General features: G+C 45.3%; 20 non-coding genes across 20 annotated transcripts; 15 read left to right on the forward strand and 5 right to left on the reverse strand.

The window, feature by feature from the left end:
* Positions 1-10,661: 10,661 nt before the first annotated feature.
* trnar-ucg (transfer RNA arginine (anticodon UCG)) lies at positions 10,662-10,752 on the forward strand. Its single transcript is given in 2 exon segments — positions 10,662-10,698; positions 10,717-10,752. It is a non-coding gene; the product is annotated as a tRNA-Arg (tRNA).
* A 1,568-nt stretch (positions 10,753-12,320) lies between these two features.
* trnar-ucg (transfer RNA arginine (anticodon UCG)) lies at positions 12,321-12,412 on the forward strand. The gene is given in 2 exon segments: positions 12,321-12,357; positions 12,377-12,412. It is a non-coding gene; the product is annotated as a tRNA-Arg (tRNA).
* Positions 12,413-13,940: 1,528 nt separating this feature from the next.
* trnar-ucg (transfer RNA arginine (anticodon UCG)) lies at positions 13,941-14,031 on the forward strand. The gene is given in 2 exon segments: positions 13,941-13,977; positions 13,996-14,031. It is a non-coding gene; the product is annotated as a tRNA-Arg (tRNA).
* A 3,141-nt stretch (positions 14,032-17,172) lies between these two features.
* On the forward strand, positions 17,173-17,263 carry trnar-ucg (transfer RNA arginine (anticodon UCG)). Its single transcript is given in 2 exon segments — positions 17,173-17,209; positions 17,228-17,263. It is a non-coding gene; the product is annotated as a tRNA-Arg (tRNA).
* Positions 17,264-20,405: 3,142 nt separating this feature from the next.
* Positions 20,406-20,496, forward strand: trnar-ucg (transfer RNA arginine (anticodon UCG)). The gene is given in 2 exon segments: positions 20,406-20,442; positions 20,461-20,496. It is a non-coding gene; the product is annotated as a tRNA-Arg (tRNA).
* Positions 20,497-23,640: 3,144 nt separating this feature from the next.
* Positions 23,641-23,731, forward strand: trnar-ucg (transfer RNA arginine (anticodon UCG)). Its single transcript is given in 2 exon segments — positions 23,641-23,677; positions 23,696-23,731. It is a non-coding gene; the product is annotated as a tRNA-Arg (tRNA).
* Positions 23,732-24,985: 1,254 nt separating this feature from the next.
* On the reverse strand, positions 24,986-25,076 carry trnap-agg (transfer RNA proline (anticodon AGG)). Its single transcript is given in 2 exon segments — positions 24,986-25,021; positions 25,041-25,076. It is a non-coding gene; the product is annotated as a tRNA-Pro (tRNA).
* Positions 25,077-25,255: 179 nt separating this feature from the next.
* Positions 25,256-25,346, forward strand: trnar-ucg (transfer RNA arginine (anticodon UCG)). The gene is given in 2 exon segments: positions 25,256-25,292; positions 25,311-25,346. It is a non-coding gene; the product is annotated as a tRNA-Arg (tRNA).
* A 1,527-nt stretch (positions 25,347-26,873) lies between these two features.
* Positions 26,874-26,964, forward strand: trnar-ucg (transfer RNA arginine (anticodon UCG)). Its single transcript is given in 2 exon segments — positions 26,874-26,910; positions 26,929-26,964. It is a non-coding gene; the product is annotated as a tRNA-Arg (tRNA).
* Positions 26,965-28,487: 1,523 nt separating this feature from the next.
* trnar-ucg (transfer RNA arginine (anticodon UCG)) lies at positions 28,488-28,578 on the forward strand. Its single transcript is given in 2 exon segments — positions 28,488-28,524; positions 28,543-28,578. It is a non-coding gene; the product is annotated as a tRNA-Arg (tRNA).
* Positions 28,579-31,436: 2,858 nt separating this feature from the next.
* Positions 31,437-31,526, reverse strand: trnap-agg (transfer RNA proline (anticodon AGG)). Its single transcript is given in 2 exon segments — positions 31,437-31,472; positions 31,491-31,526. It is a non-coding gene; the product is annotated as a tRNA-Pro (tRNA).
* Positions 31,527-31,705: 179 nt separating this feature from the next.
* trnar-ucg (transfer RNA arginine (anticodon UCG)) lies at positions 31,706-31,796 on the forward strand. The gene is given in 2 exon segments: positions 31,706-31,742; positions 31,761-31,796. It is a non-coding gene; the product is annotated as a tRNA-Arg (tRNA).
* A 3,127-nt stretch (positions 31,797-34,923) lies between these two features.
* trnar-ucg (transfer RNA arginine (anticodon UCG)) lies at positions 34,924-35,014 on the forward strand. Its single transcript is given in 2 exon segments — positions 34,924-34,960; positions 34,979-35,014. It is a non-coding gene; the product is annotated as a tRNA-Arg (tRNA).
* A 3,141-nt stretch (positions 35,015-38,155) lies between these two features.
* trnar-ucg (transfer RNA arginine (anticodon UCG)) lies at positions 38,156-38,246 on the forward strand. Its single transcript is given in 2 exon segments — positions 38,156-38,192; positions 38,211-38,246. It is a non-coding gene; the product is annotated as a tRNA-Arg (tRNA).
* Positions 38,247-39,488: 1,242 nt separating this feature from the next.
* On the reverse strand, positions 39,489-39,578 carry trnap-agg (transfer RNA proline (anticodon AGG)). Its single transcript is given in 2 exon segments — positions 39,489-39,524; positions 39,543-39,578. It is a non-coding gene; the product is annotated as a tRNA-Pro (tRNA).
* A 179-nt stretch (positions 39,579-39,757) lies between these two features.
* trnar-ucg (transfer RNA arginine (anticodon UCG)) lies at positions 39,758-39,848 on the forward strand. Its single transcript is given in 2 exon segments — positions 39,758-39,794; positions 39,813-39,848. It is a non-coding gene; the product is annotated as a tRNA-Arg (tRNA).
* Positions 39,849-46,192: 6,344 nt separating this feature from the next.
* On the forward strand, positions 46,193-46,283 carry trnar-ucg (transfer RNA arginine (anticodon UCG)). The gene is given in 2 exon segments: positions 46,193-46,229; positions 46,248-46,283. It is a non-coding gene; the product is annotated as a tRNA-Arg (tRNA).
* A 1,255-nt stretch (positions 46,284-47,538) lies between these two features.
* trnap-agg (transfer RNA proline (anticodon AGG)) lies at positions 47,539-47,628 on the reverse strand. Its single transcript is given in 2 exon segments — positions 47,539-47,574; positions 47,593-47,628. It is a non-coding gene; the product is annotated as a tRNA-Pro (tRNA).
* Positions 47,629-49,155: 1,527 nt separating this feature from the next.
* Positions 49,156-49,246, reverse strand: trnap-agg (transfer RNA proline (anticodon AGG)). Its single transcript is given in 2 exon segments — positions 49,156-49,192; positions 49,211-49,246. It is a non-coding gene; the product is annotated as a tRNA-Pro (tRNA).
* Positions 49,247-51,041: 1,795 nt separating this feature from the next.
* trnar-ucg (transfer RNA arginine (anticodon UCG)) lies at positions 51,042-51,132 on the forward strand. The gene is given in 2 exon segments: positions 51,042-51,078; positions 51,097-51,132. It is a non-coding gene; the product is annotated as a tRNA-Arg (tRNA).
* Positions 51,133-69,408: the final 18,276 nt, after the last annotated feature.

Below are 69,408 nucleotides of genomic sequence, written 5' to 3' on the forward strand. Positions count from 1 at the left end.
TGTTGGCGCGTGGACCAGGGTTTGGTTACTTTGGCCATGGCGAAAGTGAGCGGCCGTCCTTCCAGGAGGAAACGGAAGTGCCGGATTGCCAGGAACAGGGCCAGGAGCTCTCTGTCGAAAGTGCTGTAAGCCTGCTCATTCTTGCGCAGCTGTCGGCTGAAAAATGCCAGTGGCTGCCACGCGCCTTCGACCCACTGTTGCTGGACAGCGCCGATGGTGTAATCCGAGGCGTCTGTGGTGAGGGCGCTCTTGGCGCTCGGGATGGGGTGGGCCAGTAGTGTGGTGTTGGCCAAGGCGGCTTTGGTCTGGTGGAAGGCTGTAGCCATCTCGCTGGACCAGGTGAGTTGCTCTTTGCCCGTTTTGCCCCTGGTGGCTTCGTAGAGGGGGCGCATGAGTGAGGTGGCCTTGGCCATGAAACGGTGATAGAAACTGACAATCCCCAAAAATTCCTGCAGCGCCTTGACCGAGGTGGGCTGGGGAAAGTCCGCCACCGCCTGCACCTTGGAAGGTAGGGGAATGGCTCTGCTTGGCGAGATTCTGTGGCCGAGAAAGTCAATTTGGGCTGCTCCGAACTGTCATTTGGCCAGGTTGACGATTAGCCCATGTTGGCTGAGGCGCTGAAAAAGAGAGCGCAAGTGCACGATGTGCTCGGCCTTGTTGGTGCTGGCCACAAGGATATCATCCAGATAGACGAACAGGAAGCTCAGGTCCGGTAGGACGGAATCCATGAGCCGTTGGAAGGCCTGTGCGGCGTTCTTGAGCCCGAAGGGCATGCGCAGGCACTCGAACAGTCCGAAGGGGGTGATGACCGCCGTCTTCTGGACGTCTGTGTGGTGGACGGGGACCTGATGGTAGCCGCAAATCAGGTCGACCTTGGAAAAGATGGGCTTTCCTGCTAGGTGTGCCGAGAAGACTTGGATGTGCGGAATGGGGTATCTATCGGGCGTGGTGGCATCGTTGAGCCACCTGTAGTCGCTGCAGGGGCACCAGCCACCGCTCGGCTTGGGCACAATGTGGAGGGGGGACGACCAGGGGCTGTTCGAGTGGCAGATGATGCCCAGTTTCTCCATCATGGCGAATTCTTCCTTGGCCACCGCCATCTTGGCTGGGTCCAGGCGTCTGGCTTGGGCGAACACTGGTGGTCCCGTAGTGGCGATGTGGTGCTCGACACCAAGCTTGGCTGTCGCGGCTGAGAAGGTCGGTTATGTGAGCCTTGGGAAATCTGTGAGTAGGCGGGCATAGTCGTCATCCGCCGGGGCAGAGCAGGAGCCGACGAGGGCCGGGCTGTTGCTCTGCTGGCAGGCCAGTGAAGCGAAAGTTGCTGCATCGATCAGGAGCCTGTCGCAGACGTCGACCAGGAGTCCGTAGGCGCAAAGAAAATCAGCGCCCAGCAAGGGATGTGCCACCGAGGCCGTCAGGAAATCCCACGTAAATCGCTGGCCGTTGAAACAAATCTCGGCCCGTCGCTTTCCAAAAGTAGCGATGACTGTGCCATTTGCTGCCACGAGGGGTGGGCCGCTGCACCCTGCCTGGATGTCGAGCTGGGAGGCAGGAATTATGCTGCATTGGGCTCCGGTGTCTCAATGGAATCTGCGCCCTGAAAGGGAGTCGGTTATGTACAGCAGTTTACCTGCGGTGCCAATGGCCATCGTGGCGGCGGGGGTGTGGTTGAGCGGGCCTAGACAGCGGCGCGGGGCTGGTGCATTGGGCCGGGCAGCCATCTTGGTTTGATCAAACGAGCAGGGTGCTCTGCAGCGTTGGTCCTTGTGGCCGAAACGCGCGTGGTAGTAGCATAGTTCTGAAGCCTGGCGTGGCGGCGCGCGCTCGGTGGTGTCGGGGAGCCTCACGGCTGCACAGCGAAGTTGGACGACGGCATAGACTTTGTCTGCGGCGGCTGCCACTTGTACGCAGTCCATGATCGGGGACCCCGCGAGGGCAGTCTGTACCTGCTGAGGAAGCAGGCTGAGGAAAAGGGCCCGAAACAAGAAGCACTGCGGTTCAGAGCCCAGGAGCGCAAGCATCTGGCTCATCAATTAAGTCAGAGTAGAGACGCCGAGGCCTGGTTGTGAAAGAAGCCTACGGGCCCTCTCCTCCCCGGACAGGCTGTAAGCCTGCAGCAAGCGGCCCTTAATGGTTGAGTACTTGCCGGTCTGTGGTGGGTTCGCCAGCAGGTCAAGAACTTCGGCGGCGGTGGAGCTTGCTAGTGCTGAGACTACGTGGAGGTATCTTTCTTCATCATCTTGCACCCTGCGTAGGGTGAATTGGGCCTCCGTGTGCACGAACCAAGCTGGTGCTTGGTGTTCCCAGAAGGTGGGGAGCTTCAAGGACGCGGCGCCGGCCGACATCGGGCTGCTGCTGGTTGCCGTCGGGTCATTGCTGGCCTCTATAGGGCTGCGTGAGTCGGGGGCTTCGGCCGCCAACATTCGGGGTCACCAATGTGGGAGACTACAGTCTCCCGCATAAATAAATAGGCAACACAGCGAGCTACAAGAAATAGGTCTTTACTCCAACTCTCACAATACAGTACTGAATTCGTAAAGCCCGCGAACCTGTGATGACTCACGGATTGGTCACCTGCTGGAACCTGATTGGTTTTCCTTCACTCAGCTGCAGGCAAGCCTGAACATGCCTTATTCCTCTCAGCTTGCAACTGTCTTGCGGGGGGAGGGGAATAGAGCAGTTAAAAGGGGATTATACATGTTTATCTACATACACACAGTGTTTCCCCAATGTGGCAACGCCATGCTGGTACACTTTTCGAGCATTTAACTGAATCTTGCCTAAAATAAGCATTGAAATGCAATTTCGTCAGAACCGCCCTGGTGCTCCTGGTCTGTGCCCCATGCATTACTCATATCTTTTTAAAATTAAAAGAGACCACTACAATTCTTCAACTTCTTGAATGAAGGTGGAGCAGCTCGCAGAAGTCCTGTTCATTCAATTAAAATGTTTATCTTTTCCTCAATCCGCTTCTTTTTGCGAGCAGTTTCCTTGAATCTGCTCACAATTCTCCCCATAAAAAGAGCATCTGCCACATCATCGGCCGCGTGGTCTAATGCATAAAGTGTCTGACTTCGGTTGTGAGTTTTTCAGTTATTGGAAAATGCAGGTTCGAGTTCTACCGGGGAGGTTTAATTAACTGGGCGACACTTTTTCTGTTCTGAATCTGGCTTCAAACCGACCATTTTTGAAAGTCCCTCAACTGAAGCAGCGGAAGGCCTTTTGCTTTCATTAAGCTGATTGTACATTTTCAACATTGTAGATCTGTGTGCACGGGCAGGATAAGTGGTGAAGTGGACTTTCTTTCAGGGTATTTCTGCTTAGATGCAAAAAGCAGGAAATGGAATGGCTGAGAGCAGTGTATGGTGGAGGCGAGGTGGCCGAGAGATTAAGGTGATGGACTGTTTATCCATTGCCGAACTGGACGCGAGGTGTCGGATCCCATCCTCATCGTTATTACATTTGATACTGGTACACCTTCCGAGCATTTAACTGAATCTTGCCTAAAACCAGCTTTCAAATGCAATTTCGTCAGAATCGCCCTGGTGCTCCTGGTCTGTGCCCCATTCATTATACATGTCTTGTTAAAATTAAAAGAGACCACTGCAATTCTTCAACTTCTTGAATGAAGGTGGAGCAGTGATCGCGATTCGGAGATTGTCAAACTCCTCCTTTCTTCTGCGGAGATTGTCACTGAATGAAAGAGTAGCGGGACCAGAGGCAAATGATTAGGGAGCAGAAACATAAATTTCTCCTTTAGGACGCAATGTAATTTCAAAAATATTTATCAACCTTAATGACGAGATTTTCTGTTTTAGTGTCTTTGGTTGAGAGATAAATAATGGGTGAGACATCCTCGTTCTATTTGGCATATTCTCATGGGATCGGAGGGCCCGGTTTAACGTCTTACTAGAAAGACGGGGGCACCAACAGTGCAGCACTACCTCAGTACTGCACTGGAGTGTCAGCCTGGATTATGTGCTCAAGTCTCTGGAGTGCTGCTTGACTTTGCTGCCGCTGAGCCACGGCTGGCACCTACACTCAGTTCATTTGGCTGGAGAGAAATGACGGAGATAAAGGGAAAAATTATAATGGAGTAAACCTTCAATTTGTCGTCCAACAGAAAAGCGGGCATCGTAATCGACCGCCTGTTATAGAAACAGTCCGATTTATGTTGCCATCGATTTCATAAGCATTGAAAATGAGGCCTGTCTATAATGGAATGGGGCTTGGTCAGTTGTTAATCACTCTGGGTCTATTTAAACCGGGAGTGCTCACAGTCCCGGATCATTCTGTGTCTGTTTAAAATGGCAGAGCTCACAGTCGTGGATCATTCTGTTTTTTTTAAAGTAGAGCGATTTCAGCTTTCATGACCGAGGTGTTGAGTTTAACTAAATGCGGCGAGGCTCGTCCGGGATTTGAACCCGGGACCTCTTGCATTTTAAGCGTCAGAAATTCCCTCAGTGAGAATCATACCCCTCGACCCACGAGCTGCTGATTGTCTGCTTCAAGTTGCATTGGGATTCCCTGCGCTGCTGCAAACCCAGCTTGCAGATGTCCTGTTCATTCAGTTAAAATGTTTATCTTTTCCTCAATCCGCTTCTTTTTATGAGCAGTTTCCTTGAATCTGCTCACAATTCTCTGCATAAATAGAGACTCAGCAACATCAGCGGCCGCGTGGCGTAATGGATAAGGCATCTGACTTTGGTTGTGAGTTTTTTCAGGTATCAGAAGATTGTTGGTTCGAGTTCTCCCACCGTCATTTAATTAACTGGGTGACACATTTTCCTGTTCTGAATATGGCTTCAAACCGAACATTTTTGACAGTCCCTTAAATGAAGCAGCGGAAGATCTTTTGCTTACATTAAGCTGATTGTACATTTTCAACATTGTAGATCTGTGTGCACGGGCAGGATTAGCGGTGAAGTGGACTTTCTCTCAGGGTATATCTGCTTAGATGCATGATGGGCCTTCAATAACAACAAAACTAGAAGTTATAGACTTAAACAAGTTGGCTTTTAATCATTAAGATCAGAGATAACATCTCAACACGCCGACTGGTTCACAGGAATGAGTCATACAGATCCTGGGATCTTTATGTAAGAGAAGTCAGGGGCGGAGCCAAGAGCCAAGACCTGCAAACTTCCAGGTTAGTCGGGAAAGAGTAAGTGAAAATAAACACCGTGGGGGAGGGTAATATACATGAGTGCAAAACGAATACAGAATCAAGACAAACAGATTTCATTACATTGACCCCTTCTATAGATTTGGTCCATCGGGGTGATGTTTCTTAAATGTTGGTATAAGTGAGTCTGTCAGGAGGTTTTGCAGTTCTCAGGGATCGGCGCAAAGCCGGTTGGGGTGCCTCTAGGGGAGTGGATTCTGCTTCCTCCGCTGTCCGGTCCTCTGCAGTGTCTTCCAGGTTATCTGCAGTGTCCTCCAGGTTAAAGTTGGGTATTGATACCTCTGGGCGTCCTATCTCTTTGTAGTGTAGGTCTTCATCGGGTAGTCTCCCATCGATCTCTCCGCTCCCCGAGGGAGCGAGGTCTTTTACGGAAACAGTGTCCTCTCGCCCGTCAGAGTATTAGATATAGGCGTACTGAGGGTTTGCATGGAGGAGCTGTACCTTTTCCACAAGGGGGTCCGTTTTATGGCCTCTCATGTGCTTCCGCAATAGTACTGTCCCTGGAGACGTCAGCCACACGGGTAGAGATATGCCCGAGGTGGATTTCCGGGGGAAAACGAACAGCTTTTCATGAGGTGTAGCGTTAGTGGCAGTCCATAGCAGAGACCTCATGGAGTGGAGCACGTCTGGGAGGACTTCTGGCCAGCGGGAGGTCGGAAGGCCTTTGACTTTAAGGTTAACGTGACAGCCTTCCAAACAGTAGCATTCTCCCTTTCCACTTGCCCATTACCCCGGGGGTTGTAGCTAGTGGTTCTGCTAGTGGCTATCCCCTTTGAGAGCAAGAACTGGCGCAGCTCGTCACTCATGAATGACGTCCCCCTATCGCTGTGTATGTAGTTCGGCATGCCAAGCATGCAGAATAGATTACAGAGACACTTGATGACCATGGCACTGGTCATGTCTGGGCTGGGAATGGCGAAGGGGAAGCGGGAATATTCATCAATGATATTGAGGAAGTATACATTACGGTCGGCAGAGGGAAGGGGTCCCTTGAAGTCCAGACTTAGGTGCTCGAATGGCCGTGTGGCTTTGATCAGGTGTGCACGGTCAGGCCTGTAGAAACGAGGCTTGCATTCTGCACAGATGCGGTAGGCTCTGGTCATTGCCCTGACCTCCTCGATGGAGTGGGGCAGATTGTGGGACTTTATAAAATGGTATAGTCGGGTGACCCCTGGGTGACAGAAGTCGTTGTGGAGACCCTGTAATTTGTCCGTATGAATGCTGGCACACATTCCCCGCGATGCGGCGTCTGGGTGTTCATTAAGGGCTCCCAGCCTGTACATAATATCATAGTCGAACGTGGATAGTTCAATCCTCCACCTGAGTATTTTGTCATTCTTGATTTTCCCCCTTTGTTTGTTATTAAACATGAAAGCCACCGACCGCTGGTCGGTGAGCAGGGTGAAATGTTTGCCGGCTAGGTAGTGTCTCCAGTGCCACACTGCCTCCACTATAGCCTGTGCCTCCTTCTCGACAGAAGAGTTCCTGATTTCAGGTCCCTGAAGGTTTCGGGAGAAGAAGGCCACAGGTCTCCCAGCCTGATTGAGGGTCGCAGCTAAGGCAAAGTCTGACGCATCGCTTTCGACTTGAAAGGGAATGCATTCGTCCACTGCACACACTGCAGCCCTTGCAATGTCCTGTTTGATACTGGTGAAAGCCTCCCGAGCTTCAGCTGATAGTGGGAAGGATGTCGATTAAATGAGGGGTCGGGCCTTATCAGAGTAATTGGGCACCCATTGGGCCTAATACAAAAAAAATCATGGGCACCTTTTTAAAGCTTTGGGATTGTGTGGCAGGGACAGTTCCTTTAGGGGGCGTAATCGGTCAGGGTCCGGTCCAATTACCCCATCTTCCACCACACAGCCGAGGATACAGAGACGGGTGGTGTTGAAGACACATTTGTCTTTGTTGTAGGTTAGATTCAGCTTTAGGACATTTTTTGAAAATCTCACAAGATTTAGATCGTGGTCTTGCTGGTTGTGCCCGCAGATAATGACATTGTCCAGATAGGGAAAGGTAGCTTGTAGTTTATTCTCGTCAACCATGCTGTCCATCTCACGTTGGAAGACCGAGACCCCATTTGTTACCCCGAAGGGCACTCTGAGAAAATGGTAGATGCGCCCGTTCACCTCAAAGGCGGTGTATGGCCGGTCCTTTGTTCTAATGGGGAGCTGGTGATACGCGGATTTGAGGTCGATAGTCGAGAAGACTCGGTATTGCGCAATCTGGTTGACCATTTCTGATATGCGGGGTAAAGGGTAGGCATCCAGCTGGGTATAAATATTAACAGTCTGGCTGTAGTCAATTACCATCCGTTTCTTTTCGCTATTTTTAACTATGACTACTTGGGCACGCCACGGGCTGGTACTGCATTCAATAATGCCTACCCACAGAGGTCTGTCCACTTCCGCCTTGATAAAGTGTCTGTCTTCCAGACTGTACCGTCTACTTTTGGTCGCTATGGTCCTACAGTTCAGAGCGAGATTAGCGAATAAAGAGGGCGGGCTGATTTTTAAGGTTGATAGGCTACAGGCTGTGAGGGACGGCTGGGACCCGCCATATGCTAGCGTGACACTTTCGTGGTGGCACTGGGAGTCCAGGCCCAAGATTACATTAACACAGAGTTCTGGCATCACGAGGAGTTTTAAATCCTTGTAGTCCGTGCCTTTTACAGTCAGTGTTACCACACAGTAGCCCAAAATGTCCAAAGTGTGGGGCTTAGCAGCCATAGCAATTCTGCTCCGTGTAGGGGTTACCGTTAATGAGTGCCGCCATACCAAGCTAGGGTGGATAAAACTCTCGGTAATCCCACAGTCAATTAAACATTTAGTTAAATTCCCGTTTACCTGTATGTCCATCATGGATTTTGTCAATGGTTGTGGCCTGGATTGATCCACCGCGATCAAAGCCACTGTTGGGCCCTGGGCGGCCGTTGAGTCGGGAAAAGATGGCGGATCCCAAGATGGCGGCCCGCACAGCACGCACGAGCCGGTGACGGAGTTGGAAATCGGATTCCCCTGCAGACTTTGCTAAAATGCCCCTTTTTCTTACATTTGAAGCATGTAGCGTCCTTCACTGGGAATCGTTGTCTGGGGTGCTTGGCCTGGCCGTAGAAGTAGCATATCGGGCCTCGAGACATTGCCGCTGTAGTCGGACTCCTGGGTGAACTTCTGTGTGGGGACACCGGCGGCGTAGAGCTGGTCTGAGACCTGGATGGGGAAGATGGCTGATTCCAAGATGGCGGCCCCCTCGGTGCGCACGAGGCGGTGAGGGCCGCATGGCTGGAAGAATAAGAGTCAGAGTTTCTCTGGGCCACGTCCAGCAATCGCGCAGTGGCAACTGCCTTTTTTAAGTCCAGGACCTCCTTCTCCAGCAGTCTCTGCTGGATATAATTCGATTTGAGGCCCGTGATGAAGGAATCGCGGACCCATTCGTCAGAGTACGTGTTGGCCGTCATGACCTTGCAGTTACAGTCCAGGACCAGGTCCTTTAGGCCCTGTCAGAAATCGTCCATTGATTCCTCTGGTCGCTGCCTGCGTGCAGCCAGCAGATGTCTGGCGTACACTTCATTTACCGGCCTCTGGTATTGGGCCTTCAGGATAGCGACGGCCTCTGTGTAAGAGGTGGCGTCCCGGATGAATGAATAAATCTGATGATTTATGCGAGTAGTCAGCAGACTCAGTTTATCTATCTCGCGAGCGGATGAGGCCCCCGCGAAGAGTTCGAAGCATTTGAGCCAGTGTCCAAATTGATTTGATGCTTCAGCAGAATGTGGATCCAAGTCCAGATGCTCTGGTTTTAGGAGTCGATCCATCGTAGTATTCTTTAGTGATTAAAATTGATGGGCCTTCAATAACCACAAAACTAGAAGTGAAAGACTTAAACAAGTTGGCTTTAATCACGAAGATCAGAGCTAACATCTCAAAACGCCAACTGGTTCACAGGAATGAGTCATACAGATCGTGGGATCTTTATGTAAGAGAAGTCAGGGGCGGAGCCAAGAGCCAAGACCTGGAACCTTCCAGGTTAGTCAGGAAAGAGGAAGTGAAACTATACACCGCGAGGGAGGGTCATATACATGAGTGCAAAACGAATACAGAATCAAGACAAACAGATTTCATTACAATGCAAAAAGCAAGAAATGAAATGGCTGAGAGCAGTATATGGTTGAGACGAGGTGGCCGAGAGGTTAAGCCGATGGATTGATAACCTATTGCCGATCTGTACGCAAGGGTTCGGATCCCATCCTCGTCGTTATTACGTTTGATGCTGGTACACTTTCCAAGCATTTAACTGAATCTTGCCTAAAATAAGCTTTCAAATGCAATTTCGTCAGAATCGCCCTGGTGCTCCTGGTCTGTGCCCCATGCATTACTCATGTCTTGTTAAAATTAAAAGAGACCACTGCAATTCTTCAACTTCTTGAATGAAGGTGGAGCAGTGATTGTGATTCGGAGATTGTCAAACTCCTCCTTTCTTCTGCTGAGATTGTCACCGAATGAAAGAGTAGCGGGACCAGAAACAAATGATTAGGGAGAAGAAACATAAATTTCTCCTTTATGAGGCAATGTAATTTCAAAATTATTTATCATCCTTAATGACGAGATTTTCTGTTTTAGTGTCTTTGGTTCAGATATAAATAATGGGCGCCACATCCTCGTTCTTTTCGGCATACTCTCATGGGATCAGAGGGCCCGGTTTAACGTCTTACTAGAAAGACGGAGGCACCAACAGTGCAGCACTACCTCAGTACTGCACTGGAGTGTCAGCCTGGATTATGTGCCCAAGTCTCTGGAGTGGTGCTTGACTTTGCTGCCGCTGAGCCACGGCTGACACCTACACTCAGTTCATTTGGCTGGAGAGAAATGACGGAGATAAAGGGAAAAATTATAATGGAGTAAACCTTTAATTTGTCATCCAACCAAAGAGCGGGCATTGTAATCGGCCGCCTATTATAGAAACAGTCCGATTTATGTTGCCATCGCTTTCTTAAGCATTGAAAATCAGGCCTGTCTTTAATGGAATGGCTCGTGGTCAGTTGTTAATCACTCTGGGTCTGTTTAAACCGGGAGTGCTTACAGTCCCGGATCATTCTGTGTCTGTTTAAAATGGCAGAGCTCACAGTCCCGGATCATTCCGTTTTTTTTAAAGTAGAGCGATTTCAGCTTTCATGACTGAGGTGTTGAGTTTAACTAAATGTGACTGGGCTCGTCCGGGATTTCAACCCAGGACCTCTCGCATGTTTAAGCCACAGAAAATTCCCTAAGCGAGAATCATACCCCTAGACCAACGAGCCGCCGATGTTATGCTTCAAGTTGCATTGCGATTCCCTGAGCTGGTGCAAACCCAGCTCGCAGAAGTCCTGTTCATTCAGTTAAAATATGTTTATCTTTTCCTCAATCCGCTTCTTTTTGCGAGCATTTTAATTGAATCTGCTCACAATTCTCCCCATAAAAAGAGGTACAGCCGCATCAGTGGCCGCGTGGCCTAATGGATAAGGCGTCTGACTTCGGTTGCGAGGTTTTTCAGTTATCAGACGATTGCAGGTTCGAGTCCTGCCGCGGTCGTTCAATTAACTGGGCGACACTTTTTCTGTTCTGAATCTGGCTTCAAACCAACCATTTTTGACAGTCCCTCAACTGAAGCAGCGGAAGGCCTTTTGCTTACATTAAGCTGATTGTACATTTTCAACATTGTAGATCTGTGTGCGTGGGCAGGATAAGCGGTGAAGTGGACATTCTTTCAGGATATTTCTGCTTAGATGCAAAAACCAGGAAATGGAATGGCTGAGAGCAGTGCATGGTTGAGACGAGGTGGCCGAGAGGTTGAGGCGATGGACTGTTCATCGAGAATGCGGATCCCATCCTCGTCCTTATTACGTTTGATACTGGTACCCTTTCCGAGCTTTTAACTGAAACTTGCCTAAAATAAACTTTCAAATGCAATTTCGTCAGAGTCGCCCTGGTGCTCCTGGTCTGTGCCCCATGCATTACTCATATCTTGTTAAAATTAGAAGAGACCACTGCAATTCTTCAACATCTTGAATGAATGTGGAACAGTGATCGTGATTCGGAGATTGTCGAACTGCTCCTTTCTTCTGCTGAGATTGTCACCGAATGAAAGAGTAGCGGGACCAGAGGCAAATGTTTAGGGAGCAGAAACATAAATTTCTCCTTCAGGAGGCAATGTAATTTCAAAAATATTGATCAACCTTAATGAAGAGATTTTCTGTTGTAGTATCTTTGGATGAGAGCTAAATAATGGGCGAGAAATCCTCGTTCTTTTCGGCATACTCTCATGGGATCGGAGGGCCCGGTTTAACGTCTTACCAGCAAGACGGGGGCACCAACAGTGCAGCACTACCTCAGTACTGCACTGGAGTGTCAGCCTGGATTATGTGCTCAAATCTCTGGAGTGCTGCTTGACTTGGCTGCAGCTGAGCCACGGCTGACACCTACACTCAGGTCATTTGGCTGGAGAGAAATGACGGAGATAAATGGAAAAATTATAATGGAATAAACCTTCAATTTGTCGTCCAACAGAAGAGCGGGCATTGTAATCGGCCGCCTATTATAGAAACAGTCCGATTTATGTTGCCATCGCTTTCTTAAGCATTGAAAATCAGGCCTGTCTTTAATGGAATGGCTCGTGGTCAGTTGTTCATCACTCTGGGTCTGTTTAAACCGGGAGTGCTCACAGTCCCGGATCATTCTGTGTCTGTTTAAAATGGCAGAGCTCACAGTCCCGGATCATTCTGCGTCTGTTTAAAATGGCAGAGCTCACAGTCCCGGATCATTCCGTTTTTTTTAAAGCAGAGCGATTTCAGCTTTCATGACTGAGGTGTTGAGTTTAACTAAATGTGACTGGGCTCGTCCAGAATTTGAAAGCAGGACCTCTCGCATTTTAAGCCACAGAAATTCCCTAAACGAGAATCATACCCCTAGACCAACGAGCCGCCGATGTTATGTTTCAAGTTGCATTGCGATTCCCTGCGCTGGTGCAAACCCAGCTCGCAGAAGTCCTGTTCATTCAGATAAAATATGTTTATCTTTTCCTCAATACGCTTCTTTTTGCGAGCATTTTATTTGAATCTGCTCACAATTCTCCCCATAAAAAGAGGTACAGCCGCATCAGTGGCCGCGTGGCCTAATGGATAAGGCGTCTGACTTCGGTTTGCGAGGTTTTTCAGTTATCAGACGATTGCAGGTTCGAGTCCTGCCGCGGTCGTTCGATTAACTGAGCGACACTTTTTCTGTCTGAATCTGGCTTCAAACCAACCATTTTTGACAGTCAGTCCCTCAACTGAAGCAGCGGAAGGCCTTTTGCTTACATTAAGCTGATTGTACATTTTCAACATTGTAGATCTGTGTGCATGGGCAGGATAAGCGGAGAAGTGGACTTTCTTTCAGGGTATTTCTGCTTAGATGCAAAAACCAGGAAATGGAATGGCTGAGAGCAGTGCATGGTTGAGACGAGGTGGCCGAGAGGTTGAGGCGATGGACTGTTCATCGAGAATGCGGATCCCATCCTCGTCGTTATTACGTTTGATACTGGTACCCTTTCCGAGCTTTTAACTGAAACTTGCCTAAAATAAACTTTCAAATGCAATTTCGTCAGAATCGCCCTGGTGCTCCTGGTCTGTGCCCCATGCATTACTCATATCTTGTTAAAATTAAAAGAGACCACTGCAATTCTTCAACTTCTTGAATGAATGTGGAACAGTGATCGTGATTCAGAGATTGTCGAACTGCTCCTTTCTTCTGCTGAGATTGTCACCGAATGAAAGACTAGCGGGACCAGAGGCAAACGTTTAGGGAGCAGAAACATAAATTTCTCCTTCAGGAGGCAATGTAATTTCAAAAACATTGATCAACCTTAATGAAGAGATTTTCTGTTGTAGTGTCTTTGGATGAGAGCTAAATAATGGGCGAGAAATCCTCGTTCTTTTCGGCATACTCTCATGGGATCGGAGGGCCCGGTTTCACGTCTTACCAGCAAGACGGGGGCACCAACAGTGCAGCACTACCTCAGTACTGCTCTGGAGTGTCAGCCTGGATTATGTGCTCAAATCTCTGGAGTGCTGCTTGACTTGGCTGCAGCTGAGCCACGGCTGACACCTACACTCAGGTCATTTGGCTGGAGAGAAATGACGGAGATAAATGGAAAAATTATAATGGAGTAAACATTCAATTTGTCGTCCAACAGAAGAGCGGGCATTGTAATCGGGCGCCTATTATAGAAACAGTCCGATTTATGTTGCCATCGCTTTCTTAAGCATTGAAAATCAGGCCTGTCTTTAATGGAATGGCTCGTGGTCAGTTGTTAATCACTCTGGGTCTGTTTAAACCGGGAGTGCTTACAGTCCCGGATCATTCTGTGTCTGCTTAAAATGGCAGAGGTCACAGTCCCGGATCATTCCGTTTTTTTTTAAAGTAGAGCGATTTCAGCTTTCATGACTGAGGTGTTGAGTTTAACTAAATGTGACTGGGCTCGTCCAGAATTTGAAACCAGGACCTCTCGCATTTTAAGCCACAGGAATTCCCTAAGCGAGAATCATACCCCTAGACCAACGAGCCGCCGATGTTATGTTTCAAGTTGCATTGCGATTCCCTGCGCTGGTGCAAACCCAGCTCGCAGAAGTCCTGTTCATTCAGATAAAATATGTTTATCTTTCCTCAATCCGCTTCTTTTTGCGAGCATTTTAATTGAATCTGCTCACAATTCTCCCCATAAAAAGAGGTACAGCCGCATCAGTGGCCGCGTGGCCTAATGGATAAGGCGTCTGACTTCGGTTGCGAGGTTTTTCAGTTATCAGATGATTGCAGGTTCGAGTCCTGCCGCGGTCGTTCAATTAACTGGGCGACACTTTTTCTGTTCTGAATCTGGCTTCAAACCAACCATTTTTGACAGTCCCTCAACTGAAGCAGCGGAAGGCCTTTTGTTTACATTAAGCTGATTGTACATTTTCAACATTGTAGATCTGTGTGCATGGGCAGGATAAGCGGTGAAGTGGACTTTCTTTCAGGGTATTTCTGCTTAGATGCAAAAACCAGGAAATGGAATGGCTGAGAGCAGTGCATGGTTGAGACGAGGTGGCCGAGAGGTTGAGGCGATGGACTGTTCATCGAGAATGCGGATCCCATCCTCGTCGTTATTACGTTTGATACTGGTACCCTTTCCGAGCTTTTAACTGAAACTTGCCTAAAATAAACTTTCAAATGCAATTTCGTCAGAATCGCCCTGGTGCTCCTGGTCTGTGCCCCATGCATTACTCATATCTTGTTAAAATTAAAAGAGACCACTGCAATTCTTCAACATCTTGAATGAATGTGGAGCAGTGATCGTGATTCGGAGATTGTCGAACTCCTCCTTTCTTCTGCTGAGATTGTCACCGAATGAAAGAGTAGCGCGACCAGAGGCAAATGTTTAGGGAGCAGAAACATAAATTTCTCCTTCAGGAGGCAATGTAATTTCAAAAATATTGATCAACCTTACTGAAGAGATTTTCTGTTTTAGTGTCTTTGGATGAGAGCTAAATAATGGGCGAGAAATCGTCGTTCTTTTCGGCATACTCTCATGGGATCGGAGGGCCCGGTTTAACGTCTTACCAGCAAGATGGGGGCACCAACAGTGCAGCACTACCTCAGTACTGCACTGGAGTGTCAGCCTGGATTATGTGCTCAAATCTCTGGAGTGCTGCTTGACTTGGCTGCAGCTGAGCCACGGCTGACACTTACACTCAGGTCATTTGGCTGGAGAGAAATGACGGAGATAAATGGAAAAATTATAATGGAGTAAACATTCAATTTGTCGTCCAACAGAAGAGCGGGCATTGTAATCGGGCGCCTATTATAGAAACAGTCCGATTTATGTTGCCATCGCTTTCTTAAGCATTGAAAATCAGGCCTGTCTTTAATGGAATGGCTCGTGGTCAGTTGTTAATCACTCTGGGTCTGTTTAAACCGGGAGTGCTTACAGTCCCGGATCATTCTGTGTCTGTTTAAAATGGCAGAGCTCACAGTCCCGGATCATTACGTTTTTTTTTAAAGTAGAGCGATTTCAGCTTTCATGACTGAGGTGTTGAGTTTAACTAAATGTGACTGGGCTCGTCCAGAATTTGAAACCAGGACCTCTCGCATTTTAAGCCACAGAAATTCCCTAAGCGAGAATCATACCCCTAGACCAACGAGCCGCCGATGTTATGTTTCAAGTTGCATTGCGATTCCCTGCGCTGGTGCAAACCCAGCTCGCAGAAGTCCTGTTCATTCAGATAAAATATGTTTATCTTTCCTCAATCCGCTTCTTTTTGCGAGCATTTTAATTGAATCTGCTCACAATTCTCCCCATAAAAAGAGGTACAGCAGCATCAGTGGCCGCGTGGCCTAATGGATAAGGCGTCTGACTTCGGTTGCGAGGTTTTTCAGTTATCAGACGATTGCAGGTTCGAGTGCTGCCGCGGTCGTTCAATTAACTGGGCGACACTTTTTCTGTTCTGAATCTGGCTTCAAACCAACCATTTTTGACAGTCCCTCAACTGAAGCAGCGGAAGGCCTTTTGCTTACATTAAGCTGATTGTACATTTTCAACATTGTAGATCTGTGTGCATGGGCAGGATAAGCCATGAAGTGGACTTTCTTTCAGGGTATTTCTGCTTAGATGCAAAAACCAGGAAATGGAATGGCTGAGAGCAGTGCATGGTTGAGACGAGGTGGCCGAGAGGTTGAGGCGATGGACTGTTCATCGAGAATGCGGATCCCATCCTCGTCCTTATTACGTTTGATACTGGTAACCTTTCCGAGCTTTTAACTGAAACTTGCCTAAAATAAACTTTCAAATGCAATTTCGTCAGAATCGCCCTGGTGCTCCTGGTCTGTGCCCCATGCATTACTCATATCTTGTTAAAATTAAAAGAGACCACTGCAATTCTTCAACATCTTGAATGAATGTGGAGCAGTGATCGTGATTCGGAGATTGTCGAACTCCTCCTTTCTTCTGCTGAGATTGTCACCGAATGAAAGAGTAGCGCGACCAGAGGCAAATGTTTAGGGAGCAGAAACATAAATTTCTCCTTCAGGAGGCAATGTAATTTCAAAAATATTGATCAACCTTAATGAAGAGATTTTCTGTTTTAGTGTCTTTGGATGAGAGCTAAATAATGGGCGAGAAATCGTCGTTCTTTTCGGCATACTCTCATGGGATCGGAGGGCCCGGTTTAACGTCTTACCAGCAAGATGGGGGCACCAACAGTGCAGCACTACCTCAGTACTGCACTGGAGTGTCAGCCTGGATTATGTGCTCAAATCTCTGGAGTGCTGCTTGACTTGGCTGCAGCTGAGCCACGGCTGACACTTACACTCAGGTCATTTGGCTGGAGAGAAATGACGGAGATAAATGGAAAAATTATAATGGAGTAAACATTCAATTTGTCGTCCAACAGAAGAGCGGGCATTGTAATCGGGCGCCTATTATAGAAACAGTCCGATTTATGTTGCCATCGCTTTCTTAAGCATTGAAAATCAGGCCTGTCTTTAATGGAATGGCTCGTGGTCAGTTGTTAATCACTCTGGGTCTGTTTAAACCGGGAGTGCTTACAGTCCCGGATCATTCTGTGTCTGTTTAAAATGGCAGAGCTCACAGTCCCGGATCATTCCGTTTTTTTTTATAGTAGAGCGATTTCAGCTTTCATGACTGAGGTGTTGAGTTTAACTAAATGTGACTGGGCTCGTCCAGAATTTGAAACCAGGACCTCTCGCATTTTAAGCCACAGAAATTCCCTAAGCGAGAATCATACCCCTAGACCAACGAGCCGCCGATGTTATGTTTCAAGTTGCATTGCGATTCCCTGCGCTGGTGCAAACCCAGCTCGCAGAAGTCCTGTTCATTCAGATAAAATATGTTTATCTTTCCTCAATCCGCTTCTTTTTGCGAGCATTTTAATTGAATCTGCTCACAATTCTCCCCATAAAAAGAGGTACAGCCGCATCAGTGGCCGCGTGGCCTAATGGATAAGGCGTCTGACTTCGGTTGCGAGGTTTTTCAGTTATCAGACGATTGCAGGTTCGAGTCCTGCCGCGGTCGTTCAATTAACTGGGCGACACTTTTTCTGTTCTGAATCTGGCTTCAAACCAACCATTTTTGACAGTCCCTCAACTGAAGCAGCGGAAGGCCTTTTGCTTACATTAAGCTGATTGTACATTTTCAACATTGTAGATCTGTGTGCATGGGCAGGATAAGCGGTGAAGTGGACTTTCTTTCAGGTTATTTCTGCTTAGATGCAAAAACCAGGAAATGGAATGGCAGAGAGCAGTGCATGGTTGAGACGAGGTGGCCGAGAGGTTGAGGCGATGGACTGTTCATCGAGAATGCGGATCCCATCCTCGTCCTTATTACGTTTGATACTGGTACCCTTTCCGAGCTTTTAACTGAAACTTGCCTAAAATAAACTTTCAAATGCAATTTCGTCAGAATCGCCCTGGTGCTCCTGGTCTGTGCCCCATGCATTACTCATATCTTGTTAAAATTAAAAGAGACCACTGCAATTCTTCAACATCTTGAATGAATGTGGAGCAGTGATCGTGATTCGGAGATTGTCGAACTCCTCCTTTCTTCTGCTGAGATTGTCACCGAATGAAAGAGTAGCGGGACCAGAGGCAAATGTTTAGGGAGCAGAAACATAAATTTCTCCTTCAGGAGGCAATGTAATTTCAAAAATATTGATCAACCTTAATGAAGAGATTTTCTGTTTTAGTGTCTTTGGATGAGAGCTAAATAATGGGCGAGAAATCGTCGTTCTTTTCGGCATACTCTCATGGGATCGGAGGGCCCGGTTTAACGTCTTACCAGCAAGATGCGGGCACCAACAGTGCAGCACTACCTCGGTACTGCACTGGAGTGTCAGCCTGGATTATGTGCTCAAATCTCTGGAGTGCTGCTTGACTTGGCTGCAGCTGAGCCACGGCTGACACTTACACTCAGGTCATTTGGCTGGAGAGAAATGACGGAGATAAATGGAAAAATTATAATGGAGTAAACATTCAATTTGTCGTCCAACAGAAGAGCGGGCATTGTAATCGGGCGCCTATTATAGAAACAGTCCGATTTATGTTGCCATCGCTTTCTTAAGCATTGAAAATCAGGCCTGTCTTCAATGGAATGGCTCGTGGTCAGTTGTTAATCACTCTGGGTCTGTTTAAACCGGGAGTGCTTACAGTCCCGGATCATTCTGTGTCTGTTTAAAATGGCAGAGCTCACAGTCCCGGATCATTCCGTTTTTTTTTTAAAGTAGAGCGATTTCAGCTTTCATGACTGAGGTGTTGAGTTTAACTAAATGTGACTGGGCTCGTCCAGAATTTGAAACCAGGACCTCTCGCATTTTAAGCCACAGAAATTCCCTAAGCGAGAATCATACCCCTAGACCAACGAGCCGCCGATGTTATGTTTCATGTTGCATTGCGATTCCCTGCGCTGGTGCAAACCCAGCTCGCAGAAGTCCTGTTCATTCAGATAAAATATGTTTATCTTTCCTCAATCCGCTTCTTTTTGCGAGCATTTTAATTGAATCTGCTCACAATTCTCCCCATAAAAAGAGGTACAGCCGCATCAGTGGCCGCGTGGCCTAATGGATAAGGCGTCTGACTTCGGTTGCGAGGTTTTTCAGTTATCAGACGATTGCAAGTTCGAGTCCTGCCGCGGTCGTTCAATTAACTGGGCGACACTTTTTCTGTTCTGAATCTGGCTTCAAACCAACCATTTTTGACAGTCCCTCAACTGAAGCAGCGGAAGGCCTTTTGCTTACATTAAGCTGATTGTACATTTTCAACATTGTAGATCTGTGTGCATGGGCAGGATAAGCGGTGAAGTGGACTTTCTTTCAGGGTATTTCTGCTTAGATGCAAAAACCAGGAAATGGAATGGCTGAGAGCAGTGCATGGTAGAGACGAGGTGGCCGAGAGGTTGAGGCGATGAACTGTTCATCGAGAATGCGGATCCCATCCTCGTCCTTATTACGTTTGATACTGGTACCCTTTCCGAGCTTTTAACTGAAACTTGCCTAAAATAAACTTTCAAATGCAATTTCGTCAGAATCGCCCTGGTGCTCCTGGTCTGTGCCCCATGCATTACTCATATCTTGTTAAAATTAAAAGAGACCACTGCAATTCTTCAACATCTTGAATGAATGTGGAGCAGTGATCGTGATTCGGAGATTGTCGAACTCCTCCTTTCTTCTGCTGAGATTGTCACCGAATGAAAGAGTAGCGCGACCAGAGGCAAATGTTTAGGGAGCAGAAACATAAATTTCTCCTTCAGGAGGCAATGTAATTTCAAAAATATTGATCAACCTTAATGAAGAGATTTTCTGTTTTAGTGTCTTTGGATGAGAGCTAAATAATGGGCGAGAAATCCTCGTTCTTTTCGGCATACTCTCATGGGATCGGAGGGCCCGGTTTAACGTCTTACCACAAGACGGGGGCACCAACAGTGCAGCACTACCTCAGTACTGCACTGGAGTGTCAGCCTGGATTATGTGCTCAAATCTCTGGAGTGCTGCTTGACTTGGCTGCAGCTGAGCCACGGCTGACACTTACACTCAGGTCATTTGGCTGGAGAGAAATGACGGAGATAAATGGAAAAATTATAATGGAGTAAACATTCAATTTGTCGTCCAACAGAAGAGCGGGCATTGTAATCGGGCGCCTATTATAGAAACAGTCCGATTTATGTTGCCATCGCTTTCTTAAGCATTGAAAATCAGGCCTGTCTTTAATGGAATGGCTCGTGGTCAGTTGTTCATCACTCTGGGTCTGTTTAAACCGGGAGTGCTTACAGTCCCGGATCATTCTGTGTCTGTTTAAAATGGCAGAGCTCACAGTCCCGGATCATTCCGTTTTTTTTTTAAAGTAGAGCGATTTCAGCTTTCATGACTGAGGTGTTGAGTTTAACTAAATGTGACTGGGCTCGTCCAGAATTTGAAACCAGGACCTCTCGCATTTTAAGCCACAGAAATTCCCTAAGCGAGAATCATACCCCTAGACCAACGAGCCGCCGATGTTATGTTTCAAGTTGCATTGCGATTCCCTGCGCTGGTGCAAACCCAGCTCGCAGAAGTCCTGTTCATTCAGATAAAATATGTTTATCTTTCCTCAATCCGCTTCTTTTTGCGAGCATTTTAATTGAATCTGCTCACAATTCTCCCCATAAAAAGAGGTACAGCCGCATCAGTGGCCGCGTGGCCTAATGGATAAGGCGTCTGACTTCGGTTGCGAGGTTTTTCAGTTATCAGACGATTGCAGGTTCGAGTCCTGCCGCGGTCGTTCAATTAACTGGGCGACACTTTTTCTGTTCTGAATCTGGCTTCAAATCAACCATTTTTGACAGTCCCTCAACTGAAGCAGCGGAAGGCCTTTTGCTTACATTAAGCTGATTGTACATTTTCAACATTGTAGATCTGTGTGCATGGGCAGGATAAGCGGTGAAGTGGACTTTCTTTCAGGGTATTTCTGCTTAGATGCAAAAACCAGGAAATGGAATGGCTGAGAGCAGTGCATGGTAGAGTCGAGGTGGCCGAGAGGTTGAGGCGATGAACTGTTCATCGAGAATGCGGATCCCATCCTCGTCCTTATTACGTTTGATACTGGTACCCTTTCCGAGCTTTTAACTGAAACTTGCCTAAAATAAACTTTCAAATGCAATTTCGTCAGAATCGCCCTGGTGCTCCTGGTCTGTGCCCCATGCATTAGTCATATCTTGTTAAAATTAAAAGAGACCACTGCAATTCTTCAACATCTTGAATGAATGTGGAGCAGTGATCGTGATTCGGAGATTGTCGAACTCCTCCTTTCTTCTGCTGAGATTGTCACCGAATGAAAGAGTAGCGGGACCAGAGGCAAATGTTTAGGGAGCAGAAACATAAATTTCTCCTTCAGGAGGCAATGTAATTTCAAAAATATTGATCAACTTTAATGAAGAGATTTTCTGTTTTAGTGTCTTTGGATGAGAGCTAAATAATGGGCGAGAAATCCTCGTTCTTTTCGGCATACTCTCATGGGATCGGAGGGCCCGGTTTAACGTCTTACCAGCAAGACGGGGGCACCAACAGCGCAGCACTACCTCAGTACTGCACTGGAGTGTCAGCCTGGATTATGTGCTCAAATCTCTGGAGTGCTGCTTGACTTGGCTGCAGCTGAGCCACGGCTGACACCTACACTCAGGTCATTTGGCTGGAGAGAAATGACGGAGATAAATGGAAAAATTATAATGGAGTAAACCTTCAATTTGTCGTCCAACAGAAGAGCGGGCATTGTAATCGGCCGCCTATTATAGAAACAGTCCGATTTATGTTGCCATCGCTTTCTTAAGCATTGAAAATCAGGCCTGTCTTTAATGGAATAGCTCGTGGTCAGTTGTTAATCACTCTGGGTCTCTTTAAACCGGGAGTGCTTACAGTCCCGGATCATTATGTGTCTGTTTAAAATGGCAGAGCTCACAGTCCCGGATCATTCCGTTTTTTTTAAAGTAGAGCGATTTCAGCTTTCATGACTGAGGTGTTGAGTATAACTAAATGTGACTGGGCTCGTCCAGATTTTGAAAACAGGACCTCTCGCATTTTAAGCCACAGAAATTCCCTAAGCGAGAATCATACCCCTAGACCAACGAGCCGCCGATGTTATGCTTCAGGTTGCATTGCGATTCCCTGCGCTGGTGCAAACCGAGCTCGCAGAAGTCCTGTTCATTCAGTTAAAATATGTTTATCTTTTCCTCAATCCGCTTCTTTTTCCGAGCATTTTAATTGAATCTGCTCACAATTCTCCCCATAAAAAGAGATACAGCCGCATCAATGGCCGCGTGGCCTAATGGATAAGGCGTCTGATCTTCGATTGTGAGGTTTTTTAGTTATCAGACGATTGCAGGTTCGAGTCCTGCCGCGGTCGTTCAATTAACTCGGCGACACTTGTTCTGTTCTGATTCTGGCTTCAAACCAACCATTTTTGACAGTCCCTCAACTGAAGCAGCGGAAGGCCTTTTGCTTACATTAAGCTGATTGTACATTTTCAACATTGTAGATCTGTGTGCATGGGCAGGATAAGCGGTGAAGTGGACTTTCTTTCAGGGTATTTCTGCTTAGATGCAAAAACCAGGAAATGGAATGGCTGAGAGCAGTGCATGGTTGAGACAAGGTGGCCGAGAGGTTGAGGCGATGGACTGTTCATCGAGAATGCGGATCCCATCCTCGTCGTTATTACGTTTGATACTGGTACACTTTCCGAGCTTTTAACTGAAACATGCCTAAAATAAACTTTCAAATGCAATTTCGTCAGAATCGCCCTGGTGCTTCTGGTCTGTGCCCCATGCATTACTCATATCTTGTTAAAATTAAAAGAGACCACTGCAATTCTTCAACATCTTGAATGAATGTGGAGCAGTGATCGTGATTCGGAGATTGTCGAACTCCTCCTTTCTTCTGCTGAGATTGTCACCGAATGAAAGAGTAGCGGGACCAGAGGCAAATGTTTAGGGAGCAGAAACATAAATTTCTCCTTCAGGAGGCAATGTAATTTCAAAAATATTGATCAACCTTAATGAAGAGATTTTCTGTTTTAGTGTCTTTGGATGAGAGCTAAATAATGGGCGAGAAATCCTCGTTCTTTTCGGCATACTCTCATGGGATCGGAGGGCCCGGTTTAACGTCTTACCAGCAAGACGGGGGCACCAAAAGTGCAGCACTACCTCAGTACTGCACTGGAGTGTCAGCCTGGATTATGTGCTCAAATCTCTGGAGTGCTGCTTGACTTGGCTGCAGCTGAGCCACGGCTGACACCTACACTCAGGTCATTTGGCTGGAGAGAAATGACGGAGATAAATGGAAAAATTATAATGGAATAAACCTTCAATTTGTCGTCCAACAGAAGAGCGGGCATTGTAATCGGCCGCCTATTATAGAAACAGTCCGATTTATGTTGCCATCGCTTTCTTAAGCATTGAAAATCAGGCCTGTCTTTAATGGAATGGCTCGTGGTCAGTTGTTAATCACTCTGGGTCTGTTTAAACCGGGAGTGCTTACAGTCCCGGATCATTCTGTGTCTGTTTAAAATGGCAGTGCTCACAGTCCCGGATCATTCCGTTTTTTTTAAAGTAGAGCGATTTCAGCTTTCATGACTGAGGTGTTGACTTTAACTAAATGTGACTGGGGTCGTCCGGGATTTGAATCTGGGACCTCTCGCATATTTAACCCACAGAAAATTCCCTAAGCGAGAATCATACCCCTAGACCAACGAGCCGCCGATGTTATGCTTCAAGTTGCATTGCGATTCCCTGCGCTGGTGCAAACCCAGCTCGCAGAAGTCCTGTTCATTCAGTTAAAATATGTTTATCTTTTCCTCAATCCGCTTCCTTTTGCGAGCATTTTAATTGAATCTGCTCACAATTCTCCCCATAAAAAGAGGTACAGCCGCATCAGTGGCCGCGTGGCCTAATGGATAAGGCGTCTGACTTCGGTTGCGAGGTTTTTCAGTTATCAGACGATTGCAGGTTCGAGTCCTGCCGCGGTCGTTCAATTAACTGGGCGACACTTTTTCTGTTCTGATTCTGGCTTCAAACCAACCATTTTTGACAGTCCCTCAACTGAAGCAGCGGAAGGCCTTTTGCTTACATTAAGCTGATTGTACATTTTCAACATTGTAGATCTGTGTGCATGGGCAGGATAAGCGGTGAAGTGGACTTTCTTTCAGGGTATTTCTGCTTCGATGCAAAAACCAGGAAATGGAATGGCTGAGAGCAGTGCATGGTTGAGACGAGGTGGCCGAGAGGTTGAGGCGATGGACTGTTCATCGAGAATGCGGATCCCATCCTCGTCGTTATTACGTTTGATAATGGTACCCTTTCCGAGCTTTTAACTGAAACTTGCCTAAAATAAACTTTCAAATGCAATTTCGTCAGAATCGCCCTGGTGCTCCTGGTCTGTGCCCCATGCATTACTCATATCTTGTTAAAATTAAAAGAACCACTGCAATTCTTCAACATCTTGAATGAATGTGGAGCAGTGATCGTGATTCGGAAATTGTCGAACTCCTCCTTTCTTCTGCTGAGATTGTCACCGAATGAAAGTGTAGCTGGACCAGAGGCAAATGTTTAGGGAGCAGAAACATAAATTTCTCCTTCAGGAGGCAATGTAATTTCAAAAATATTGATCAACCTTAATGAAGAGATTTTCTGTTTTAGTGTCTTTGGATGAGAGCTAAATAATGGGCGAGAAATCCTCGTTCTTTTCGGCATACTCTCATGGGATCGGAGGGCCCGGTTTAACGTCTTACCAGCAAGACGGGGGCACCAACAGTGCAGCACTACCTCAGTAATGCACTGGAGTGTCAGCCTGGATTATGTGCTCAAATCTCTGGAGTGCTGCTTGACTTGGCTGCAGCTGAGCCACGGCTGACACTTACACTCAGGTCATTTGGCTGGAGAGAAATGACGCAGATAAATGGAAAAATAATAATGGAGTAAACATTCAATTTGTCGTCCAACAGAAGAGCGGGCATTGTAATCGGCCGCCTATTACAGAAACAGTCCGATTTATGTTGCCATCGCTTTCTTAAGCATTGAAAATCAGGCCTGTCTTTAATGGAATGGCTCGTGGTCAGTTGTTAATCACTCTGGGTCTGTTTAAACCGGGAGTGCTTACAGTCCCGGATCATTCTGTGTCTGTTTAAAATGGCAGAGCTCACAGTCCCGGATAATTTAGTTTTTTTTAAAGGAGAGCGATTTCAGCTTTCATGACTGAGGTGTTGAGTTTAACTAAATGTGACTGGGCTCGTCCGGGATTTGAACCCGGGACCTCTCGCATTTTAAGCAACAAGAAATTCCCTGAGCGAGAATCATACCCCTAGACCAACGAGCCGCCGATGTTATGTTTCAAGTTGCATTGCGATTCCCTGCGCTGGTGCAAACCCAGCTCGCAGATGTCCTGTTCATTCAGATAAAATATGTTTATCTTTCCTCAATCCGCTTCTTTTTGCGAGCATTTTAATTGAATCTGCTCACAATTCTCCCCATAAAAAGAGGTACAGCCGCATCAGTGGCCGCGTGGCCTAATGGATAAGGCGTCTGACTTCGATTGCGAGGTTTTTCAGTTATCAGACGATTGCAGGTTCGAGTCCTGCCGCGGTCGTTCAATTAACTGGGCGACACTTTTTCTGTTCTGAATCTGGCTTCAAACCAACCATTTTTGACAGTCCCTCAACTGAAGCAGCGGAAGGCCTTTTGCTTACATTAAGCTGATTGTACATTTTCAACATTGTAGATCTGTGTGCATGGGCAGGATAAGCGGTGAAGTGGACTTTCTTTCAGGGTATTTCTGCTTAGATGCAAAAACCAGGAAATGGAATGGCTGAGAGCAGTGCATGGTTGAGACGAGGTGGCCGAGAGGTTGAGGCGATGGACTGTTCATCGAGAATGCGGATCCCATCCTCGTCCTTATTACGTTTGATACTGGTACCCTTTCCGAGCTTTTAACTGAAACTTGCCTAAAATAAACTTTCAAATGCAATTTCGTCAGAATCGCCCTGGTGCTCCTGGTCTGTGCCCCATGCATTACTCATATCTTGTTAAAATTAAAAGAGACCACTGCAATTCTTCAACACCTTGAATGAATGTGGAGCAGTGATCGTGATTCGGAGATTGTCGAACTCCTCCTTTCTTCTGCTGAGATTGTCACCGAATGAAAGAGTAGCGGGACCAGAGGCAAATGTTTAGGGAGCAGAAACATAAATTTCTCCTTCAGGAGGCAATGTAATTTCAAAAATATTGATCAACCTTAATGAAGAGATTTTCTGTTTTAGTGTCTTTGGATGAGAGCTAAATAATGGGCGAGAAATCCTCGTTCTTTTCGGCATACTCTCATGGGATCGGAGGGCCCGGTTTAACGTCTTACCAGCAAGACGGGGGCACCAACAGTGCAGCACTACCTCAGTACTGCACTGGAGTGTCAGCCTGGATTATGTGCTCAAATCTCTGGAGTGCTGCTTGACTTGGCTGCAGCTGAGCCACGGCTGACACCTACACTCAGGTCATTTGGCTGGAGAGAAATGACGGAGATAAATGGAAAAATTAAAATGGAATAAACCTTCAATTTGTCGTCCAACAGAAGAGCGGGCATTGTAATCGGCCGCCTATTATAGAAACAGTCCGATTTATGTTGCCATCGCTTTCTTAAGCATTGAAAATCAGGCCTGTCTTTAATGGAATGGCTCGTGGTCAGTTGTTAATCACTCTGGGTCTGTTTAAACCGGGAGTGCTTACAGTCCCGGATCATTCTGTGTCTGTTTAAAATGGCAGAGCTCACAGTCTCGGATCATTCCGTTTTTTTTAAAGTAGAGCGATTTCAGCTTTCATGACTGAGGTGTTGAGTTTAACTAAATGTGACTGGGGTCGTCCAGGATTTGAATCTGGGACCTCTCGCATATTTAAGCCACAGAAAATTCCCTAAGCGAGAATCATACCCCTAGACCAACGAGCCGCCGATGTTATGCTTCAAGTTGCATTGCGATTCCCTGCGCTGGTGCAAACCCAGCTCGCAGAAGTCCTGTTCATTCAGTTAAAATATGTTTATCTTTTCCTCAATCCGCTTCTTTTTGCGAGCATTTTAATTGAATCTGCTCACAATTCTCCCCATAAAAAGAGGTATAGCCGCATCAGTGGCCGCGTGGCCTAATGGATAAGGCGTCTGACTTCGGTTGCGAGGTTTTGCAGTTATCAGACGATTGCAGGTTCGAGTCCTGCCGCGGTCGTTCAATTAACTGGGCGACACTTTTTCTGTTCTGATTCTGGCTTCAAACCAACCATTTTTGACAGTCCCTCAACTGAAGCAGCGGAAGGCCTTTTGCTTACATTAAGCTGATTGTACATTTTCAACATTGTAGATCTGTGTGCATGGGCAGGATAAGCGGTGAAGTGACTTTCTTTCAGGGTATTTCTGCTTAGATGCAAAAACCAGGAAATGGAATGGCTGAGAGCAGTGCATGGTTGAGACGAGGTGGCCGAGAGGTTGAGGCGATGGACTGTTCATCGAGAATGCGGATCCCATCCTCGTCGTTATTACGTTTGATACTGGTACCCTTTCCGAGCTTTTAACTGAAACTTGCCTAAAATAAACTTTCAAATGCAATTTCGTCAGAATCGCCCTGGTGCTCCTGGTCTGTGCCCCATGCATTACTCATATCTTGTTAAAATTAAAAGAACCACTGCAATTCTTCAACATCTTGAATGAATGTGGAGCAGTGATCGTGATTCGGAAATTGTCGAACTCCTCCTTTCTTCTGCTGAGATTGTCACCGAATGAAAGAGTAGCGGGACCAGAGGCAAATGTTTAGGGAGCAGAAACATAAATTTCTCCTTCAGGAGGCAATGTAATTTCAAAAATATTGATCAACCTTAATGAAGAGATTTTCTGTTTTAGTGTCTTTGGATGAGAGCTAAATAATGGGCGAGAAATCCTCGTTCTTTTCGGCATACTCTCATGGGATCGGAGGGCCCGGTTTAACGTCTTACCAGCAAGACGGGGGCACCAACAGTGCAGCACTACCTCAGTAATGCACTGGAGTGGCAGCCTGGATTATGTGCTCAAATCTCTGGAGTGCTGCTTGACTTGGCTGCAGCTGAGCCACGGCTGACACTTACACTCAGGTCATTTGGCTGGAGAGAAATGACGCAGATAAATGGAAAAATTATAATGGAGTAAACATTCAATTTGTCGTCCAACAGAAGAGCGGGCATTGTAATCGGCCGCCTATTATAGAAACAGTCCGATTTATGTTGCCATCGCTTTCTTAAGCATTGAAAATCAGGCCTGTCTTTAATGGAATGGCTCGTGGTCAGTTGTTAATCACTCTGGATCTGTTTAAACCGGGAGTGCTTACAGTCCCGGATCATTCTGTGTCTGTTTAAAATGGCAGAGCTCACAGTCCCGGATAATTTAATTTTTTTTAAAGGAGAGCGATTTCAGCTTTCATGACTGAGGTGTTGAGTTTAACTAAATGTGACTGGGCTCGTCCGGGATTTGAACCCGAGACCTCTCGCATTTTAAGCAACAAGAAATTCCCTGAGCAAGAATCATACCCCTAGACCAACGAGCCGCCGATGTTATGTTTCAAGTTGCATTGCGATTCCCTGCGCTGGTGCAAACCCAGCTCGCAGAAGTCCTGTTCATTCAGATAAAATATGTTTATCTTTCCTCAATCCGCTTCTTTTTGCGAGCATTTTAATTGAATCTGCTCACAATTCTCCCCATAAAAAGAGGTACAGCCGCATCAGTGGCCGCGTGGCCTAATGGATAAGGCGTCTGACTTCGGTTGCGAGGTTTTTCAGTTATCAGACGATTGCAGGTTCGAGTCCTGCCGCGGTCGTTCAATTAACTGGGCGACACTTTTTCTGTTCTGAATCTGGCTTCAAACCAACCATTTTTGACAGTCCCTCAACTGAAGCAGCGGAAGGCCTTTTGCTTACATTAAGCTGATTGTACATTTTCAACATTGTAGATCTGTGTGCATGGGCAGGATAAGCGGTGAAGTGGACTTTCTTTCAGGGTATTTCTGCTTAGATGCAAAAACCAGGAAATGGAATGGCTGAGAGCAGTGCATGGTTGAGACGAGGTGGCCGAGAGGTTGAGGCGATGGACTGTTCATCGAGAATGCGGATCCCATCCTCGTCCTTATTACGTTTGATACTGGTACCCTTTCCGAGCTTTTAACTGAAACTTGCCTAAAATAAACTTTCAAATGCAATTTCGTCAGAATCGCCCTGGTGCTCCTGGTCTGTGCCCCATGCATTACTCATATCTTGTTAAAATTAAAAGAGACCACTGCAATTCTTCAACACCTTGAATGAATGTGGAGCAGTGATCGTGATTCGGAGATTGTCGAACTCCTCCTTTCTTCTGCTGAGATTGTCACCGAATGAAAGAGTAGCGGGACCAGAGGCAAATGTTTAGGGAGCAGAAACATAAATTTCTCCTTCAGGAGGCAATGTAATTTCAAAAATATTGATCAACCTTAATGAAGAGATTTTCTGTTTTAGTGTCTTTGGATGAGAGCTAAATAATGGGCGAGAAATCCTCGTTCTTTTCGGCATACTCTCATGGGATCGGAGGGCCCGGTTTAACGTCTTACCAGCAAGACGGGGGCACCAACATTGCAGCACTACCTCAGTAATGCACTGGAGTGTCAGCCTGGATTATGTGCTCAAATCTCTGGAGTGCTGCTTGACTTGGCTGCAGCTGAGCCACGGCTGACACTTACACTCAGGTCATTTGGCAGGAGAGAAATGACGCAGATAAATGGAAAAATTATAATGGAGTAAACATTCAATTTGTCGTCCAACAGAAGAGCGGGCATTGTAATCGGCCGCCTATTATAGAAACAGTCCGATTTATGTTGCCATCGCTTTCTTAAGCATTGAAAATCAGGCCTGTCTTTAATGGAATGGCTCGTGGTCAGTTGTTCATCACTCTGGGTCTGTTTAAACCGGGAGTGCTTACAGTCCCGGATCATTCTGTGTCTGTTTAAAATGGCAGAGCTCACAGTCCCGGATCATTCCGTTTTTTTTAAAGTAGAGCGATTTCAGCTTTCATGACTGAGGTGTTGAGTTTAACTAAATGTGACTGGGCTCGTCTGGGATTTGAACCCGGGACCGCTCGCATTTTAAGCCAAAGAAATTCCCTAAGCGAGAATCATACCCCTAGACCAACGAGCCGCCGATGTTATGTTTCAAATTGCATTGCGATTCCCTGAGCTGGTGCAAACCCAGCTCGCAGAGGTCCTGTTCATTCAGTTAAAATATGTTTATCTTTTCCTCAATCCGCTTCTTTTTGCGAGCATTTTAATTGAATCTGCTCACAATTCTCCCCATAAAAAGAGGTACAGCCGCATCAGTGGCCGCGTGGCCTAATGGATAAGGCGTCTGACTTCGGTTGCGAGGTTTTTCAGTTATCAGAGGATTGAAGGTTCGAGTCTTGCCGCGGTCGTTCAATTAACTGGGCGACACTTTTTCTGTTCTGAATCTGGCTTCAAACCAACCATTTTTGACAGTCCCTCAACTGAAGCAGCGGAAGGCCTTTTGCTTACATTAAGCTGATTGTACATTTTCAACATTGTAGATCTGTGTGCATGGGCAGGATAAGCGGTGAAGTGGACTTTCTTTCAGGGTATTTCTGCTTAGATGCAAAAACCAGGAAATGGAATGGCTGAGAGCAGTGCATGGTTGAGACGAGGTGGCCGAGAGGTTGAGGCGTTGGACTGTTCACCGAGAATGCGGATCCCATCCTCGTCGTTATTACGTTTGATACTGGTACCCTTTCCGAGCTTTTAACTGAAACTTGCCTAAAATAAACTTTCAAATGCAATTTCGTCAGAATCGCCCTGGTGCTTCTGGTCTGTGCCCCATGCATTACTCATATCTTGTTAAAATTAAAAGAGACCACTGCAATTCTTCAACATCTTGAATCAATGTGGAACAGTGATCGTGATTCGGAGATTGTCGAAATGCTCCTTTCCTCTGCTGAGATTGTCACCGAATGAAAGAGTAGCGGGACCAGAGGCAAATGTTTAGGGAGCAGAAACATAAATTTCTCCTTCAGGAGGCAATGTAATATCAAAAATATTGATCAACATTAATGAAGAGATTTTCTGTTTTAGTGTCTTTGGATGAGAGCTAAATAATGGACGAGAAATCCTCGTTCTTTTCGGCATACTCTCATGGGATCGGAGGGCCCGGTTTAACGTCTTACCAGCAAGACGGGGGCACCAACAGTGCAGCACTACCTCAGTACTGCACTGGAGTGTCAGCCTGGATTATGTGCTCAAATCTCTGGAGTGCTGCTTGACTTGGCTGCAGCTGAGCCACGGCTGACACCTACATTCAGCTCATTTGGCTGGAGAGAAATGGAAAAATTATAATGGAGTAAACCTTCAATTTGTCGTCCAACAGAAGAGCGGGCATTGTAATCGGCCGCCTATTATAGAAACAGTCCGATTTATGTTGCCATCGCTTTCTTAAGCATTGAGAATACGGCCTGTCTTTAATGGAATGGCTCGTGGCCAGTTGTTAATCACTCTGGGTCTGTTTAAACCGGGAGTGCTCACAGTCCCGGATCATTCTGTGTCTGTTTAAAATGGCAGCGCTCAAAGTCCCGGATCATTCCGTTTTTTTTAAAGAAGAGCGATTTCAGCTTTCATGACTGAGGTGCTGAGTTTAACTAAATGTGACTGGGCTCGTCCGGGATTTGAACCCGGGACCTCTCGCATTTTAAACCACAGAAATTCCCTAAGCAAGAATCATACCCCTAGACCAACGAGCCGCCGATGTTATGTTGTAATTGCATTGCGATTCCCTGCGCTGGTGCAAACCCAGCTCGCAGAAGTCCTGTTCATTCAGTTAAAATATGGTTATCCTTTCCTCAATCCGCTTCTTCTTGCGAGCATTTTAATTGAATCTGCTCACAATTCTCCCCATAAAAAGTGGTACAGCCGCATCAGTGGCCGCGTGGCCTAATGGATAAGGCGTCTGACTTCGGTTGCGAGGTTTTTCAGTTATCAGACGATTGCAGGTTCGAGTCCTGCCGCGGTCGTTCAATTAACTGGGCGACACTTTTTCTGTTCTGAATCTGGCTTCAAACCAACCATTTTTGACAGTCCCTCAACTGAAGCAGCGGAAGGCCTTTTGCTTACATTAAGCTGATTGTACATTTTCAACATTGTAGATCTGTGTGCATGGGCAGGATAAGCGGTGTAGTGGACTTTCTTTCAGGGTATTTCTGCTTAGATGCAAAAACCAGGAAATGGAATGGCTGAGAGCAGTGCATGGTTGAGACGAGGTGGCCGAGAGATTGAGGCGATGGACTGTTCATCGAGAATGCGGATCCCATCCTCGTCGTTATTACGTTTGATACTGGTACCCTTTCCGAGCTTTTAACTGAAACTTGCCTAAAATAAACTTTCAAATGCAATTTCGTCAGAATCGCCCTGGTGCTCCTGGTCTGTGCCCCATGCATTACTCATATCTTGTTAAAATGAAAAGAGACCACTGCAATTCTTCAACATCTTGAATGAATTTGGAGCAGCGATCGTGATTCGGAGATTGTCGAACTCCTCCTTTCTTCTGCTGAGATTGTCACCGAATGAAAGAGTAGCGGGACCAGAGGCAAATGTTTAGGGAGCAGAAACATAAATTTCTCCTTCAGGAGGCAATGTAATTTCAAAAATATTGATCAACCTTAATGAAGAGATTTTCTGTTTTAGTGTCTTTGGATGAGAGCTAAATAATGGGCGAGAAATCCTCGTTCTTTTCGGCATACTCTCATGGGATCGGAGGGCCCGGTTTAACGTCTTACCAGCAAGACGGGGGCACCAACAGTGCAGCACTACCTCAGTACTGCACTGGAGTGTCAGCCTGGATTATGTGCTCAAATCTCTGGAGTGCTGCTTGACTTGGCTGCAGCTGAGCCACGGCTGACACCTACACTCAGGTCATTTGGCTGGAGAGAAATGACGGAGATAAATGGAAAAATTATAATGGAGTAAACCTTCAATTTGTCGTCCAACAGAAGAGCGGGCATTGTAATCGGCCGCCTATTATAGAAACAGACCGATTTATGTTGCCATCGCTTTCTTAAGCATTGAAAATCAGGCCTGTCTTTAATGGAATGGCTCGTGGTCAGTTGTTAATCACTCTGGGTCTGTTTAAACCGGGAGTGCTTACAGTCCCGGATCATTCTGTGTCTGTTTAAAATGGCAGAGCTCACAGTCCCGGATCATTCCGTTTTTTTTAAAGTAGAGCGATTTCAGCTTTCATGACTGAGGTGTTGAGTTTAACTAAATGTGACTGGGCTCGTCTGGGATTTGAACCCGGGACCGCTCGCATTTTAAGCCAAAGCAATTTCTTAAGCGAGAATCATACCCCTAGACCAACGAGCCGCCGATGTTATGTTTCAAATTGCATTGCGATTCCCTGAGCTGGTGCAAACCCAGCTCGCAGAGGTCCTGTTCATTCAGTTAAAATATGTTTATCTTTTCCTCAATCCGCTTCTTTTTGCGAGCATTTTAATTGAATCTGCTCACAATTCTCCCCATAAAAAGAGGTACAGCCGCATCAGTGGCCGCGTGGCCTAATGGATAAGGCGTCTGACTTCGGTTGCGAGGTTTTTCAGTTATCAGAGGATTGCAGGTTCGAGTCCTGCCGCGTTCGTTCAATTAACTGGGCGACACTTTTTCTGTTCTGAATCTGGCTTCAAACCAACCATTTTGACAGTCCCTCAACTGAAGCAGCGGAAGGCCTTTTGCTTACATTAAGCTGATTGTACATTTTCAACATTGTAGATCTGTGTGCATGGGCAGGATAAGCGGTGAAGTGGACTTTCTTTCAGGGTATTTCTGCTTCGATGCAAAAATCAGGAAATTGAATGGCTGAGAGCAGTGCATGGTTGAGACGAGGTGGCCGAGAGGTTGAGGCGATGGACTGTTCATCGAGAATGCGGATCCCATCCTCGTCGTTATTACGTTTGATACTGGTACCCTTTCCGAGCTTTTAACTGAAACTTGCCTAAAATATACTTTCAAATGCAATTTCGTCAGAATCGCCCTGGTGCTCCTGGTCTGTGCCCCATGCATTACTCATATCTTGTTAAAATTAAAAGAGACCACTGCAATTCTTCAACTTCTTGAATCAATGTGGAACAGTGATCGTGATTCGGAGATTGTCGAACTGCTCCTTTCCTCTGCTGAGATTGTCACCGAATGAAAGAGTAGCGGGACCAGAGGCAAATGTTTAGGGAGCAGAAACATAAATTTCTCCTTCAGGAGGCAATGTAATTTCAAAAATATTGATCAACATTAATGAAGAGATTTTCTCTTTTAGTGTCTTTGGATGAGAGCTAAATAATGGGCGAGAAATCATCGTTCTTTTCGGCATACTCTCATGGGATCGGAGGGCCCGGTTTAACGTCTTACCAGCAAGACGGGGGCACCAACAGTGCAGCACTACCTCAGTACTGCACTGGAGTGTCAGCCTGGATTATGTGCTCAAATCTCTGGAGTGCTGCTTGACTTGGCTGCAGCTGAGCCACGGCTGACACCTACATTCAACTCATTTGGCTGGAGAGAAATGGAAAAATTATAATGGAGTAAACCTTCAATTTGTCGTCCAACAGAAGAGCGGGCATTGTAATCGGCCGCCTATTATAGAAACAGTCCGATTTATGTTGCCATCGCTTTCTTAAGCATTGAAAATTAGGCCTGTCTTTAATGGAATGGCTAGTGGTCAGTTGTTAATCACTCTGGGTCTGTTTAAACCGGGAGTGCTTACAGTCCCGGATCATTCTGTGTCTGTTTAAAATGGCAGAGCTCAAAGTCCCGGATCATTCCGTTTTTTTTAAAAGTAGAGCGATTTCAGCTTTCATGACTGAGGTGCTGAGTTTAACTAAATGTGACGGGGCTCGTCCGGGATTTGAAACCGGGACCTCTCGCATTTTAAGCCACAGAAATTCCCTAAGCGAGAATCATACCCCTAGACCAACGAGCCGCCGATGTTATGTTTCAATTGCATTGCGATTCCCTGCGCTGGTGCAAACCCAGCTCGCAGAAGTCCTGTTCATTCAGTTAAAATATGTTTATCTTTTCCTCAATCCGCTTCTTCTTGCGAGCATTTTAATTGAATCTGCTCACAATTCTCCCCATAAAAAGTGGTACAGCCGCATCAGTGGCCGCGTGGCCTAATGGATAAGGCGTCTGACTTCGGTTGCGAGGTTTTTCAGTTATCAGAGGATTGCAGGTTCGAGTCCTGCCGCGGTCGTTCAATTAACTGGGCGACACTTTTTCTGTTCTGAATCTGGCTTCAAACCAACCATTTTTGACAGTCCCTCAACTGAAGCAGCGGAAGGCCTTTTGCTTACATTAAGCTGATTGTACATTTTCAACATTGTGGATCTGTGTGCATGGGCAGGATAAGCGGTGAAGTGGACTTTCTTTCAGGGTATTTCTGCTTTGCTGCAAAAACCAGGAAATGGAATGGCTGAGAGCAGTGCATGGTTGAGACGAGGTGGCCGAGAGATTGAGGCGATGGACTGTTCATCGAGAATGCGGATCCCATCCTCGTCGTTATTACGTTTGATACTGGTACCCTTTCCGAGCTTTTAACTGAAACTTGCCTAAAATAAACTTTCAAATGCAATTTCGTCAGAATCGCCCTGGTGCTCCTGGTCTGTGCCCCATGCATTACTCATATCTTGTTAAAATGAAAAGAGACCACTGCAATTCTTCAACATCTTGAATGAATTTGGAGCAGCGATCGTGATTCGGAGATTGTCGAACTCCTCCTTTCTTCTGCTGAGATTGTCACCGAATGAAAGAGTAGCGGGACCAGAGGCAAATGTTTAGGGAGCAGAAACATAAATTTCTCCTTCAGGAGGCAATGTAATTTCAAAAATATTGATCAACCTTAATGAAGAGATTTTCTGTTTTAGTGTCTTTGGATGAGAGCTAAATAATGGGCGAGAAATCCTCGTTCTTTTCGGCATACTCTCATGGGATCAGAGGGCCCGGTTTAACGTCTTACCAGCAAGACGGGGGCACCAACAGTGCAGCACTACCTCAGTACTGCACTGGAGTGTCAGCCTGGATTATGTGCTCAAATCTCTGGAGTGCTGCTTGACTTGGCTGCAGCTGAGCCACGGCTGACACCTACACTCAGGTCATTTGGCTGGAGAGAAATGACGGAGATAAATGGAAAAATTATAATGGAGTAAACCTTCAATTTGTCGTCCAACAGAAGAGCGGGCATTGTAATCGGCCGCCTATTATAGAAACAGTCCGATTTATGTTGCCATCGCTTTCTTAAGCATTGAAAATCAGGCCTGTCTTTAATGGAATGGCTCGTGGTCAGTTGTTAATCACTCTGGGTCTGTTTAAACCGGGAGTGCTTGCAGTCCCGGATCATTCTGTGTCTGTTTAAAATGGCAGAGCTCAAAGTCCCGGATCATTCCGTTTTTTTTAAAGTAGAGCGATTTCAGCTTTCATGACTGAGTTGCTGAGTTTAACTAAATGTGAATGGGCTCAGTCCGGGATTTGAACCCGGGACCTCTCGCATTTTAAGCCACAGAAATTCCCTAAGCGAGAGTCATACCCCTAGATCAACGAGCCGCCGATGTTATGCTTCAAGTTGCATTGCGATTCCCTGCGCTGGTGCAAACCCAGCTCGCAGAAGTCCTGTTCATTCAGTTAAAATATGTTTATCTTTTCCTCAATCCGCTTCTTCTTGAGGGCATTTTAATTGAATCTGCTCACAATTCCACCCATAAAAAGGGGTACAGCCGCATCAGTGGCCGCGTGGCTTAATGGATAAGGCGTCTGACTTCGGTTGCGAGGTTTTTCAGTTATCAGAGGATTGCAGGTTCGAGTCCTGCCGCGGTCGTTCAATTAACTGGGCGACACTTTTTCTGTTCTGAATCTGGCTTCAAACCAACCATTTTGACAGTCCCTCAACTGAAGCAGCGGAAGGCCTTTTGCTTACATTAAGCTGATTGTACATTTTCAACATTGTAGATCTGTGTGCATGGGCAGGATAAGCGGTGAAGTGGAATTTCTTTCAGGGTATTTCTGCTTAGATGCAAAATCCAGGAAATGGAATGGCTGAGAGCAGTGCATGGTTGAGACGAGGTGGCCGAGAGGTTGAGGCGATGGACTGTTCATCGAGAATGCGGATCCCATCCTCGTCGTTATTACGTTTGATACTGGTACCCTTTCCGAGCATTTAACTGAAACTTGCCTAAAATAAACTTTCAAATGCAATTTCGTCAGAATCGCCCTGGTGCTCCTGGTCTGTGCCCCATGCATTACTCATATCTTGTTAAAATTAAAAGAGACCACTGCAATTCTTCAACATCTTGAATGAATGTGGAGCAGTGATCGTGATTCGGAGATTGTCGAACTCCTCCTTTCTTCTGCTGAGATTGTCACCGAATGAAAGAGTAGCGGGACCAGAGGCAAATCTTTAGGGAGCAGAAACATAAATTTCTCCTTCAGGAGGCAATGTAATTTCAAAAATATTGATCAACATTAATGAAGAGATTTTCTGTTTTAGTGTCTTTGGATGAGAGCTAAATAATGGGCGAGAAATCCTCGTTCTTTTCGGCATACTCTCATGGGATCGGAGGGCCCGGTTTAACGTCTTACCAGCAAGACGGGGGCACCAACATTGCAGCACTACCTCAGTACTGCACTGGAGTGTCAGCCTGGATTATGTGCTCAAATCTCTGGAGTGCTGCTTGACTTGGCTGCAGCTGAGCCACGGCTGACACCTACATTCAGCTCATTTGGCTGGAGAGAAATGACGGAGATAAATGGAAAAATTATAATGGAGTAAACCTTCAATTTGTCGTCCAACAGAAGAGCGGGCATTGTAATCGGCCGCCTATTATAGAAACAGTCCGATTTGTGTTGCCATCGCTTTCTTCAGCATTTAAAATCCGGCCTGTCTTTAATGGAATGGCTCGTGGCCAGTTGTTAATCACTCTGGGTCTGTTTAAACCGGGAGTGCTGACAGTCCCGGATCATTCTCTGTCTGTTTAAATTGGCAGAGCTCAAAGTCCCGGATCATTCCGTTTTATTTAAAGTAGAGCGATTTCAGCTTTCATGACTGAGGTGCTGAGTTTAACTAAATGTGACTGGGCTCGTCCGGGATTTGAACCCGGGACCTCTCGCATTTTAAGCCACAGAAATTCTCTAAGCGAGAATCATACCCCGAGACCAACGAGCCGCCGATGTTATGCTTCAAGTTGCATTGCGATTCCCTGCGCTGGTGCAAACCCAGCTCGCAGAAGTCCTCTTCATTCAGTTAAAATATGTTTATCTTTTCCTCAATCCGCTTCTTTTTGCGAGCATTTTAATTGAACCTGCTCACAATTCACCCCACAAAAAGAGGTACAGCCGCATCAGTGGCCGCGTGGCCTAATGGATAAGGCGTCTGACTTCGGTTGCGAGGTTTTTCAGTTATCAGACGATTGCAGGTTCGAGTCCTGCCGCGGTCGTTCAATTAACTGGGCGACACTTTTTCTGTTCTGAATCTGGCTTCAAACCAACCATTTTTGACAGTCCCTCAACTGAAGCAGCGGAAGGCCTTTTGCTTACATTAAGCTGATTGTACATTTTCAACATTGTAGATCTGTGTGCATGGGCAGGATAAGCGGTGAAGTGGACTTTCTTTCAGGGTATTTCTGCTTAGATGCAAAAACCAGGAAATGGAATGGCTGAGAGCAGTGCATGGTTGAGACGAGGTGGCCGAGAGGTTGAGGCGTTGGACTGTTCATCGAGAATGCGGATCCCATCCTCGTCGTTATTACGTTTGATACTGGTACGCTTTCCGAGCTTTTAACTGAAACTTGCCTAAAATAAACTTTCAAATGCAATTTCGTCAGAATCGCCCTGGTGCTCCTGGTCTGTGCCCCATGCATTACTCATATCTTGTTAAAATTAAAAGAGACCACTGCAATTCTTCAACTTCTTGAATCAATGTGGAACAGTGATCGTGATTCGGAGATTGTCGAACTGCTCCTTTCCTCTGCTGAGATTGTCACCGAATGAAAGAGTAGCGGGACCAGAGGCAAATGTTTAGGGAGCAGAAACATAAATTTCTCCTTCAGGAGGCAATGTAATTTCAAAAATATTGATCAACATTAATGAAGAGATTTTCTGTTTTAGTGTCTTTGGATGAGAGCTAAATAATGGGCGAGAAATCATCGTTCTTTTCGGCATACTCTCATGGGATCGGAGGGCCCGGTTTAACGTCTTACCAGCAAGACGGGGGCACCAACAGTGCAGCACTACCTCAGTACTGCACTGGAGTGTCAGCCTGGATTATGTGCTCAAATCTCTGGAGTGCTGCTTGACTTGGCTGCAGCTGAGCCACGGCTGACACCTACAGTCAGCTCATTTGGCTGGAGAGAAATGGAAAAATTATAATGGAGTAAACCTTCAATTTGTCGTCCAACAGAAGAGCGGGCATTGTAATCGGCCGCCTATTATAGAAACAGTCCGATTTATGTTGCCATCGCTTTCTTAAGCATTGAGAATCCGGCCTGTCTTTAATGGAATGGCTCGTGGCCAGTTGTTAATCACTCTGGGTCTGTTTAAACCGGGAGTGCTCACAGTCCCGGATCATTCTGTGTCTGTTTAAAATGGCAGCGCTCAAAGTCCCGGATCATTCCGTTTTTTTTAAAGTAGAGCGATATCAGCTTTCATGACTGAGGTGCTGAGTTTAACTAAATGTGACTGGGCTCGTCCGGGATTTGAACCCGGGACCTCTCGCATTTTAAACCACAGAAATTCCCTAAGCAAGAATCATACCCCTAGACCAACGAGCCGCCGATGTTATGTTGTAATTCCATTGCGATTCCCTGCGCTGGTGCAAACCCAGCTCGCAGAAGTCCTGTTCATTCAGTTAAAATATGTTTATCCTTTCCTCAATCCGCTTCTTCTTGCGAGCATTTTAATTGAATCTGCTCACAATTCTCCCCATAAAAAGTGGTACAGCCGCATCAGTGGCCGCGTGGCCTAATGGATAAGGCGTCTGACTTCGGTTGCGAGGTTTTTCAGTTATCAGACGATTGCAGGTTCGAGTCCTGCCGCGGTCGTTCAATTAACTGGGCGACACTTTTTCTGTTCTGAATCTGGCTTCAAACCAACCATTTTTGACAGTCCCTCAACTGAAGCAGCGGAAGGCCTTTTGCTTACATTAAGCTGATTGTACATTTTCAACATTGTAGATCTGTGTGCATGGGCAGGATAAGCGGTGAAGTGGACTTTCTTTCAGGGTATTTCTGCTTAGATGCAAAAACCAGGAAATGGAATGGCTGAGAGCAGTGCATGGTTGAGACGAGGTGGCCGAGAGATTGAGGCGATGGACTGTTCATCGAGAATGCGGATCCCATCCTCGTCGTTATTACGTTTGATACTGGTACCCTTTCCGAGCTTTTAACTGAAACTTGCCTAAAATAAACTTTCAAATGCAATTTCGTCAGAATCGCCCTGGTGCTCCTGGTCTGTGCCCCATGCATTACTCATATCTTGTTAAAATTAAAAGAGACCACTGCAATTCTTCAACTTCTTGAATCAATGTGGAACAGTGATCGTGATTCGGAGATTGTCGAAATGCTCCTTTCCTCTGCTGAGATTGTCACCGAATGAAAGAGTAGCGGGACCAGAGGCAAATGTTTAGGGAGCAGAAACATAAATTTCTCCTTCAGGAGGCAATGTAATATCAAAAATATTGATCAACATTAATGAAGAGATTTTCTGTTTTAGTGTCTTTGGATGAGAGCTAAATAATGGGCGAGAAATCCTCGTTCTTTTCGGCATACTCTCATGGGATCGGAGGGCCCGGTTTAACGTCTTACCAGCAAGACGGGGGCACCAACAGTGCAGCACTACCTCAGTACTGCACTGGAGTGTCAGCCTGGATTATGTGCTCAAATCTCTGGAGTGCTGCTTGACTTGGCTGCAGCTGAGCCACGGCTGACACCTACATTCAGCTCATTTGGCTGGAGAGAAATGGAAAAATTATAATGGAGTAAACCTTCAATTTGTCGTCCAACAGAAGAGCGGGCATTGTAATCGGCCGCCTATTATAGAAACAGTCCGATTTATGTTGCCATCGCTTTCTTAAGCATTGAAAATCAGGCCTGTCTTTAATGGAATGGCTCGTGGTCAGTTGTTAATCACTCTGGGTCTGTTTAAACCGGGAGTGCTTACAGTCCCGGATCATTCTGTGTCTGTTTAAAATGGCAGAGCTCACAGTCCCGGATCATTCCGTTTTTTTTAAAGTAGAGCGATTTCAGCTTTCATGACTGAGGTGTTGAGTTTAACTAAATGTGACTGGGCTCGTCTGGGATTTGAACCCGGGACCGCTCGCATTTTAAGCCAAAGAAATTCCCTAAGCGAGAATCATACTCCTAGACCAACGAGCCGCCGATGTTATGTTTCAAATTGCATTGCGATTCCCTGAGCTGGTGCAAACCCAGCTCGCAGAGGTCCTGTTCATTCAGTTAAAATATGTTTATCTTTTCCTCAATCCGCTTCTTTTTGCGAGCATTTTAATTGAATCTGCTCACAATTCTCCCCATAAAAAGAGGTACAGCCGCATCAGTGGCCGCGTGGCCTAATGGATAAGGCGTCTGACTTCGGTTGCGAGGTTTTTCAGTTATCAGAGGATTGCAGGTTCGAGTCCTGCCGCGTTCGTTCAATTAACTGGGCGACACTTTTTCTGTTCTGAATCTGGCTTCAAACCAACCATTTTGACAGTCCCTCAACTGAAGCAGCGGAAGGCCTTTTGCTTACATTAAGCTGATTGTACATTTTCAACATTGTAGATCTGTGTGCATGGGCAGGATAAGCGGTGAAGTGGACTTTCTTTCAGGGTATTTCTGCTTCGATGCAAAAACCAGGAAATTGAATGGCTGAGAGCAGTGCATGGTTGAGACGAGGTGGCCGAGAGGTTGAGGCGATGGACTGTTCATCGAGAATGCGGATCCCATCCTCGTCGTTATTACGTTTGATACTGGTACCCTTTCCGAGCTTTTAACTGAAACTTGCCTAAAATAAACTTTCAAATGCAATTTCGTCAGAATCGCCCTGGTGCTCCTGGTCTGTGCCCCATGCATTACTCATATCTTGTTAAAATTAAAAGAGACCACTGCAATTCTTCAACTTCTTGAATCAATGTGGAACAGTGATCGTGATTCGGAGATTGTCGAACTGCTCCTTTCCTCTGCTGAGATTGTCACCGAATGAAAGAGTAGCGGGACCAGAGGCAAATGTTTAGGGAGCAGAAACATAAATATCTCCTTCAGGAGGCAATGTAATTTCAAAAATATTGATCAACATTAATGAAGAGATTTTCTCTTTTAGTGTCTTTGGATGAGAGCTAAATAATGGGCGAGAAATCCTCGTTCTTTTCGGCATACTCTCATGGGATCGGAGGGCCCGGTTTAACGTCTTACCAGCAAGACGGGGGCACCAACAGTGCAGCACTACCTCAGTACTGCACTGGAGTGTCAGCCTGGATTATGTGCTCAAATCTCTGGAGTGCTGCTTGACTTGGCTGCAGCTGAGCCACGGCTGACACCTACACTCAGGTCATTTGGCTGGAGAGAAATGACGGAGATAAATGGAAAAATTATAATGGAGTAAACCTTCAATTTGTCGTCCAACAGAAGAGCGGGCATTGTAATCGGCCGCCTATTATAGAAACAGACCGATTTATGTTGCCATCGCTTTCTTAAGCATTGAAAATCAGGCCTATCTTTAATGGAATGGCTCGTGGTCAGTTGTTAATCACTCTGGGTCTGTTTAAACCGGGAGTGCTTACAGTCCCGGATCATTCTGTGTCTGTTTAAAATGGCAGAGCTCACAGTCCCGGATCATTCCGTTTTTTTTAAAGTAGAGCGATTTCAGCTTTCATGACTGAGGTGTTGAGTTTAACTAAATGTGACTGGGCTCGTCTGGGATTTGAACCCGGGACCGCTCGCATTTTAAGCCAAAGAAATTCCCTAAGCGAGAATCATACCCCTAGACCAACGAGCCGCCGATGTTATGTTTCAAATTGCATTGCGATTCCCTGAGCTGGTGCAAACCCAGCTCGCAGAGGTCCTGTTCATTCAGTTAAAATATGTTTATCTTTTCCTCAATCCGCTTCTTTTTGCGAGCATTTTAATTGAATCTGCTCACAATTCTCCCCATAAAAAGAGATACAGCCGCATCAGTGGCCGCGTGGCCTAATGGATAAGGCGCCTGACTTCGGTTGCGCGGTTTTTCAGTTATCAGAGGATTGCAGGTTCGAGTCCTGCCGCGTTCGTTCAATTAACTGGGCGACACTTTTTCTGTTCTGAATCTGGCTTCAAACCAACCATTTTGACAGTCCCTCAACTGAAGCAGCGGAAGGCCTTTTGCTTACATTAAGCTGATTGTACATTTTCAACATTGTAGATCTGTGTGCATGGGCAGGATAAGCGGTGAAGTGGACTTTCTTTCAGGGTATTTCTGCTTCGATGCAAAAATCAGGAAATTGAATGGCTGAGAGCAGTGCATGGTTGAGACGAGGTGGCCGAGAGGTTGAGGCGATGGACTGTTCATCGAGAATGCGGATCCCATCCTCGTCGTTATTACGTTTGATACTGGTACCCTTTCCGAGCTTTTAACTGAAACTTGCCTAAAATAAACTTTCAAATGCAATTTCGTCAGAATCGCCCTGGTGCTCCTGGTCTGTGCCCCATGCATTACTCATATCTTGTTAAAATTAAAAGAGACCACTGCAATTCTTCAACTTCTTGAATCAATGTGGAACAGTGATCGTGATTCGGAGATTGTCGAACTGCTCCTTTCCTCTGCTGAGATTGTCACCGAATGAAAGAGTAGCGGGACCAGAGGCAAATGTTTAGGGAGCAGAAACATAAATTTCTCCTTCAGGAGGCAATGTAATTTCAAAAATATTGATCAACATTAATGAAGAGATTTTCTCTTTTAGTGTCTTTGGATGAGAGCTAAATAATGGGCGAGAAATCATCGTTCTTTTCGGCATACTCTCATGGGATCGGAGGGCCCGGTTTAACGTCTTACCAGCAAGACGGGGGCACCAACAGTGCAGCACTACCTCAGTACTGCACTGGAGTGTCAGCCTGGATTATGTGCTCAAATCTCTGGAGTGCTGCTTGACTTGGCTGCAGCTGAGCCACGGCTGACACCTACATTCAGCTCATTTGGCTGGAGAGAAATGGAAAAATTATAATGGAGTAAACCTTCAATTTGTCGTCCAACAGAAGAGCGGGCATTGTAATCGGCCGCCTATTATAGAAACAGTCCGATTTATGTTGCCATCGCTTTCTTAAGCATTGAAAATCAGGCCTGTCTTTAATGGAATGGCTCGTGGTCAGTTGTTAATCACTCTGGGTCTGTTTAAACCGGGAGTGCTTACAGTCCCGGATCATTCTGTGTCTGTTTAAAATGGCAGAGCTCACAGTCCCGGATCATTCCGTTTTTTTTAAAGTAGAGCGATTTCAGCTTTCATGACTGAGGTGTTGAGTTTAACTAAATGTGACTGGGCTCGTCTGGGATTTGAACCCGGGACCGCTCGCATTTTAAGCCAAAGAAATTCCCTAAGCGAGAATCATACCCCTAGACCAACGAGCCGCCGATGTTATGTTTCAAATTGCATTGCGATTCCCTGAGCTGGTGCAAACCCAGCTCGCAGAGGTCCTGTTCATTCAGTTAAAATATGTTTATCTTTTCCTCAATCCGCTTCTTTTTGCGAGCATTTTAATTGAATCTGCTCACAATTCTCCTCATAAAAAGAGGTACAGCCGCATCAGTGGCCGCGTGGCCTAATGGATAAGGCGTCTGACTTCGGTTGCGAGGTTTTTCAGTTATCAGAGGATTGCAGGTTCGAGTCCTGCCGCGTTCGTTCAATTAACTGGGCGACACTTTTTCTGTTCTGAATCTGGCTTCAAACCAACCATTTTGACAGTCCCTCAACTGAAGCAGCGGAAGGCCTTTTGCTTACATTAAGCTGATTGTTCATTTTCAACATTGTAGATCTGTGTGCATGGGCAGGATAAGCGGTGAAGTGGACTTTCTTTCAGGGTATTTCTGCTTCGATGCAAAAACCAGGAAATTGAATGGCTGAGAGCAGTGCATGGTTGAGACGAGGTGGCCGAGAGGTTGAGGCGATGGACTGTTCATCGAGAATGCGGATCCCATCCTCGTCGTTATTACGTTTGATACTGGTACCCTTTCCGAGCTTTTAACTGAAACTTGCCTAAAATAAACTTTCAAATGCAATTTCGTCAGAATCGCCCTGGTGCTCCTGGTCTGTGCCCCATGCATTACTCATATCTTGTTAAAATTAAAAGAGACCACTGCAATTCTTCAACTTCTTGAATGAATGTGGAGCAGTGATCGTGATTCGGAGATTGTCGAACTCCTCCTTTCTTCTGCTGAGATTGTCACCGAATGAAAGAGTAGCGGGACCAGAGGCAAATGTTTAGGGAGCAGAAACATAAATTTCTCCTTCAGGAGGCAATGTAATTTCAAAAATATTGATCAACCTTAATGAAGAGATTTTCTGTTTTAGTGTCTTTGGATGAGAGCTAAATAATGGGCGCGAAATCCTCGTTCTTTTCGGCATACTCTCATGGGATCGGAGGGCCCGGTTTAACGTCTTACCAGCAAGACGGGGGCACCAACAGTGCAGCACTACCTCAGTACTGCACTGGAGTGTCAGCCTGGATTATGTGCTCAAATCTCTGGAGTGCTGCTTGACTTGGCTGCAGCTGAGCCACGGCTGACACCTACATTCAGCTCATTTGGCTGGAGAGAAATGACGGAGATAAATGGAAAAATTATAATGGAGTAAACCTGCTATTTGTCGTCCAACAGAAGATCGGGCATTGTAATCGGCCGCCTATTATAGAAACAGTCCGATTTATGTTGCCATCGCTTTCTTAAGCATTGAAAATTAGGCCTGTCTTTAATGGAATGGCTAGTGGTCAGTTGTTAATCACTCTGGGTCTGTTTAAACCGGGAGTGCTTACAGTCCCGGATCATTCTGTGTCTGTTTAAAATGGCAGAGCTCAAAGTCCCGGATCATTCCGTTTTTTTTAAAAGTAGAGCGATTTCAGCTTTCATGACTGAGGTGCTGAGTTTAACTAAATGTGACTGGGCTCGTCCGGGATTTGAAACCGGGACCTCTTGCATTTTAAGCCACAGAAATTCCCTAAGCGAGAATCATACCCCTAGACCAACGAGCCGCCGATGTTATGTTTCAATTGCATTGCGATTCCCTGCGCTGGTGCAAACCCAGCTCGCAGAAGTCCTGTTCATTCAGTTAAAATATGTTTATCTTTTCCTCAATCCGCTTCTTCTTGCGAGCATTTTAATTGAATCTGCTCACAATTCTCCCCATAAAAAGTGGTACAGCCGCATCAGTGGCCGCGTGGCCTAATGGATAAGGCGTCTGACTTCGGTTGCGAGGTTTTTCAGTTATCAGAGGATTGCAGGTTCGAGTCCTGCCGCGGTCGTTCAATTAACTGGGCGACACTTTTTCTGTTCTGAATCTGGCTTCAAACCAACCATTTTTGACAGTCCCTCAACTGAAGCAGCGGAAGGCCTTTTGCTTACATTAAGCTGATTGTACATTTTCAACATTGTGGATCTGTGTGCATGGGCAGGATAAGCGGTGAAGTGGACTTTCTTTCAGGGTATTTCTGCTTTGCTGCAAAAACCAGGAAATGGAATGGCTGAGAGCAGTGCATGGTTGAGACGAGGTGGCCGAGAGATTGAGGCGATGGACTGTTCATCGAGAATGCGGATCCCATCCTCGTCGTTATTACGTTTGATACTGGTACCCTTTCCGAGCTTTTAACTGAAACTTGCCTAAAATAAACTTTCAAATGCAATTTCGTCAGAATCGCCCTGGTGCTCCTGGTCTGTGCCCCATGCATTACTCATATCTTGTTAAAATGAAAAGAGAGCACTGCAATTCTTCAACATCTTGAATGAATTTGGAGCAGCGATCGTGATTCGGAGATTGTCGAACTCCTCCTTTCTTCTGCTGAGATTGTCACCGAATGAAAGAGTAGCGGGACCAGAGGCAAATGTTTAGGGAGCAGAAACATAAATTTCTCCTTCAGGAGGCAATGTAATTTCAAAAATATTGATCAACCTTAATGAAGAGATTTTCTGTTTTAGTGTCTTTGGATGAGAGCTAAATAATGGGCGAGAAATCCTCGTTCTTTTCGGCATACTCTCATGGGATCAGAGGGCCCGGTTTAACGTCTTACCAGCAAGACGGGGGCACCAACAGTGCAGCACTACCTCAGTACTGCACTGGAGTGTCAGCCTGGATTATGTGCTCAAATCTCCGGAGTGCTGCTTGACTTGGCTGCAGCTGAGCCACGGCTGACACCTACACTCAGGTCATTTGGCTGGAGAGAAATGACGGAGATAAATGGAAAAATTATAATGGAGTAAACCTTCAATTTGTCGTCCAACAGAAGAGCGGGCATTGTAATCGGCCGCCTATTATAGAAACAGTCCGATTTATGTTGCCATCGCTTTCTTAAGCATTGAAAATCAGGCCTGTCTTTAATGGAATGGCTCGTGGTCAGTTGTTAATCACTCTGGGTCTGTTTAAACCGGGAGTGCTTGCAGTCCCGGATCATTCTGTGTCTGTTTAAAATGGCAGAGCTCAAAGTCCCGGATCATTCCGTTTTTTTTAAAGTAGAGCGATTTCAGCTTTCATGACTGAGGTGTTGAGTTTAACTAAATCTGACTGGGCTCGTCCGGGATTTGAACCCGGGACCTCTCGCATTTTAAGCCACAGAAATTCCCTAAGCGAGAATCATACCCCTAGATCAACGAGCCGCCGATGTTATGCTTCAAGTTGCATTGCGATTCCCTGCGCTGGTGCAAACCCAGCTCGCAGAAGTCCTGTTCATTCAGTTAAAATATGTTTATCTTTTCCTCAATCCGCTTCTTTTTGCGAGCATTTTAATTGAATCTGCTCACAATTCTCCCCATAAAAAGCGGTGCAGCCGCATCAGTGGCCGCGTGGCCTAATGGATAAGGCGTCTGACTTCGGTTGCGAGGCTTTTCAGTTATCAGACGATTGCAGGTTCGAGTCCTGCCGCTGTCGTTCAATTAACTGGGCGACACTTTTTCTGTTCTGAATCTGGCTTCAAACCAACCATTTTTGACAGTCCCTCAACTGAAGCAGCGGAAGGCCTTTTGCTTACATTAAGCTGATTGTACATTTTCAACATTGTAGATCTGTGTGCATGGGCAGGATAAGCGGTGAAGTGGACTTTCTTTCAGGGTATTTCTGCTTAGATGCAAAAACCGGGAAATCGAATGGCTGAGAGCAGTGCATGGTTGAGACGAGGTGGCCGAGAGATTGAGGCGATGGACTGTTCATCGAGAATGCGGATCCCATCCTCGTCGTTATTACGTTTGATACTGGTACCCTTTCCGAGCTTTTAACTGAAACTTGCCTAAAATAAACTTTCAAATGCAATTTCGTCAGAATCGCCCTGGTGCTCCTGCTCTGTGCCCCATGCATTACTCATATCTTGTTAAAATTAAAAGAGACCACTGCAATTCTTCAACATCTTGAATTAATTTGGAGCAGTAATCGTGATTCGGAGATTGTCGAACTCCTCCTTTCTTCTGCTGAGATTGTCACCGAATGAAAGTGTAGCGGGACCAGAGGCAAATGTTTAGGGAGCAGAAACATAAATTTCTCCTTCAGGAGGCAATGTAGTTTCAAAAATATTGATCAACCTTAATGAAGAGATTTTCTGTTTTAGTGTCTTTGGATGAGAGCTAAATAATGGGCGAGAAATCCTCGTTCTTTTCGGCATACTCTCATGGGATCGGAGGGCCCGGTTTAACGTCTTACCAGCAAGACGGGGGCACCAACAGTGCAGCACTACCTCAGTACTGCACTGGAGTGTCAGCCTGGATTATGTGCTCAAATCTCTGGAGTGCTGCTTGACTTGGCTGCAGCTGAGCCACGGCTGACACCTACACTCAGGTCATTTGGCTGGAGAGAAATGACGGAGATAAATGGAAAAATTATAATGGAGTAAACCTTCAATTTGTCGTCCAACAGAAGAGCGGGCATTGTGATCGGCCGCCTTATTATAGAAACAGTCCGATTTATGTTGCCATCGCTTTCTTAAGCATTGAAAATCAGGCCTGTCTTTAATGGAATGGATCGTGGTCAGTTGTTAATCACTCTGGGTCTGTTTAAACCGGGAGTGCTTACAGTCCCGGATCATTCTGTGTCTGTTTAACATGGCAGAGCTCACAGTCCCGGATCATCCCGTTTTTTTTAAAGTAGAGCGATTTTAGCTTTCATGACTGAGGTGTTGAGTTTAACTAAATCTGACTGGGCTCGTTCCGGGATTTGAACCCGGGACCTCTCGCATTTTAAGCCACAGAAATTCCCTAAGCGAGAATCATACCCCTAGACCAACGAGCCGCCGATATTATGCTTCAAGTTGCATTGCGATTCCCTGAGCTGGTGCAAACCCAGCTCGCAGAAGTCCTGTTCATTCAGTTAAAATATGTTTATCTTTTCCTCAATCCGCTTCTTTTTGCGAGCATTTTAATTGAATCTGCTCACAATCCTCCCCATAAAAAGAGGTACAGCCGTATCCGTGGCCGCGTGGCCTAATGGATAAGGCGTCTGACTTCGGTTGCGAGGTTTTTCAGTTATCAGACGATTGCAGGTTCGAGTCCTGCCGTGGTCGTTCAATTAACTGGGCGACACTTTTTCTGTTCTGAATCTGGCTTCAAACCAACCATTTTTGACAGTCCCTCAACTGAAGCAGCGGAAGGCCTTTTGCTTACATTAAGCTGATTGTACATTTTCAACCTTGTAGATCTGTGTGCATGGGCCGGATAAGCGGTGAAGTGGACTTTCTTTCAGGGTATTTCTGCTTAGATGCAAAAACCAGGAAATGGAATGGCTGAGAGCAGTGCATGGTTGAGACGAGGTGGCCGAGAGGTTGAGGCGATGGACTGTTCATCGAGAATGCGGATCCCATCCTCGTCGTTATTACGTTTGATACTGGTACCCTTTCCGAGCTTTTAACTGAAACTTGCCTAAAATAAACTTTCAAATGCAATTTCGTCAGAATCGCCCTGGTGCTCCTGGCCTGTGCCCCATGCATTACTGATATCTTGTTAAAATTAAAAGAGACCACTGCAATTCTTCAACATCTTGAATGAATGTGGAGCAGTGATCGTGATTCGGAGATTGTCGAACTCCTCCTTTCTTCTGCTGAGATTGTCACCGAATGAAAGAGTAGCGGGACCAGAGGCAAATGTTTAGGGAGCAGAAACATAAATTTCTCCTTCAGGAGGCAATGTAATTTCAAAAATATTGATCAACCTTAATGAAGAGATTTTCTGTTTTGTGTCTTTGGATGGGAGCTAAATAATGGGCGAGAAATCCTCGTTCTTTTCGGCATAGTCTCATGGGATCGGAGGGCCCGGTTTAACATCTTACCAGCAAGACGGGGGCACCAACAGTGCAGCACTACCTCAGTACTGCTCTGGAGTGTCAGCCTGGATTATGTGCTCAAATCTCTGGAGTGCTGCTTGACTTGGCTGCAGCTGAGCCACGGCTGACACCTACACTCAGGTCATTTGGCTGGAGAGAAATGACGGAGAAAAATGGAAAAATTAAAATGGAGTAAACCTTCAATTTGTCGTCCAACAGAAGAGCGGGCATTGTAATCGGCCGCCTATTATAGAAACAGTCCGATTTATGTTGCCATCGCTTTCTTAAGCATTGAAAATCAGGCCTGTCTTTAATGGAATGGCTCGTGGTCAGTTGTTAATCACTCTGGGTCTGTTTAAACCGGGAGTGCTTACAGTCCCGGATAATTCTGTGTTTGTTTAAAATGGCAGAGCTCACAGTCCCGGATCATTCCGTTTTTTTCAAAGTAGAGCGATTTCAGCTTTCATGACTGAGGTGTTGAGTTTAACTAAATGTGACTGGGCTTGTCCGGGATTTGAACCCGGGACCTCTCGCATTTTAAGCCACAGAAATTCCCTGAACGAGAATCATACCCCGAGACCAACGAGCCGCCGATGTTATGTTTCAAGTTGCATTGCGATTCCCTGCGCTGGTGCAAACCCAGCTCGCAGAAGTCCTGTTCATTCAGTTAAAATATGTTTATCTTTTCCTCAATCCGCTTCTTTTTGCGAGCATTTTAATTGAATCTGCTCACAATTCTCCCCATAAAAAGAGATACAGCCGCATCAGTGGCCGCGTGGCCTAATGGATAAGGCGTCTGACTTCGGTTGGTAGGTTTTTCAGTTATCAGACGATTGCAGGTTCGAATCCTGCCGCGGTCGTTCAATTAACTGGGCGACACTTTCTCTGTTTTAATCTGGCTTCAAACCAACCATTTTTGACAGTCCCTCAACTGAAGCAGCGGAAGGCCTTTTGCTTACATTAAGCTGATTGTACATTTTCAACATTGTAGATCTGTGTGCATGGGCAGGATAAGCGGTGAAGAGGACTTTCTTTCAGGGTATTTCTGCTTAGATGCAAAAACCAGGAAATGGAATGGCTGAGAGCAGTGCATGGTTGAGACGAGGTGGCCGAGAGGTTGAGGGGATGGACTGTTCATCGAGAATGCGGATCCCATCCTCGTCGTTATTACGTTTGATACTGGTACCCTTTCCGAGCTTTTAACTGAAACCTGCCTAAAATAAACTTTCAAATGCAATTTCGTCAGAATCGCCCTGGTGCTCCTGGTCTGTGCCCCATGCATTACTCATATCTTGTTAAAATTAAAAGAGACCACTGCAATTCTTCAACATCTTGAATGAATGTGGAGCAGTGATCGTGATTCGGAGATTGTCGAACTCCTCCTTTCTTCTGCTGAGATTGTCACCGAATGAAAGAGTAGCGGGACCAGAGGCAAATGTTTAGGGAGCAGAAACATAAATTTCTCCTTTAGGAGGCAATGTAATTTCAAAAATATTGATCAACCTTAATGAAGAGATTTTCTGTTTTAGTGTCTTTGGTTGAGAGCTAAATAATGGGCGAGAAATCCTCGTTCTTTTCGGCATACTCTCATGGGATCGGAGGGCCCGGTTTAACGTCTTACTAGCAAGACGGGGGCACCAACAGTGCAGCACTGGAGTGTCAGCCTGGATTATGTGCTCAAGTCTCTGTAGTGCGGCTTGACTTTGCTGCCGCTGAGCCACGGCTGACACCTACACTCAGTTCATTTGGCTGGAGAGAAATGACGGAGATAAATGGAAAAATTATAATGGAGTAAACCTTCAATTTGTCGTCCAACAGAAGAGCGGGCATTGTAATCGACCGCCTATTATAGAAACAGTCCGATTTATGTTGCCATCGATTTCATAAGCATTGCAAATCAGGCCTGTCTTTAATGGAATGGGTCGTGGTCAGTTGTTAATCACTCTGGGTCTGTTTAAAAGTGGAGTGCTCACAGTCCCGGATCATTCTGTGTCTGTTTAAAATGCCAGAGTTCACAGTCCCGGATCATTCCGTTTTTTTTAAAGTAGAGCGATTTCAGCTTTCATGACTGAGGTGTTAGAGTTTCACTAAATGTGACTGGGATCGTCCGGGATTTGAAACCGGGACCTCTCGCATTTTAAGCCACACGAAATTCCCGAAGGGAGAATCATACCCCTAGACCAACGAGCCACCGATGTTATGGTTCAAGTTGCATTGCGATTCCCTGCGCTGGTGCAAACCCAGCTCGCAGAAGTCCTGTTCATTCAGTTAAAATATGTTTATCTTTTCCTCAATCCGCTTGTTTTTGCGAGCAGTTTCCTTGAATCTGCTCACAATTCTCCCCATAAAAAGAGGCTCCGCAGCTTCAGCGGCCGCGTGGCCTAATGGATAAGGCGTCTGAATTCGGTTGCGAGTTTTTCAGTTATCGAAAGATTGCAGGTTGGAGTCCTGCCGCGGTCGTTTAATTAACTGGGAGACGCTTTTTCTTTTCTGAATCTTGCTGCAAACCGACCATTTTTGACAGTCCCTCAACTGAAGCAGCGGAAGGCCTTTTGCTTACATTAAGCTGATTGTAGATTTTCAACATTGTAGATCTGTGTGCACGGGCAGGATAAGCGGTGAAGTGAACTTTCTTTCAGGGTATTTCTGCTTAAATGCAAGAAGCTGGAAATAGAATGGCTGAGAGCAGTGTATGGTGGAGACGAGGTGGCCGAGAGATTAAGGCGATGGACTGTTAATCTATTGGGCTCTGTAGGCGTGGGTCCTGGATCCCATCCTCGTCGTTATTACGTTTGATAGGGATTGCCAGCGAGGCCCACGTTCCAGGAAGGAATAAAAACAACAGTTTTTTCGCGCCTGATGTTGCTTAATAAAGGGATTGTTGATGAAGTGCCTGTCTCACTAGATGCTACTTGACCTGATCAACGTTCGCTCCATCATATATTTTTTATTTTGAACTTTGCAGCGAGCATTTCTTCGGGCAACAACAAAATCAATACAATTTTATGACAGGAGTGCGTTTCGAAACCACGCCCCCGAAAAGAATGAAACTTTAATTCAGTGCCTTATACTGCTCGGCCACGCTATCACACCGGTGGGATTTCATTTCTGATACTGGTGACTGATAATTGAAAGCCGGCATTGAGTCAAGGGCTTTGCATTGAGAAAGAAGGAAACAAAGAGCTTTCTGAGCTCTGTTTATGGAGCGAGGTGGTTGAGGGGTTAAGGCGGTGGGTCGCTAATCATCTGTGCTCTACACGCATTGTTTTGAATTCTACCGTTATTGTATTTAAGACTAGATCTTTTTCAACGCATCCAAGACTCCTGAGGTCTTTCCTTGCCCAATCCGCAGTGGGAAGTTTTGTTTTGCTGCCTCACTCTATTTGCACAAATCAGCAAAGTCCTCATTTCAGCCCAAACTGTTTCTTGCACGGAGGTGTTGAAATTGTAAGCTATAAGTTACGTGAAGTGTAATTGAAAGTGGACAGTGACGTCTGATAAAAGGATAATTTCTCTTCAGATGCTGCCTGATCTATTGAATATTTCCAATATGTTCTGTTTTAATTTTGTGCTTTCACTGTAGCAGTTTACCCGACAACACAAAACCTGCCTCAAGGGCGCAGTTTCAGGCAAAACGTTTCTGCGCTCTTCTCACATACAAGATCTACTTACCTTTCCCCGCACACGATGTAAAGGCAGCTGTTTCTGCCCACTTTCTCCTGCACCGCAACATTCCAAACACACGTTGCTCCTGGCATCAGGGAGTCTCAGAGTTTCTCAGAGGGGATTGCCAGAGCAATGGGGAGCTCAGAATCTGTGAGGGAATTGAAGGGTTTCTGAGATAGTATCACGTGGGTATGAGGGCTCTAAATGGATACCAGAGAGAGTAACGGACACTCAGAAGGTATTATAGAGGGAAAGGGAACTCAGGAGTTATCAGAGAGGTTTAATGAGCGCTCGGGAGGTATGAGAGTGTGTAAGGGGCGCTCAGACTGTATCGAAGAGGGTACGGGACGCTGAGGAGCTATCAGTGAGAGTAAGCAATACTCTGGAGATATCAGAGTGAGAAATGAACACTCAGGTTTTATCAGAAAGATTGAGGAACGCTTAGGTGGTAGCAGTGAGTCTGGTGGAACATGAGTTTTTATCGCGTAAACTTCACATTGTCTAAATATCAACATGGTTAATGAAAGCAAAGTTGAATCCGAATGTAACAGCTGGTCTGCCGTGTCCTAAGTGGGGACTGTAACGATCAATAACATGTCATTCTATAGTGGACACTAGGTGGAGCCATAGAGCTGTGTAGAGCTGTATATAAGACTGCACTACCCAGCTGTATATATATTAAGACTACATTACCCATGAGGCACTAGGCTACCAACAAGGAAGCAGTCAAGATGGAAGCCTCTACAGATACTGTACCAGTCCACATGTGCTCAACAAAGTAACTAACAAAAGCTAGCTGTGTTCATAATAAGAATGTCTATTTATTAATGAACATAACATGGTACCAGGATGGTGAAGATCTGCTGAAAATTGTTAAAAGCGACATGGAGAATTTGAAGCCACCAGAGCGTTTGAATCTCACAGAAAAAATCGACTACAATTGGCAGACTTTTAAACAGTAATTCGAACTCTACATTGCAGCCATCGGATTCGGTACGAAGCCAGACGCAAGGAAGATAGAATTGCTGCTTACGGATGCAGGCCCACAGGTGATAGAGGTATTTAATACATTTGTATTTAATCCAGTGGAGAACAGAGAAAAATTAGGAGATGTGCTAAAAAAATTTGATGCACTTTGCGCTCCCAAAAAGAATGAGACGTATGAAAGATACATCTTCCGTTCTCGGACACAGCAACAAAATGAGACTTTTGCTAGCTTTATAACTGACCTGAAACTGAAAGCACAGACATGTAATTTATCTGAGCTCAAAGCATCCATGATTCGTGACCAGATTGTGTTTGGTATTCATGATAAAAAAGTCAGGGAACGTCTGTTGAGAGAAACCAAACTAAATTTGGAAAATGCGGTGAAAATATGCCAAGCCAGCGAGCTAGCTCGAAAGCACACGAAGACTTTCAGTGAAATCAATAATGATGCGATTGCAATGAGTGATAATGCTGCTGTCGGTGCTGTGTACTACAAGGGGAAGAAACGTGGGCAGAACAGAAATGAAAAGCAATCGGAGGATGAAATTTTTAATTGTAAACGCTGTGGTTACAAACACCAGTTAAGACAATGCGCAGCGTTTGGAAAAATGTGCACAAAGTGTAATGGAAAGAATCACTTTGCCAAGCAATGCTTTTCAAAAGTAAAAACAACGAAAGGGCAACAAGTTAATGTGATTGAGGACATTGATGCTCAAAGTGATCACATTTGCAGTAAGTTTTGGCTGGTCGAGGAACTCCGGCTCCGTGTTGAAGAGCTGGAGTCCTTGCTTCAAACACTGAGACACATCAGGGAGGGGGAGAGTTACCTGGACTCTGTGTATCACGAGGTAGTCACACCAATTAGATTAATTAATTCAGATGTAGTCCGTGGCCAGGGTCAGGATGGTGTGACTAGAAGTGAGGCAGGTGCGGGGACCAAGGAGACAGTGTTGGAGGAGCCGCAGCCCTTGCACTTGTCCAACAGGTTCGAGGCTCTTACTCCCTGTGGGAACAGGAGCAGGAACTGCAGGGAGGATGAGCAACCTGGCCACAGCACCGTGGACAGGGGGCCATTCAATTGGGGGGAGTTAAAATAAATGTTGTAGTGGTAGGGGATGGTATCGTTAGGGAGATAGATAGAGTTCTTTGCAGCCGAGAGCGAGAGTCCCGAAGGCTGTGTTGCCTGCCCGGTGCCAGGGTTAAGGACATCGCCTCTGGACTGGAGAGAAACTTGGAGTGGGAGGGGAAGGATCCAGTTGTCGTGGTCCATGTTGGTACCAACGACATAGATAGGACAAGGAAGGAGGCACTGCTGAGGGAGTTTGAGCAGCTCGGGGTCAAATTAAAAAGCAGAACCACAAGGGTAATAATCTCTGGATTATTACCTGAGCCACGAGCGAATTTGGCTAGTACAAATAAAATTAGAGAGTTAAATGCGTGGCTCAAAGACTGGTGTGGGAGAAATGGGTTTTGCTTCCTGGGGCACTGGCACCAGTACTGGGGCAGGAGGGAGCTGTTCCATTGGGATGGGCTTCACTTGGCCAGTGCTGGGACTAGAGTCCTGGCGGATCATATAACTAGGGTTGTAGAGAGGGCTTTAAACTGACTAGTGGGGGGGAGATTCCTAGAGAGCAAATAATAAAAATGACAACAGAGAAGGTCATAGACTTAGGTTGCAGTGGGGAAATTAAAAATCAGTGCGTGTCAGGAAGGGGCAGAAGGTATGCAGTAAAAGGTAAAGTACTAAAAAGGGGAAAAGCAGGAACTAAGTGTCACAAAACATCTTTGAAAGTTCTCTATCTGAATGCACGTAGCATTTGTAACAAAATAGACGAGTTAATGGCACAAATAACTACATATGGGTATGATCTTGTGGCCATTACAGAAACATGGCTGCAGGATGACAATGCCTGGGGATTAAACATACCAGGTTATTTAACGATCAGGAAGGACAGGCAGGAAGGAAGGGGAGGTGGGGTGGCTATGATATTAAAGGAAGGAATCACTGTAATAGAGAGAAATGATATTGGGTCAAAAGATCAGGATAATGAAACAGTTTGGGTGGAGGTAAGGAATAATAAGGGGAAAAAACACTAGTGGGCGTAGTCTATAGGCCTCCGAACAGTGGCAACTCTGTTGGACGGAGTATCAATCAGGAAATAGTTGAGGCTTGTAATAAGGGAACATCTATAATTATGGGGGATTTTAACTATCATATTAATTGGACAAATCAAATTGGGCAGGGCTGCCTTGAGGATGAGTTCATTGAGTGTATTAGGGATGGGTTTCTTGAGCAGTATGTAACTGAACCGACGAGGGGGCAAGCAACCTTAGATCTGGTCCTGTGTAACGAGATGGGATTAATTAAAAATGTCCTAGTAAAGGATCCCCTTGGAATGAGTGACCATAACATGGTTGAATTCCATATTCAATTAGAGGGTGAGAAGGTTGGATCTCAAACAAGCGTGCTAAGCTTGAATAAAGGAGACTATGAAGGTATGAGAGCGGATTGAGTAGAGTGGATTGGGACAATAGATTAAAGGGTAAGACGATACATGATCAGTGGTGTACATTTAAGGAGTTATTTTACAACTTCCAAAAAAATATATTTCACTGAGAAGAAAAGAGTGTAAAAGAAAAGACAGCCATCCGTGGCTAAGTAAAGAAATTAAGGATAGTATTCGACTAAAAACAAGGGCATATAAGGTAGCCAAATCTATTGGGAGGATAGAGGATTGGGAAAACTTTAAAAGACAGCAAAAAATAACAAAAAGATTGATTAAGAAAGGGAAGATAGATTATGAAAGTAAATTAGCATAAAATATAAAAACAGATAGTAAGAGTTTTTATAGTTATATAAAAAGAAAAAGGGTGGCTAAAGTAAATGTTGGTCCCTTAGAGGATGAGACCGGGAAATTAATGGTGGGAAATATGGAGATGGCAAAAACACTGAATGAATATTTTACATCAGTCTTTACAGTAGAAGACACTAAGAATATCCCAACACTGGATAAACAGGGGGCTAAAGGGGGGGATTGGCTAAACACGATCAAAATCACTAAGGAAGTGGTACTCGGTAAAATAATGGGACTCAAGGCGGATAAATCATCTGGACCTGATGGCTTACATCCGAGGGTCTTGAAGGAAGTGGCGGTTGGGATTGTGGATGCATTGATAATAATTTTCCAAAACTCCCTGGACTCGGCAAAGGTCCCGTCAGACTGGAAAACTGCTAATGTAACACCCTTATTTAAAAAGGGCAGTAGACAGAAGGCTGGAAACTATAGACTGGTTAGCCTAACATCTGTGGTAGGTAAAATTTTGGAGTCCATTATTAAGGAGACAGTAACAGGACATTTAGAATATCATAATTTAATAGGACAAAGTTAGCATGGTTGTATGAAGGGGAAGTCATGTTTGACAAATTTGCTGGAGTTCTTTGAGGAAGTAACATATAGGGTGGATAAAGGGGAACCAGTGGACGTAGTGTATTTAGAATTCCAAAAGGCATTTGACAAGGTGCCACACAAAAGATTATTGCTTAAGATAAAAAACCACGGGATTGAGGGTAATATTCTGGCATGGATAGAGGATTGGCTATCTAACAGAAGGCAGAGAGTTGGGATAAATGGTTCATTCGCAGACTGGCAATCAGTAACTAGTGGTGTTCCGCAGGGGTCAGTGCTGGGGCCCCAGCTCTTTACAATCTATATTAACGATATGGAGGAGGGGACCGAGTGTAACATATCAAAGTTTGCAGATGATACTAAGATGGGAGGGAAAGTAGTGAGTGAGGAGGACATAAACAACCTGCAAGGGGACATCGACAGGCTAAGTAAGTGGCCAGAGATTTGGCAGATGGAATACAATACTGGAAAGTGTGAGGTTATGCACTTTGGCAGGAAAAATCGTAGAGCAAGTTATTATCTTAATGGCAAGAAACTGGAAAGTACTGAAGTACAAAGGGATCTGGGGGTCCTGATGCACGAAACTCAAAAGGTTAGTATGCAGGTGCAGCAAAGGATTAAGAAGGCCAATGGAATGTTGGCTTTCATTGCTAGGGGAATAGAATATAAAAATAGGGAGGTATTGCTTCAGTTGTACAAGGTATTGGTGAGACCGCACCTGGAATACTGCGTACAGTTTTGATGTCCATACTTAAGAAAGGACATACTTGCTCTCGAGCCAGTACAAAGAAGGTTCACTCGGTTAATCCCGGGGATGAGAGGATGGACATATGAGGAGAGGTTGAGTAGATTGGGACTCTACTCATTGGAGTTCAGAAGAATGAGAGGCGATCTTATTGAAACATATAAGATTGTGAAGGGGGTGGATCGGGTGGATGCGGGGAAGATGTTGCCGATGATGGGTGAAACTAGAACTAGGGGGCATAGTCTTAGAATAAGGGGCTGCTCTTTCAAAACTGAGATGTGGAGGAACTACTTCACTCAGACGGTGGTAGGTCCATGGAATATGCTGCCCCAAAAAGCTGTAGAAGCTACATCATTACATAAATTTAAAACAGAAATAAACAGTTTCCTAGAAGTAAAGGGAATTAAGGGTTACGTGGAGCGGGCAGGAATTTGGACATGAGTCTAGGTTCGGATCGGCCATGGCCCTGTGGGTCGCGGAGCGGGCCCAGGGGCCGTGTAGCTTGATACTGCTCCTATTTCGTGTGTCTAATTCTGTTAGATTCAGGAGATGGTTCTGTGATAGTGGATTGGCGGTTAGGATCAGATCAGCCATTACTTATTGAATGGCGGAGCAGGCTCGAGGGGCCGATTGGCCTACTCCTGCTCCTATTTCTTATGTTCTTATGTTCTTATGATTTAAGTGAGACATTTTTTGTAGGAATGGTGTCATGTGACGATATCAAAAAAAATACAGAAAATGTGCAGCCCTCAGAAATGGACAATGCTGAACATAAAGTCAATGCAGTAAAAGTGGACAAATGGATGATCCCACTGCAGATAAATGGAGCATTAGTTACATTGATACTGGACACTGGGGCAAAAGCAAACTTAATCAGTATGAGTGACATAAAAAATAAGAAAGAAAAGCCGAAAATACAGAAAAAGTCAGTACTACTGAAGAGCTATGATGGACAGAACATAGATAGCTTAGGTGTATGCAGAATTAAAGTGACAGTCAAAGACAAAGTGCATCATCTCTTGTTTTCTGTTGTGGCTGAACGACTTGATTCGATACTAGGTGACAAAGCTTGTGAAGACTTAGAACTGGTCAAGAGAGACTACCGTATAAACTGTGCCATAAGCAGACCAGATGACTCAGGTGATGAAGCAGAGGGCCCATCAAGGATGAAAAGGCGAAAGGTATCCATGACTTCAAAAAGCCTAGTTTCTCCAAGAAGAAGGAAAAATACTTTAAGATCAAAGAGAAGCCAAAGGAAGAAAAGCACAAAGAGGAAAACACAAGGAGAAAAAGTCCAAAGATATAACCGCAGCAGATGTTGTTAAGCAGTGGAAAGAGAAAAAGAAAAAGAAGAAGCCTGCACCAGAGCAGGAAGCAGTTCTGGAGGATACTCATTCTTCCCTCAGGCCAATCTTTGGTGTTCCATTAGCCGAGGCTGCTGAGAGGACTATGCTGTATGATGGGATCCAGCTGCCAGCAGTTTTTCGAGAGTGCATTGACTCCATTGAGAGTTATGGCACTGAAACCCTCTCCAAGCAAAGATTGCAAGGAGACCTCGATCTATTCAAGACCAGATTGATGAGAATGCCGCAACTGCATCTTGTCATTCACCTCCAGAACAATGTCATGAAGACACATCAGACTTACCCGTGTTGAGAAGATCCACACGTGAAGTAAAACAGCCTGATAGACTTAATCTTTGAGTACAATGTAAAGCTTTGAATAGGGCTGACTGTTTTGAAAATGTTTATGTTTATAGAGCACTAACAAAAGTGTTACTGATATTATCTTTATTGTTTTCTTGAAAGTTGATTGATATTAATTTTGTTAAACCTCAAAGAAAGGGGGATGTAACGATCAATAACATGTCATTCTATAGTGGACACTAGGTGGAGCCGTAGAGCTGTGTAGAGCTGTATATAAGACTACACTACTCAGCTGTATATGTATTAAGACTACATTACCCATGAGGCACAAGCTACCCACAAGGCAGCAGTCAAGATCGAAGCCTCTACAGATACTGTACCAGTCCACATGAGCTCAATAAAGTACCTAGCAAAAGCTAGCTGTGTTCATAATAAGAATGTCTATTTATTAATGAACATAACAGGGACAATGGGAAGATAGAATGGTGTCGGACTGGACATTTGCAGCGCTCAGATATACATTTATTACATTTATTACTGACACAGATCCCCCACCCAATACAAAAATAATAATACAGACACATCTAACTATATTAGTAAATAACAGAGACGCAAAATCATTTACATTCAACACATTAGCAACTCGCAAATACACGTGTATCTAACATGGGCACATCTAAATATATTTAAAAGGATCACAGGTTATTGATTGCTAAAAAAAGACTTTAATTGAGTGTCTTTAAGTCCTGAAGTAAATATGCTAGTTTACATTAGTCTTCTTCCAAAGCCACTGGAGATTGCTGTGGAATGATATGGGCCCTATCTGATAATTTATGATGTGGAACTGCAAGTTTGAAGCACAATGGATTGATTCCACTGGCCCTGTTCTGCTGACTGCCAACACAATACATACTTACAACCAATGAAACAAACCTGCCTTGGATGGAAGTGGGCTTCGTTTTCTGGAAGGAATAAATCAACTGGGCCGAAAAATTACCTCCAAAAAATCTAGATAAAATCGTTCTGTATAAGTAAAGGACAAATTGTCAGAAGTGGAATTCGAACACTCGCCTCTAGAGGAAATTACAACCTAAACAGAGCGCCTTAGACCATTCGATCATTCTGACCTCCTGATTCAAAACCTAATGACCCTGCAGTTACACACTGAGGTAAACAAAACGCGAACTGTTGCTGGAAGGCCCTGGGATTTCACTGTCAATGTGTTCTGTGTATGAGGAGGCCTCGCTGGGCCATGTGGTATCTTGCTTCACTGGCAGTAATGCGCTGCTTTCGCTGCAGTGGGTCCCCCAGCGATGGGTATTAGGATTATTTCTTTTCTTGTTATATATAAATGACCTGGAGTTGGGTATAGCGAGTCAAATTTCAAAGTTTGCGGATGTGTTGGCAACGTAATAAGTGGTGAGTATGTTATTGGCAGATTTCAGGAGGACATAGACAGACCGGCGAAATGGTCATGGCAGATGAAATTTGACAAATTAATTAAGTTTGGTAGGAAGTATCAGGAGAGTCAAAATAAACCACGTGTTTCATTTAAAGTGGGTGCAGGAACAGAGCGACCTGGGGGTGTACGTTCACATGTATTTGCAGGTGGTGGGACAAGTTGAGAAGGCTGTAAGGAGAGCATTCGCGGTCCATGACTTTATAAATCGAGGATTTGAGGAAAAAGCAAGGAATTTATGTTCAAACTTCATAAAATACTAATTAGGCACAAGCTGGAGTATTGTGGCCAATTCTGGGCTCCACAGTGAGGAATCATGTCAAGCCCTCAGAGAGTGTGCAGTGGAGATTTACTGGAATGGTACAAGTGATGAAAGACTTCAGTTAGGTGCAGAGCTGATTCAATACTAACATTTAAAAGGTAATTAGATAAACACTTGGAAATAAAAAAAATATGCTGGACTATGGGGAACCCGCAGGGGAGTGGGATTAATTGGTTCACTCTTACAAAGGCTCGATGGGCCGAATGCCCCCTACTGTGCTGTAATATTCTATGATTCTATGTTATCGATCTCCATGGTGTCACCTATAGGCGAGAGATGCAAAGCTCTGCAGAACTCTGCTTCAGTGGTATCTTGTTCCCCAGAAATGGGCTGTAATGCGCTGTCTGAGGCCACATTCGCTGCTATTTGCCAGCAGCGGGTTATTGAAGAGAGCTGCTTTCGCGGCCTCACTCATTCCAGGCTCTAGAAAACAGCAACAAAACGATAGATTTGTTGCCGTGTCTGAAATGTAGCTTAAAACAGTTGTTATTAACCGAGGCAGCCCTGCAGGATCTTATAATGATCTCTCACAAATCAACTGAAGCCAGTGAGGATGAGAATATCATTTTGCTTTTCTGAAATAAACGGTGTGACTTTCATTGTGGAAACATGGAGAGAGTCTGGTGTGGCTCACTGCGGAAATATCCATGTCACAGTGAACCAGCTCTCCTGCAACCAGTGCAGCCTCCCATCCGTCCTTTCGGGGCCTAGTCTGCTAAGATGAATTCTGATTTCCGTGAAGCCAGTCTCAGGCTTTTATATATTTTTGATGTGCTTGCTATCCGACCGCAGGGTAAATGTTGGGAATATCAGCCGGGCCCAGCTGGCAATGTTTGCAGCACATTTGTGTTCATTCGTTGAAACCTGAAACAGTGAGACAATAAGGTAAAGATTACTCGATCGTTAATGGAACCATCAATTATTTGAGCTGACAGCTGACCTTGTCAACCGATTGTGTCACAGAGACCCAACCCTTTCCAAACTGAAACACCGAGCTACAACCTCAGATTACAGCGACCAGTATGGATCGATGATGTATTACAAATTACTTTCAGTCTGATGCAGATAAGTGGAGCATTGGAGACTGCATTTTATACATTCCGAATTCCAATGCCCTGTCAGCTCAGCCCGCTGATCTATTCCCATTCCCAGCCCTTTTTCAAATTTCGATGACGTCCATCCTATAACCAAGTTTGCTGATGGCATTAAGTTAGGCGGCAAAGTAAGTAGTGTAGGTGGGAGCAGAAAGTTCCAAAGAAACATTGATAGATTAAATGAGTGGGCACAACTGTGGCCGATGGAGTTCAAAGTGGAGAACCGTGAGATCATCCACTTTAGACCTGAGAAATATAGATCAGAGTATATTCAAAAAGGTGAGAAGTTAGGAACTCTGGAGGAGCAGAAAGTGTTAAAAGTCTACGTACATTAATTACTTCAAACTGCTGGACAGGTACAAAAGAAGATGAAAGGTTCATGGAATTGTAGCCTTCATCTCAAGTTGGCAGTAATACAGAGTGGTGGAAGGTCTGCTGGACGTCTACAGGAAAGATAGGGAAATGGTACAGGGGGAGTAGTAGTCTTCGTGACTAAGCGTGAAATCACTTCAATCATAAGAGAGACTATAATGAGAGACAAGCAGGCAATGGAGACTTTATGGTTAGAATTAAGAGCTAGGAAAAATTTAAGACTGCAGTGGGAGTTGAGTAGAGGCCCTCTGATCGCAGCTGTGAAGTGCTAGATTTTATAAAGAACATAAGAACATAAGAAATAGGAGCAGGAGTAGGCCAATCGGCCCCTCGAGCCTGCTCCACCATTCAATAAGATCATGGCTGATCTGATCCTAACCTCAAATCTTCTATCACTCTGCATCCACCCGAACCCATGTGAGGCGAAAAACCAGATAAAGACCCAATGGCCAATTTGGGAGAAAAAAATCTGGGAAATTCCTCTCCGACCCATCTAGGCGATCGAAATTCTTCCAGGAGATCACTCTGTCCCTATATTTTCTACAGTACTTACCTTCTGTAAAGGCGATCTCCACCCCAGCCAGGAACAGGAATAAAACCATCTCCTGAAATTTAACACAGAATTAGAACACAGTTGGTGCAGAACAAGGCTACACGGCCCCTGGGCCCACTCCACTACCCACAGGGCCATGACCATTCCGAACCAAAACTCATGTCCAATTTCCTGCCCGCTCCCCGTAACCCTTAATTCCCTTTACTTCTAGGAAATTATCTATTTCTGTTTTAAATTTATTTAATGATGTAGCTTCCACAGCTTTCTGGGGCAGCAAATTCCACAAACCTACCACCCTCTGAGTGAAGAAGTTTCTCCTCATCTCAGATTTGAATGAGCAGCCCATTATTTTAAGATTATGCCCCCTAGTTCTAGTAAAAGCAGAAATTAGACAAGCCTGTAGGAAAAGCAGAGTGGTTTTAATGGAGGATGTAAATTTTCATATAGATAGGGATAAGCAGACTAGAACCTATCAGAAAGTTAATTTATTGAGTGCATCCGGAATAGTTTTCGACAACAATATGCCTTAGAAACAACACAAGGGCAGGCCATATTTGATTTAGGAATGAGTAATGAGTCAGATTTATTCAACAGACTAAAGGTGCATGAACATTTATTTAATAGTGATCATAACATGATCGAGTTCAACGTAGTGTTTGAAAGGGAGAAACGCGACACAACTGCTAAGATTCTAGATTTGGGTGGGGCCGACTTCAACGGGATGAGGCAGAGACTGTCCACATTAAACTGGGCAAATCTGTTAATAGGTAAAATGACAGAAGATCAGTGGGAGGTGTTCAAAATAAATTTAACATGGTACGGAATCAGTTTATACCCCTGAGGGGCAAGAACTCTACTGGACAAAAAAACAGGCATGGACGACTAAAGAGGTAAGAGACAGACAGCGTTAAAATAAAATAAAAAGCACACAAAAATGCTAAACATAGCACAGATCCTGGCGAATGGGAAAGATACAAAGAACAGAGAGTAAGAGCAGATAGTAATAGCTACAAAGAGGGAGTATGAACAGAAAGAGACTGGTGAAATGGGCAGACACATGGCAGATGAAAGTTAACGCAGAGAAGTGCAAAGTGATATATTTTGGTCGGAAGAATGAGGAGAGGCAATGTAAACTAAATGGTACTAATTTAATGGGGTCGATTATTTCCTTTTATCGGCTCCCTCTGGAGATCACTGGCCCCGAAACTGCTCACAATGCTCTCCACTGCAATTTATTAACCAGCTCTAAATGGTTCAATTTTAAAGAGGGTGCAGGAACAGGGAGACATTGGGTGTGTGCACACAAACCTTTGAAGGTGGGAGGACAAGGTGAGAAGGATGTTAAAAATGATTAGGGTTCCTTTCTTTTATTAATAGACGAATAGAGCATAAAAGCAAGGAAATTATGCTAAACATTTATAAAGCACTAGTGTATTGCGTTCAATTCTGGGCACCACATATTAGGAAAGTAGTCAATGCCTTGGAGAGAGTGCAGACTAGAGTTACTGGAATGGTAGCAGGGATGGGGGACCTCATTTATGGGAAGAGACTGGAGAAGCTGGGATTTTTCTTCTTAGAGCAGTGAATGTCAAGAGGAGAGTTGATAGAAATATTCAAAATTATGAATGGTTTTGATAGAGATAAAAAAAGGAGAAACCTTAAAAATGTAAAAGAAAATATGATAAAATCCACCCAGGCGCAGTTGGGGGTTGAACCCATGATATTCGGCTTATGTGACAGATGGCCTTACCACCTGGCCACCACGCCGTACATCAGCCTTTGCTGTGAGGTTGAGGGAAGGCAGAACAGACACTTGTATACAGGAATAAAATGAGATGGTGGAGCCAGCAAATAACCGCCTCATTTAGATGAATCTTTTCATAAAGCCTTTCAGAGAATCACAGAATCCTACATCACAGAAGGAGGCCATTTGCCCCGTCGTGCTCTTGGAAGAGCAATCCAATTATTCCCAGTTCGTTCCCCATACCCCTGCAAAATTTTCCAATTCAAGTATTTATCCAATTCCCTTTTGAAAGTTACTATTGAATCTGCTTCCTCCACCATTTCAGGCAGAGCATTAAGATGATAATAACTTGTAATGTAAAAAAGAAAATCTCCTCATCTCCCCTCTGGATCTTTTCCAATTCGATGTCGTCTGTTGTCGTCTGGGTGTTGCCAGGAGTGGAGGATTTTGATTCTGAGGAAAGATTGGAGAGGCTGGAGTTGCTTTCTTTGGAACAGAGGAGGCGGAGGGGAGGCTTAATTGAAGTGTATAAAATTATGAGCGGCCGAACTATAGTGGATAGGAAGCATCCATTTTAGTTAGCAGGGAGGCCAATAACAAGGAGGAATAGATTTAAAGTAATTGGTAGAAGAATTAGAAGGAAGTTGAGGAGAACTTTTATCACCCAAAGGGTGGTGGGGTCTGTAGCTCACTACCTGAAATGGTGGTAGAGGCAGAAACCCTCATCATATTTGAGAAGTACTTGGATATGTACTTGATGTGCCGTAAACTGCAAGGCTATGGACCAATAGCTTGAAAGTGGGATTAGGCTGGATAGCTCTTTCGACCAGAGCCGATGACCCTCCTTCTGTGCTGCAAATTTCAAAGATTCTATGATTCTAACAGGTACTGATTTTCCTAGGTGTCCTGGGCATAGCTGTGTCCGACAGCCAACATCAATTTAATTTCAATTATATTCGTCACGTAACCAAATACAAGTGAAATCCAGTAAGTGAAATGCTTTTTCCTTAACAAACCGAGCGCACCATGCAGCAAGGACACTTTGCTACCTGGTACACACGGAGCCCGCAAGGACGGCAGCCATCTTCATCGGCGCCATAAAGCAGCGCCCAAACAGGGACAGGAACAACATCACAGTGGGACCTTTCTGTGCAGAAATCGGCCGCCGTGCTTTCTTATATTATAAGCAGTGACTACGCTTCAAAAAGTACTTCCTTTTTTGTAAAGCAACTTAAACAAAAATCACCATTCATGGGATGTGGATGTCGCTAACAATATCAGCATTTATTGCACAATCCCACTTGCCCTTGAGAGGGTGGTGATGAGCCCCTTTTTGAACCACTGCAGTCCGTGAGGTGAAGGGACCCAGAGTGCTGTTAGGGAAGGATGTCCCGGATTTTGACCCAGCGACAATGAAGGAATGACGATATATTTACAAGTCAGGATCGTGCATGCCTTGGAGGGGAACTTACAGGTGGTGGTGTTCCCATGCGTAAACTGCTCTTGACCTTCTAGGAGGTAAAGGTCGCGGTTTTGGGAGGTGCTGTGGAAGAAGCTTTGGCACTTGTGTAGCGCGATTTTTACTTTCCACATATCAGCCCAAGCCGGAATGTTGTGCAGGTCTTTCTGCATGCAGGCCAGGATTGCTTCATTATCTGATGAGAGGAGAATGGAACTGAACACTTTGCGATCATCGCTGAACATCCCCATGTCTGACCTTATGATAGAGGGAAGGTCATTGATGCAGCAGGTGAAGATTAACTCCTGCAGTGATGTCCTGGTGCTGACATGATTGACCTCCAACAACCACAAGCATCTTCCTTTATGCTAGGTATGTCTCTAACAGTGGACTTTCCCCCGTGTCCACCCACAGGTTCCATTGACTTCAATTTTACTCGGGCTCCTTGATGCAACACTTGGTCTAATGCTGTTTTGCTGCTAAGAACAATCACTCTCACCTCGCCTTTAGAATCCAGCTCCTTTGTCCATGTTAGGATCAAGGCTGTAATGAGGTCTGGAAACTAGTGGTCCTGTCGGGACTCAAACTGAGCATTGGTGAGCATTAGGACGTCCCAAGGTCGTGAAAGTTGCTATAGGAGTGCAAGTTCTCTTTTTTACTGTTTAAAAACGACTAACATATGCATGATGTTTATTTGTAGGAACAGATGGTCATCGAGCTGAAACCTTAACCCTACCTTCCTCTCCCCACAGATCGTGCCAGGGTGTCCCAGCATGGCTCATTTATAAATGTTGATATTAAATAAGTGGTTCCTTCTGCAGTGGGGGAAGAGTTAAACTGACACCGCTGGCAGTTTTACTGAATGGTGTAATAAAGAAAAAATCTAATAGGTATTTGCAGTAGTAAGCTTTTTCTAAAGTGCTGAACTGGCAGTTGAGACAACCTAAGCAGTAGTGTTAGAAATGCATACTGTGTCAATTAGAGACAATTGGAAATAGTCGGATGTGGAAACCATAAGAGGCCTAGAGGATGTAAGTTCTGTTCTGGCAGGAAAGTAAAATAATGAGTTGGAAGTAAAGAGACCTACAGAGGCAGGAATGGAGGACAATGAGTCAGAAGTACAATGTTGATGAGACCCTATCTGGCATAAACAAAGGTCATAGGTGCAACAATAGCTTGGGGGATAACGGACATATAGGTTTGCGATAATAAAAGTGGTACATTAATGTAACGCAGCATAGGCAACCAATCAGTGAAGATGCATACGGGCCAAGATCCAATCAGGTGGCAGGAATGAATTCTGACCGAGCTGGACATATATGTTTTAATGTATAAAAATGTACTGTTTGCTGCACCAATTTGGTGAAGTCTGGCTATGACAGAGCAGATTGTCTCCCCACCAGTGTAATAAAGGTGATTGATTATCGATCCGAAAACCTTGTGTCGAGTGTTGGTTTAAAATACTCCACAGCAATTGGCATCACGAACAGGATCCCACATGGATGGGTGGCATGGACGAGTGAAGCTGAGCAAAGCTGTGAGTTATTTTGAAAAACCACGTACAGTTAGGGCAAGGCAACACCGTCTCGTGTCCACCGCCCCCTTTGGAATCAAAGAACTAAAAGATTTGAATCAATAAGTCAAGCGGTCTTGGAGTTCAGGTGAAATACGCAGAACTATAG

Source organism: Somniosus microcephalus, unplaced genomic scaffold (assembly GCF_052327205.1).
Source record: "Somniosus microcephalus isolate GS21.2 unplaced genomic scaffold, FLI_Smic_1.0 unresolved_chr1, whole genome shotgun sequence".
NCBI classification, from domain to species: domain Eukaryota; kingdom Metazoa; phylum Chordata; class Chondrichthyes; order Squaliformes; family Somniosidae; genus Somniosus; species Somniosus microcephalus.